Source organism: Miniopterus natalensis, chromosome X, assembly GCF_054644295.1.
Source record: "Miniopterus natalensis isolate mMinNat1 chromosome X, mMinNat1.hap1, whole genome shotgun sequence".
In the NCBI taxonomy this organism is placed as follows: Eukaryota; Metazoa; Chordata; class Mammalia; order Chiroptera; family Miniopteridae; genus Miniopterus; species Miniopterus natalensis.
This window is the reverse complement of record NC_142103.1, coordinates 28580832-28650340: the sequence shown is the minus strand read 5'-3', so window position 1 is coordinate 28650340 and position 69509 is coordinate 28580832. Positions and strand designations below refer to the sequence as shown.

The window sequence follows — 69509 nt, the reverse complement described above, 5'->3', positions numbered from 1 at the left end:
GCCAGCAAAAAAGCCCCAGGGGGATGATCCTTGTTGGGGGCGTGGTGTCACTGCAATCTCAAGTCATGTGCCGGCCGTCCAAGGTACCAGGACCTGGGAAGAGGTTGCGTCCGCACTCTTGTTTGGAGGATCCCTGAGATGGCTGGTGGACCTGGCAGGCACCAATGCCCACTAGACAGCCTGAAGCATAGGGCAATGGGTACAAGCAGGAGAGCTGTGATCCACCTGCAACCCAAACTCTGGGAGAAGGGAGGAAAATTAAAATAAAACTATGCTCTCTATGGAGAATAGTCAGGAGGCAGAGCACTTGGAGAGCACTGATGCCTGGGGCACAGTGGCCCAGAGCAGCATCCCAAGAGACCAGGAGACGGCAATGGGCACAGAAGCAGTACAGTCCAAGGGAAGCTTCTTGTCCACTGAGCTTTCCAGAGCTTTGAGGAACAGGACCATTGCCCAAAGCATCCAAAACATGCAGGGAACCTGGCTTTGGTGACACAGGGTCTAAGACTTGCTGACACAGGTCTGGAAATGAGTTGCCCATTTCCATGAAGTGGTTCAGTGGGTAGGGCTGGGCTCTTCCTTTCCTCCAAAGGGTGTTGGGAGCTTGGATGGAGGGGAGGAAGTGTCTCTTGATCAATGGAATAGCCACAGCCAGTCCAAGCACCCTCAGCAGCTGCTCTATGACCCCCACAGGAAGTTGGTGGAGAACTCCACTCTCCTCTTCCTGGATCCCACTGAAGGTACCAGGGATGGTGCAGAAAAGTAGTTCCACCAAGGGAAGCAGGGGCCAATGCACTCTTCTCACTCTGCCAGGAATTTGGTCTTGGGATCCCAAGGAAGGGAAGGGGCCTGGAAGTAGGTTTAACAGCAGCTTCCCGGAAGAGAGAGAACAACACAAAGTAGGCACTCAGCAAGTGGAAACCATTATTGCTATAATCGTCCATTAAATGCACAGGGATGGGTTGCTCAGTGGCCTCCAAGGATGTGTAGACAAACCCAAGGCTACTGACATTCCTCTCTAGGCCAGCAGTCAAGAAAAGATGCCTTCATCAAGGGGTTTCTTGTGCCAGGTGCCAGGCACTGTGCTGCCTGCTTCACAGGTGTTTTCTTTCAGTCCTCCCAACATTTTATCCTAATTACACCAAACCCCCTCCACACCCCCACTTTCCCCAGCCCCCAACCCCTTGTTGATGTTTCTACCCCTGCCTTCTGTGAGCACTGATGAGAGTGCATTTGTTGGAGCAAATGCCCCCCTTCCCCCCTCCCCGCCCCAGTTAGTTAGCATTTATCCTGTAGTTTTGTCTTTCTCTTCATGCAGACTGTCAACTCAAGGACAAGTACCATGTCTCATTTTTGCCAGTCGAAGCACACAAGTTTATTGATGAAACATACAAATGTAGACTTGGGTGGATGAGGTTATGTCAGTACAGCACATAGAAAGGGAGTGCACTTTTCTGATGAATAGGTTCACCATCCATCAACTGGTGTAGAGGAAAGAGTAAACGAAAAAGAATTCAACCTATGCAGCAACAAATGCATTTTCAGCATAAGCTCTGATATGTGTCTGGTCTCCACAAAACAGTCCAGCTTAGACAGGGAGACCACCACAGGCAAGCATCCTTCATGATGCTTTATCCACAGCTGGCAGCTGAAATGAGCCCTTTACCACAGGAAGAAGTAAGGGAGTAATTTACAATGCACATTGCCTGTAGACTGCAAAACCAAGAAGCTACTCAAAGCTCTGTGGGAACCCCTGCCCCACCAATAAGAGCATGGTCCTCGATTTAGCAAGTGTAACTTTCACCCCATGGTGTGGTGATTGGCTAAGGCTGGATCTTCTATAGCACCCACTGCAGAGTCTTTGAATGAGAACACAAGTGAGTGTTCACCAAACGGGTTTTGGGTAGATTCAGTCCCATTCTGTTCGAGATGGCCATTTAAGAGGCCAGGGTGTCCAGGAGAACCTGTCCATTTCCGTTCCTGATAAAGAGGGACATGAATGAGAGCAGCATCTGGGGGCCCAACAATTCCCCTGCCAAGACTGGCTTTTCAGACAAACCCATCAACGGTTTCAAAACCTGAACCTCAGCACATCCACTTCCCTCTGATATCAAAGGAAACCTCAGGTCTGAAACGGACTTGGCAAGCATGTTATTAATAACTGTCATGCTTATTAACAAATTTAATCCGGCCTGCTGCAGAAATGAGTTGCAGCAATGTGACACAGTTTCCCGACACACTTCATTGATGTACATCTTAATCTGGCCCTTATTTTCCACACTGGCATTCACGTTATCCAGGGCACATAAAGCCTCCTTAACAGTGGGGTCAGGAGTGGGGATCGTGTTTCCAACAATGAAGAGGCTGGCCAAATGACTATTGATATTGCGGCTAAATGAAAAACCAGCATCCTCAGGCTGAGCAAACAACATTTTTCCCTGAATGAAAGGACCCTTGGAGAGGTCAAGAGCACAACTGAAAATTTTAAAGCTTTCAGCTTTCCAAGTATTTTTATGGTCATAGGGGAATGGACGCTGTCTTGTTGGGTGTGTTCGATTGGCCTTGCCCCCGCCTGAGGGCCTGTGCTCCATTCCACCAGGGGCCCCAGGTTCCGTCCAATACCCATCCTCATTCCAGGGCCGAGCCATACTTGTAAAATCAAACCACATCTCAGGCTCCTCCTCATCCAGCTCTTGGTCATTTTCCCATTCCTCTTCCTCCTCCTCCAACTTCTCACTGTCATCTCTTCCTATGGTTAGTTTGTAAACGCAGTAGCAGGCACCAGCCCCAATCATTAGTCCTGCTGCCATCCAACCCACTTCCCGCGCCCGGCCCATGTTCAAGTCTGTGCCAGCCTGGTGGCCAGATAGGAAAGAGCCTTTATCCACCTGATTGAAGAGGAATCTTAGGGCTAGGGTCTGTAATGGTGGAGAGTAGTGGTCTTTCGTCTCTCCCAGGCTCCTGTAGCTCTCTTGTGATGAATCTATGGGTGAAAAAATAGTATTAGTATTTTGGGCTGTGCCTGAGTTTGTGCCTCACCAAACAGATGGAGTGGATTTTGAGCTCTGGTTTAGAGAGGTGGGTTATTAGAAAAAGGTTTCTTTGTTTTTTTGTCTCATCTTCTTTCTACCCTCAGGATCCACCATTTCTCTTCCAGGCCTCACAGAGAAGGGCAGGAGTTGGGGTTGTGCTATGATAGCCAGTAGGATGACATGGAGAGGCTAACCGTCAAGTAGTCTCCTCCTCCATCAACCCCTACCCTCAAATGTTCACAGAGAGTTTCTCCCACCAACCTCTACCAAAGTCAGGTAAATTCCTTCTTCTCTTGTCTTCTGTTGTCAGTGCTCCTTCCACAGTGATTGTTGGACAGTCTGGCAGAAGGACAGATGGAAAGACAGCAGTGAAAAACTGAAAGTGTAGTGGATGGATCAGCACTGAGAACGCAGGTCCCAATACTTGCTTTTCTGAATTTTCAGCCTTTGAGTTCAAAATATTTCTCACACCCTTCGGGCTTTTCTTATGCGGGGTTCCCCGCGCCCTCTCCCTTGTCGTCCGCCATTTCCCCAGCAAAGGCTGCCACACCCCTTTCCCTGCACCGAAATGGGAGGGGGTGTGGGGAAGGAAGGGGCCGGGAGGGGGCGACTGGGACTGGTGGGCTCTGATCTCAGCCCTCCCTCCTCCGCCACCCGCATCGCCACCCCTATCCACGGTCCAGGGCTCATCCCACCTTCACACCGACCTGCAGGGTCCCAAGACAGTTTGCTCCTTCCTTCGCCCCGACTTTTCTGGCGACCTATGGGCCAACAGACCTACAAACGTGCAGACAGACAGGGGACTTAGGAGACGGAGTTCTTGGTAGACCGAGCAGCACTCGGGACAAGAGTGCCTTGGATTGTGTACCTTTTCTTTCCTCGCAGTCTCAGTAACCGCCATTCACTCCCCTCACCCCCCGCCCGAAGTCCAACAGTTCTCTATTAAAATGGGCACCGAATGGGGGACGGGGAGTAGAGGGTCGTCTTTAGAAAGTAGGTGAGAAGGGGCATAGCCCCAATCTGCCCGAACCTGGATTGGTGGCGTTCTTGGCCCTCTCCCACCCCCACCTCTCTCCAAGCTAAGCCCACACTCCCACCGACCTGCACAGTCCGAGGCTAGTTTCCTCCTTCCTTCATAAGCCTGCAGAGTAATAGGGGGCTGGTACCCAGACAGAGGCGACTAGCAAGGAGTTCAGCTCTAGGCAGCTCTCGGTCACGTGACGACCACGTCACCAGTGAGCTCTGGCCCCCAATTTCCACTCCCATAAGCAGTGCGGCAGGCGCCAGCCTGCCCCGTACCTCCCCCCATCACACTGGTCCCCGCCACTCTTCTCCTCTATAACAATAGCAGAAACCAGAAATGGTCATGGCTTTCTGCTGTTTGAATTGGACTTTCTCTAATTACAGGAAGGGGCAGCACCTTCTCTTGGGTCTACCGTTTACTTATACTTCTTGGAGGAATGTCATATCCTTTCCTTGGCTCCGAAACTCCTGCCCCGCCCCTCAATTTCTACCCTTTTCCACATGCAGTCACTGCACCAAAATTGGGCGGGGGGATCAGAAAAGGAAGCCCAAGTAGTAGGGGGGTTTTTATTAATATTTTTGATTCATTTATGTCCTATTTTTTCCTTCTTTCATTTTTTTATTGACTCAGCCTACATTATCTTGTAATCAGAAAATACAATAAAGGTATGCCACTTGGAAAAAAAGAATTCAACTATCTATATACTTATAAAGATTTCCCATTTAATAGGGAGGCCTCATTGATTTGGTTAAGTTAATTTGTACTGCATTAAGAATATTTTCTTCTGACTGCACAGGAACATAGAGGCTTTCAAACAGCATATTAAAATTTAAAAAGATATTGTAACAAACAAAACCAGTGTGCTTTCTATATGACTTATAAATTGATGGATAATATGAATCTATAGTGAGGTGGCCAGCATTTTAATTATGACCATTTTAGATAAGTGAACCGGTATCTCTTTCTTCTTCCTGGCTGAACTCAAAGTATTAGGCATCATACTACTGAGATCTTCATAGAAAATTATTGGATGGATTTCATTCTGGCTTCAAAGGACAGACTTTATGCAGACCCCCAAATTCAAATGAATCATATATCTTCAGATGTGCCTTTCAAATTAGTAACTTCACAGATTACCTTGTTCTTCATTCAAAGGTCTTTATTTAAAATCTATTCTGAAATTGCGTGGTGTAGTCAGAAATCAACCAGAAATTAGAGAATTCCCTTTTATCCCATTGATAAAAGTGAGACTCAATAGATGGACTTTTCATTTAACCATGACCCTGGTGCAATATCTTTGGTGTCTGTCATTCATGTGCTTTCACCCTAGCAGTATTTAGTGTTGTGCATCTTCCAGTGGAGATAGTGGTGAGGATCTGTGGGTGTCTGTAAATCACTGCAATACCCCTGAGAACCATGTCATTTTCCCCTCACAAGCACAGTTCAGAGAATCCCAAGCAGTTTGCAGGAGAAAGAGGCCTTTCATTCCCCGTCTTCTGTTAAAATTTCACTGAACCACCCCTACGATCCCCTCAGAATAATTCCAGAACTCAGGGACAAAGTATGCAGAAGTTAGTCCCCAGACATCCAGCTGTCCCTGCTGGGGAGTCACATGCTAAATATAGACCCTCCAGGCAGCGTCCTTCTTAGAACATTGAAATATGACACCCCAGCAGGAAGCTCCCTGAGTGAGAGGCCCCGTGGGGGGAGGCCTTTTCAGGAGGTGAGCCAGGGAGCCCATAGTGCCTTGCTGGTGAATATTCAGAAGTCAAGAACAAGTCACAACTTTCTGGTTTTCCTCAAATTTTATAGTCCAAACTCACAAATCATACTCCCTCTCTCTAAACTGCTATCTCATTTGTTTTGCCATCCTTGCCTTATACTGTTCTTTTTCTTGTATTTTATTTTATTATCATAGACAAGTGAATTCTATTTATTAAGCCATACATACAAACTGAACTTGAAGACTCAACTGTCCATCATTCAATTTTTGACTGCTAAGTACTTATATAAGTGGCTTTTATTTGTTTTGAATATATGCATGAGAAAGAACTAAGGAGTAGGTAAAGCTTAACAGCTTCAAGAACAAAAAATCCACTCTTACCTCTCCTTACTAGTATAAAATAACTCTCTCCTTTGGCATACTTTCCAATTGTTCCAGTGTATAACCCCTGACCACCATTTTCCCAGTCTATCATATCTTTCCTGTTTGAATCCACTCCTTTTCTAAAACTTCCTAAACCTCATGGGAATAATAACCCTTTCAATTCTCTTATTTTCTCATCTTGATCTACAATTCCTACCAAGAAACCTTAGGACTAGCATTTAAAATTTACTTTGCTCTCCATTATACATTCACCAACAAATATTTAAGAGCATGTTACTTGCCTGACCATTTCAAAAGCATAAAAGGAAAATCCTTAAGCAATTCCTCAGACATGCCTGTTGTAAGTTCCTGAGCCTTCAAAAGGCTATGGGGAAGCCAATGTCAAAAGGACCCTTTTGGTTTAAATCAGTATGTGGTCACAAGTGACCTGTAACTTACGAAGTGTCTGAAAACAAAAAAAGATAGGCAGACGGTAACACTAAAGGCATTGTAGAGGGTGAGAAAAATAAATTATAGAAGATTGTTTTCTTAAAAATCAATATTACTTTTTGTATTTTATTTGTTTTTTTATTGTGTATTAGTTGATTTTGTTTGGTTGCAAGCAACAGAAACCAAACTTGGTGAGCTTAAACAATGAGAGGATGTTGAAAACCAGGATCAGCTCTGTGGGTTCTAGGCAGGAGGAATTGATAATCTCTTCAGGATGCCATAATTCCACTGATTTTCCATTTTTATCATGGTTCAAGATTTAAATTTTAGTAAGAGAGTATTGAGTTGGTCTGTATTTAGTAAGAGAGTAAGAGTGAGTACATTGCTCACTCTTTTGCTGTGGAAAATGCAGGGTATGTAAAATGTAAAATAAACTCCCTTTCCTTTCTGAGAGAAATTTAAACTGTTTCAGATGTTGATTTGCAGGAGCCTTTTAGCAACTTTGGATATTAACCCATTGCCCAGCTGTGACTGAGGTGTTGGGGGCCTATTTGCCACAGCATGTCTTAATTTTCACATTAGCTGAACATTAAAGAGATACAGTTCTAAAATGGTGATGCACAGGTTGTGTTCTAAGCCAAAGCTACCTGGCTTCCTTGAGAGGATTCTACAGAGTTGCATCTACAGTCCAGGGTCTTGTCCTCATTGTTGCATGATCAACCCCGGATTTTGCCTGTATGCTGAGAGCAGATGCTTCTGTCAAAAAAAAAAAGACCCCCATTCATAGAGACTTGTATGTAAATCTAGATCTGAATGCCCAAACCATGGATCTCTGCATTCTCTCCCTATAATTAGGCCATAAGGAAAGCTGTCTCAGTAGGAGTTACAACTGAATAATTTACCCTGAGAAATACACCTGTCAGTGGTACTGGAGGATTCTGTCAGTTTTAGCAGCCCATTTTTTCCTGTAGGCAAGCTACTGCTTGGGAAGCCATACCTCAAGAAGTTGCTTGGTGAGCCTGCAATTGAAGCAAGGATATTGGTTGGCCTTAAGAGGTGGCTTTCAGCTAAGGAAGCTTGAAGTACTCTTATACATCATGGGGGAAGCTCTGCCAAGAAAAGCTAATGTTCCAGTCATCTTAGCCAAGACTCCCTCTCCTCCGGACAGTGCTTGGGTGGGAACTACCAATGCTTGCCTCTGAGTCTCTTTTTCATATAGTCTATGCTTAAATAAGCCCATTCGCTGCACATGATCTTTCTCTAAACACAGAATCATATAACTGATTTGGTCTCTGTTTACTAAATTTCAGTCATTTTTCTAGTACTGCCTTCTAGAAGTTACATTTATATGAACTTCCCTGGAATTTTGCCTGTTCCCAAACTTCCAGTCTCTTGATTTGCTTTACATTGTCTAAGGATTTAAAAAGTTATATTCAGATAATAACCTTATATCTGAACTATTAGGGAATATCCCACAGCAGACCACATGTTCTGCCATTATTTTATTACTTTCCCCACTATAAAAATGTTCAACCATTGCTGACAGGTGAATCATTGAGTTCATCAAACCAGCCAGTGAAATGGTTTCCCAGTAATCGCTAGATGCTAGTTCAGCCAATTTTGTCCTGGTGTCAGTGTTCCTCTAACACTTATACCATTTAAAGATGATGTTCTCTATTTGTACCCAAACATACTTTGTAATTTTCTTAGTATGCCACTCACTTTATCAGTTGTGCATGCCTGTTTATATGACATATAACCACTACTCAGTTGTAGTTTCTAATCATCATTTTTCTACTGGCTTCTGAGGGCTCCATGCCTCTTCTTTGCTAACTGATGCAAGTGATTGTAGCTCTCTTGTTTAGAAGACTGGTCTAGTCAGAAGATTTAACTCAGACACACTGATTAGCGCATTCAGGGTTGTGTTACCTGCTAGGCCCCAGAAGACATTAAGAATTCTTTGAGTGAAGTATATTAACATTCTCCACAAGTGAGAAAATATGGTACTTTTAGAGGCTATCCACCCAGCATCACTCTCCAACTCCCACTCTTTTTTCTCAAATGAAAATAGCTTTATAGTAATTTTTCTCATGAAAGAATGCAGGCTGAGGTCGGGAAAGGGCAGAACAAAAAAATATTAAGAAAGTAAAAACTACACTCTCACTCCAGGTCTCCTTTTCTGATATATATATATTTTTTCCGTTTCAGATCTGGAACTAGATTTCAGAGGAAATGGTAGACATTAATAGCTGGGAGGAGGGGAGGTGGAAGGAGAGGTTGCTGTCCCAGGAGCTTAGAGAAGGAAGAAGCAAATTTTTCAAAAAGTACAAGTGGCCAGTAGCCCCAGGGGAAGATGGTGTCCGTTTCTGGTAATCGGAGGAAGGCAAACACAACTACAGGGAGATGGGATTAGCAAAGAAGAAAGAGTAACAAGGCCTGATATGGGGGAGGGAATGAAGGGGGGCGGGTCCTCTTCTGCCGCACTGCTGGTGGGAGGGGAAATTGGGGACCAGAGTTGGTGGATGACGTAGCTCTCACGTGACCAAAAGCTGACGTGTGCAGAAGTCCTTCTTGTTCTGGTCGTTGTTCCGTCTGAGTACCAGCTCCCCACTGCCCTGAGGGAGAGCGGGCCTGTGGCAGAGGGAAGAAAGAGGAGGAGAAGGAAATTGTCCCGGATCCCAGCAGGTCAGTGCCTGGGAGATTCCATAAAGTGGGGGCGGTCCAGGGCGTAGGGCGGAGACCGTCGCGGGTCCTGAAGCACCTCCGTCGTCTCTCCCACTCGCCACCGGCTTTCCAGGACATCTGTCCCGCTTGCAGTCCATCTCGATGTTGCAAAATGGTGAGCAGGGAGGATTTGGGGGAGCAGTACAGAGATCAGAAGGTGGGAATCTGCTGGGGGTCGAAACCGTAATCCGGAAAGGGAGCTGTGGCCTTGGTGTTGGCTCTGTCTTCCAGGACAGTGCCGACCTGGAAAGGTTGGGCATGGAGAGTGAGGTGGGGGTGCAACATGATGTGTCAGCAGAACCCCGAGAGGGGTTATAAGGGTGGGAAAGCTTTGATAACCAGGTCTCCGAATTAGGAAGGAATTTCATATTCTGGGGACTGGTCCGTCCGCCAAGCACTCGGTTGCGGCTGTTTCCCGTCTTTCTGACTGTGGCTGTGTCTTCCGGGCTATGTTTAGTGGGTCCGAGCCTCTCCCGGGTTGCCAGTCTTTCGGTAGTTTGCGGCACTACACCAGGCAAGTGAAGAGGAAGGAAATTAACCCAGATCGGTGAAGGTCGATTTGAGGGTAAGGCCATTTGGGGACCCTAAGCGGGGCGGTGGTGGAGGTGGGGAGAAACGAGAGATGGCAATAATCTAGGTTTGGTCTAAGTCTGAGTATGTTTGTAGCACTTTTGGGGCTGTGGTAAAATGGCATGCGTTGTGTGTTTGTGTGTGTGTGTCACGGTGGCGGGGGCGGGGGGATAGGGTGGGGAAGAATGACGAAAGGGAAGCCTATCAGGTAGTTTGTTCATAATCCTCCTCTCTCAACAGTAGTTAGTCCCCATGTTTTCGATCTGTCATCCTGCAGGTCTGCTGTAGCAGGTGGCACCACTTGAAGCGAGGGAGGAAGTTTCCTCTGATCAGTAGAGGTCGGTGTGGGCGTGGGGGCTGACTGGGATGGGGGAGGGGTTGGAAATCAGCGGTGGTTGGACAGGCTCACCCAATCGTACTTCATTTCCCTAACATCCCTCCCATTTCAGGCTAAGGAAGGGGCAGGTTTGCGCATGTTTGGGATGACATAGAGAGGTTTTTTAAAAAATCTAACGACCTGGAAGTGAATCAGGAGCAAGGAACGAACAGTCAATCCATCAAGGCCTCAGTTCTCACTGGCTCTGGTCTCTCTGCAGATTGCAAGGGTTGTTGGGCGTGGCATAACTCCAGCAGAGGGGATAAGGGGCAAACTGCCTGTCTGGAGGAGGTGAGTGTAAGGGTGCCACTCCCTGGGGACACCCGAGGTTGGGGTGACTGAGGTCCCAGCAGAGACTCCATTGCCTTTATCTAGGCTGGGGAGGGGTTGACCTGGGGAGGGTAGGTAGAGGGTGAAATGAAGGGGATAGAGAGAGTTTATTAACAATCTACATTTCCTACTAAGTACTCATTTACTACTCTCCCATCCCTCTGTGCAACTCCCTGCATGGGGCAACACAAAGAGAAGAGAAACTCAAACCCCATTTTCTTCCTCCACCTCTAGGTTCACCTCCAGTATCTGCTATTGTGGCCTTGAAGTGGCTGAAGACAAATACCCTCCACAGGCCAGCACCCAGGCCCATAGTTCTCCCCAAGCCTGAGTGACTACTCTATTCCTTGGTCCCTGCTATTGTCAGGGACGATTGCATGGGCTACGCCAGGAAAGTAGGCTGGGTGACTGCGGGACTGGTGATTGGGGCTGGCGCCTGCTATTGCATTTATAGACTGGCCCGGGGAAGAAAACAGAACAAAGAGAAAATGGCTGAAGGTGGGCCTGGGGATGTGGATGATGTTGGGGACTGTCCTGGGCCCAGGTACAATGACTGGTCTGATGATGATGATGACAACAGTGAGAGCAAGGGAATCGTATGGTACCCACCTTGGGCCCGGATTGGGACTGAAGCCGGAACCAGAGCTAGGGCCAGAGCAAGGGCCAGGGCTACCCGGGCTCGAAGGGCTGTTCAGAAACGGGCTTCTCCCAACTCAGATGATACTATTTTGTCCCCTCAAGAGCTGCAAAAAGTTCTTTGCTTGGTTGAAATGTCTGAAAAGCCTTATATTCTTGAAGCAGCTTTAATTGCTCTGGGTAACAATGCTGCTTATGCATTTAACAGAGATATTATTCGTGACCTGGGTGGTCTCCCAATTGTTGCAAAGATTCTCAATACTCGGGATCCCATCGTTAAGGAAAAGGCTTTAATTGTCCTGAATAACCTGAGTGTGAACGCTGAAAATCAGCGCAGGCTTAAGATATACATGAATCAAGTGTGTGATGACACAATCACATCTCGATTGAACTCATCTGTGCAGCTGGCTGGACTAAGATTGCTTACAAATATGACTGTTACTAATGAGTATCAGCACATGCTTGCTAACTCCATTTCAGACTTTTTTCGTTTGTTTTCAGCAGGAAATGAAGAAACCAAATTTCAGGTTTTGAAACTCCTTTTGAATTTGGCTGAAAACCCAGCCATGGCTAGAGAACTTCTCAGGGCCCAAGTACCATTTTCACTGGGTTCCCTCTTTAATAAGAAGGAGAACAAAGAGATTATTCTGAAACTTCTGGTCATATTTGAGAACATAAATGACAATTTTAAATGGGAAGAAAATGAACCTACTCAGAATCAATTCACTGAAGGTTCACTTTTTTTCTTTTTAAAAGAATTTCAAGTGTGTGCTGATAAGATTCTGGGGATAGAAAGTCACCATGATTTTTTGGTCAAAGTAAAAGTTGGAAAATTCATGGCTAAACTGGCTGAGCATATGTTTCCAAACAGCCAGGAATAACTTCTTGATTTTGTAGTTTAGAAGCAACACACATTGTAAACTATTCCTTTTCTCCACCTTGTTTATATGGTAAAGGAATCCTTTCAGCTGCCAATTTTGAGTAATGAATATCATATTGTATCATCAATGCCGATATTTATCTGAGTTGGTCTTTAGGTCTAAGCTGGATGAATGAATGTCACTACATGTTCTGAAAACATGTTTGTTGCTTTTTATCTCATTGCCTAGACTGAGATATTTTTACTATTTCTTCTGTATAAGTGACAGTGAACAAATTCATCCTAAGTAAGTTCCCTCCTGTCATTTGCATTAACTTCATTTGTGTATCATCAATAAAGTTGTGTGTTAATGCTGGAAAGAAAAAAAAAAAAAAGGAAGAAAAAAGAAAGAAACCATCTTTGCCCTTCTGTTTATAATCTAGCTGGAGAGATAAGGAACATACAAACAAAATAACTGAGAATATCTGGACTCATCAAATATGCATTCTCAGAGCACAGAGAAAGCAAAGGCTACTGGAGAATATAGTAGTCAGCCAAAGATTTATGGAGGAAGCGGCCATTTAAAAAGAGTCCTGAATGAGGTAGGTAGTTAAGGCATTCCATGAAATGGGAGTGAGGGAGGACTGGTATGAGATAGGCGTGGAGGTAAGAACTTTCTTCTTATGACAGAAACTAGTCTGCTTAGAGTGGAGCATGTAGGGAATGGAGGTAAATAAATTTGGAAAGCTAGGTGAAGCAAGTATGTGGAGAGTTGTTTGGACATTATTCCACTGAACACAAAAAAAACCACTAAATATTTTTGACTAGAATAATTGGAATTCATATGAAAGTCTCTCTCTCACCTACTGTACAGTGTCCATAAAGGTGTGGAAAAACAGACCCTTTCAAACCCTGGTAGTAGGAATGAATTTACACTGGCACAAAGTTTGTGGAGAGCCAGTTGGTAATACATATAAGCCTTAAAACACGTAAATTGTTTGTCCTAAGAAAATAATTGAAAAATTGACCAAAGACTGCATGTACAAGGGTGTGCCTCCCAGCACTGTATAAAATAGTAAAAATTGGAAACAAGTGTCTAGCATATTGGATTGATTAGATAAATTAAGGAATGTTCACATGGTATATAATAAATATGTTGATTTAAATCCATATTGCCAGGAAATGATATTCATCATGCATTGTTAAGTGAGAAAGGCAGGTTAGATAGCAATACTCATAGTATGATTTCATTTTTTTGAGAATAATAAAACATGTTTAAGTAGACACTAAAAACTGAATTATAGACACCCAAATAGTAACAGTGGTTATCTTTGGGTGGAAGGATAATGTGTGATCTTTTACCTTTTTACTTTTTAATCATCAATGTGTTCTTATTTATCTAAAATGAATATTGATTTTTTTTGAAATTTTTGAAAAAAAGAAAGTGTTGGGAATGAAGCAGGTGATTGGAGCATGTACTGAGTGGAAAAAATTAGATAAAAAATGTGATGGGTTGAAGTTTCCTCTCTGAATTGATAGATGAGTGGTGAAGATGAGGCTCGTCAAGAGGATTAAATAAAGTAATACATGCAAAATACCTAGAATGTTTTGGCACATAGCACCTTTAATTTCCTAGAATGCAAGGTTAATAGTTGGGGGTTTTGTTTGTTTGTTTGTTTGTTTGTTTGTTTTGGTTAACCTTTGTTTTGCTAGGGACAGTCTGCCATGTGTTGGTGTCATTTAAAAAATAATAACAACAATAAAGGTTAACATTTATTAAGTGACTACTGTGTAGAGTTCTGTTATTCCTGCAAGGCAACTGTTAGAATAATTTATCAAAGGAATAGTTCTTATTTCTAAGTTCTTATTTCTTATTTCTAAGGACTCAAAGTGTTTCCTCAGACATGATGTCACCAGCTCCCAGAATATATTCCTAGTCAGTCTGGAGATGTTATATATGAGGCCAGGAAAGGGTAAAATTTTCTGTTTAGTTGTGATCTGGTTTTAGCTCCAGGCTTCCATATATTTACTCTAATGTTCTCTAGAGTAGACAAAAGCCGAGGGACTGGTTGGCTTAAAGTTTTGGGGCATGGTGACCCTACCAAGTCATGCACATGTAGGGACTCATTTGATACCAGTTTTAAGGGTGGGGTGAGGGAAAAAGGAACTAACATTTTTCTTGCTCTATTATTAGCTAATCCATTTAAAATAGAGTTTGAGGTAACTGCGAAATCCATATGGAGACACCTTATTATTATTTGAATATATTGATCATCTCAGAGAAGAAGACAAGGCTGCAAAGGAAGATTTAGAAGCCATCAAAGGATGAATGGTAATTGAAGACATGGGAGTGGATGTGATCATCAGAGAGGAGATGCAGAGTATAAGAGTGAAGGGCTGCAAAAAGAATGATGTAAGGTATTGTGGCAGCTAGGGAGAGAAGCACAGAATTGAAACTGAGTGTATATATTTCCAGACACTTTTATTATTCATATACTTATATACTCTGTACGTAAAGTTGGACAACACTGTGGATAAATTTTCAGAGCCTGATTTAAAGTTTTTCCATTTTCCTCCTAAATGATACTCATTGGAGATACTTGAGAAAATAGAAACAATGAGAACAAACTTCCCCCTTTATCCAAATATATAGCTTGGAGATCTAAGAAATATTTAGATCAAAACATGTTGAATTTGGGGTGCTGAGTGACTTTCATGCCTGGGGTGAAAGTAAGGTTAACTTTAAGTAATAAAAAGCCACCATGAGGCAGAGGCACAGGCCTGACCAGCCTCCATCTGCTCTTGCAGGTCTTTTGTCTCTCTCCTCCTTTCTTCCCATTCTTCTTCCCTCTCCCTCTTTTGTGCTTCTTTCTTTATTTCCTCCTTCTTGGAGATAATTGGCAGTAGTCTCTTTGTGTTTCTGCTTTTGGAGCGAGCTTTTAATTCCCATAACACCAGGTCACACACCAGCAGGCATTTAATACAGAATTAATAATTGTGTTTGCTGTGGTGATACAGTTACCTTGTATATGACTGAATGACAAGAGTTTTTGGAATCCTTGTTGAACAGAGACTGAGAAGGAATTCATTTTAGTGTGGCACAGCCCTATGTGCCCTGCATGTACTTTGATGTCTCACACCTGGTATTATTTAGAACAAAATCACCCAGACTTTGGGATGTGCTATGTGAGACACATGTGTGACTGACTAGTTTAGGCAGGCCACAAGGCCAACCAAGTCAAATGATGATGTCCTGATGTTTTCACATGAGAAGTTGCCACTCTCAATCATTTTGGGAATGGCACAGTTCTAGGACTGTGGCCATGATTGTGGCAGCTCATGGAAGCAGGGAGGAGGTAGTGTCCTCTCTTTAGAGAGGGTGGCAGCTCCTGGGAAAAGGAGGAAATTAGAAACTCAAAGAACATCTTGCTATTTGGGTTTTGTTCTCATGTAATAGTTTTAGAAATTTAAGTGCATCTATTTCAGTCAAATGTGTTCAAAGGTGATTTTACAAAGATGGAGTATAGTTCTTTATAAATCACTGCCCAAAATCTAATATTTCATGGCTCAGGAAACTAGTTTTCTTTTTTTAATTCATATTTTACTTGCCTTAAAAAAAACATTCCAAGCCCCAGCCAGTGTTTCTCAATAGTGAGAGCATTGGCCTGGGCACCAAAGTGTCGAGGGTTCGATTCCTGGTCAAAGGCAGGTACCTGGGTTGCAGGTTCAATCCCCCCACCCAAGTCAGAGTGCATGCTGGAGGCAATCAATTGATGTTTCTCTTTCTCTTTCTCCCTCTCTCCCTCTCTCTCTCTCTCCTCCTCCCTCCTTTCCACTATCTCTAAAAATCAGTGGAAAATATAACCTCAGGTGAGGATTAACAACAAACATTCCAAGTGTAGGTTTAGCAAATTGATGTGGTTCAGTCAAATTTTGTGTGTATGTCTCTGGTTAATTTCTTTGCTAAATTCCTTTGAGAATGGCTCTTCTAAGAATGATTATTTTCAATGTTATCTCTTTATGCTCGTTTTAGATCACATTCTAGGGTGAAGTTTCCTCTGGTTTTTCTGTTTAAACTGTGGCTCTTTCTTGCCTTTACATCAGAACTATCTTGTTCCCATCTAGGGGTGCAGAACTAGGATAGTGGCCCTGGTATGCCCTGCCTTGAGGGGATGGTGTTAAGTAGAATAATGGTTATTTATTCTCGGAATTGTATACTTCCACACTTGACCCTCTCCATTGGGTCTCAGGCCTTGTTTTAAGGGCTGGGTGATGTTTTGTTTGGGGATAGGGATGGGATAGGGGAAAGGGAGGGGAAGGGAAAGAAGCTTTATTAGAAGAGCAACTTTACCCTGACAAGTTCATGCACTTGTAATTCAATCCACCATTGATGGTGGGTTTAGCTCTCTGGCCTTGTTGACCATTTACATCTTAAAAATGAAAGGGTAGGTGTAATAAAAGTATCTTTGGGCATAAAGCCTTCTGTTTATTGAGCATTTCAAATTTCACAGAGGACATAACATGTTATCAAATAAGGTGGAATTTCTTTTTGAAAATAAAAAACAGAATGATAATTTATGTTATTAAAAGAAACAATTACCATGTAGACCAGAGTGTTAGTCTTTGCTGCTCAGAACATTCTCTTCTTGAGATAAGTCTACATCACAAGCAAAATTATCATCAAAAGGTTGTTTATTTAGTGCTTGGGAAATCAGGGCAAGCTGACTTAGCTAGATGTTAGTGCCATCAAAGTAGGAGAGCGCGGTGTATCCATGTCTGCCATGGGAATTGGCTTGTTGCTGAAATAAAATACTTTTATTCAAGAGCTAGAGCACATTTCTCCCTAGACACAATTATACATTTGTTTGCCTAGATGCCCCTTTGCCAAAAGCAGAGCATCAGTGGATGGTTGTTTTATGACTATTAAGATGTATTATCAGTTAGCTTTCTTTTTAAAAATTGTATCTTTATTGTTGAAAGCACTACAGATGTCCCCCTTTCCCCTCTCCCCCTATCAATTAGCTTTCATACAGAGTTTGAGAGATGTATACTTTTACAGTAGCGAAATCTCTAGTATTTGCAATGCATTCTCCTCTGTTGATTAGTCTCCCCTTTTCTGGATTGTTTTTTTTTTTTTGGTTTGATGAGTAATGATAACTTTTTATTAAAATTTTTGAAACCCAAGCAAAATGAATTGTCACTTGTTTAGTTATTTTTCCATTTTCATTTCAGTCTTCTGTTCACTAAAATGTGATTTAGCTATGTTCGTGCTAATTTTTGTGACTTTCAATAAACTGTAATGAAAATCTAGACATAACCAAATGAATCCATAAAACAAAACTTTTAATTTTTATTTTCTTCCATCATTTAAAATGAGTTGAATGGATTCTTTTTTTGATAATAAGAAAGATGGAATCTAGGCAAAACAAAAACAAACAATATTTTAAATATTTTATAAATCTTAAATCCATTCAAACTAACTTGAAGAATGATTCTTTATAATCAGTTAGCATATAACCTCATCAATTATCGCTTCTTTTTAAGCTGGTCAATGTAACCTGTAGTCAAAAATTGGAAGTATTAAAAAAAAAAAATTGGAAGTATTACAATTATACCATGTCGCTTATGAAAGTTCAATAAATTCTGATTGATTTTCTCCTTGTATAAAGGTAAAACCTCTACGTTATAGATATCATATCTTGTCTATAAATATATGTCACACAGTCACATTTGTTTAAGTAGATGTGGTTATAATTGGGGGCATTTTAAGATATCAGTAGCACCCTGAAATAGCTTTTCACCTATTTTTAAACTATTGATTAGAAGTCCTAGATATAGTTGTTTCAACTTAAGGGAAAAAACTGGTGTCTGAGGAAGAAGGCCACATTTTAGCTTATGCATTGGTGGACAGGAGTATGCATCCAACTGGGCATATGACTACCAGTCTGAGACGGATTTGGGAGTTACCGGCCCTCTGAGATGTTATTTTTCACAATGAACTCTATTTTAATCTTTATTGTGTTTCCTTATACCATAGAAGTAACTCATGTCTATTACAAATTAAAACAGATAAACATATAAATTAAAACATAAAACTGCCCTTTTCTCACCTATCTTTGCCGTTACCTACTATTACCAGTGTAATATGTCCTATGCACATACAAACATAAATGATATACATATTCACATTTTTTTAAATCAGAAAATGAACTCACAGTCCATATATGGTTCTGTTTTACAACTTTTATTTCACTTAAAATACATCATGTGTACCTTTCCATGCATATCTTACCTCATTTAACTTTGTGCATCCTATCTTTCCTTGTAAATTATTTATATTTTTAGATAGTAATATTACTCACCCTTTTTCTTTCGGTTTTCCAGGTTTTGGGTCATGCCAAGACATCTTTTCCTACCCCAAGTTTTTAAGATAATTTTCTTCAAAATCTATTTTTAAAATTTCTCTCTCTTTCTCTCTCTTTCTCTCTCTCTGTCTCACTCTCTCATCCTTCCGGTATATACTTTTATGTGTGATACGAAGTAGAGATATAATTTTAACTTTTTCCCCCCGGATCCAGACATTGAATAAGCCATCTTTTCCTCCACTTTTGCCAGGACTTTTCATACATTATTAGTCATAGGTAACTTACACAATGTTATTGTTCTCTATAAATGGAAACATTGCTCTTTTTGCTATCTTTGAGGTATGATGCACTGAGGATTGTTGGTAAAGTCCTGTATCACAGAACCAGTTTTATTTAAGATGGAATTAATAGCATTGGGTTCTGACACTACTAATTCATTGTGCTATGTGTCTATTATGAAGACATTTAAAACAGGGAAAGGATAAATACAATGCACTTTGGGCTGTAAAAATGTCACAATTTGTGACAATTTGTTCAAAGGAATCTTAATGTTGTTCTGGGACACATGACAATGAAAGAGCTAACCAGTGTATTTGAGAGTTTGAAAATCTGCTAGCTAATTCAGTCTTCCAAGCAGGAGAGTTAGTATGTATTGTAATGTGTGTCTTGGGACCAAAGTTAAGAAACTGATCTTTTTGACACATGGAATGAACTGTCAGTTCTAGAAAGCTTGAGCACTATAAATTAAGACATTTTGGTGGACACTTACAAGATAAAATAATATTACCCCAAAACTGGAAGAGATATAGATTTAAATTTACAAAACACACTTGGGCACAAATAAGGAAAATAATATAATGGAAAATAATGAAATAAATATCAGTAGAGCATTGGGACCGAGACAATTGCTTGAGGTAGCAATTGATGAAAACATTCTGTAGGTATGATAGATGATACTCTTTTCAACAGTAATATATGTCCTGAAAGAAAGAAAGAAAGAAAGAAAGAAAGAAAGAAAGAAAGAAAGAAAGAAAGAAAGAAAGAAAGAAAGAAAGAAAGAAAGAAAGAAAGAAAGAAGAGAAAATAATATTAGTACATAGTCTCTACAGTGCAATACCCCCTAAAACTCACTGGAATAGAGGGAAGCGATTAATTTTTGTCTGTGTTTGCCTTATGTCTCACCACCTCTTCTAATGTGTTTATTGACTTTGTGATTTTTAAATAGTCCTTTGTGTTTTAGACAAGTACAATCATATCATTTGTAAACACAAATTAGTTTTAACTTTCTCCAATTTTACACTAATTATTTATTTTCTTATCTCATTGCAATTACTGTTGAATAAAAAATGGAGGTTGTGGGTGACCTTGACTAGTTCCTGGTTTTAGCGGAAGTGACTTTGGTATTTCATGGTTAGAATGAGGATTGATGTTGATTGTTAGTAAAAAGCCCTTTCAATATTTAAGCCATTCCCTTTTATTCCTGTTTGTATCCATTAGAAGTAACTTTTGATTCTTTTTCAACATCTAGTGACACAAATGTACTCTTTCTCCTTTACTTTTTTTAAGAAATAAATTATATTGATAGAATTCCAGATTTTGACTATTTTTGTCTGTGGATCAGTCCCTACTAGGTCATGGTATAGCTTTTTCTTGCCAAACTTCTGGGTTCTATTTGTTTACATGTTTTACAATTTGTTAATATTTTATTTTGATTTTATACTTATTAGTATTTTTTAAAAAATATATCTTTATTGATTTCAGACAGAGGAAAGGAGAGGGAGAGAGAGAGATAGAAACATCAATGATGAGAGAGTCATTGATTGGCTAGCCCGCAACCCGGGCATGTGCCCTGACCGGGAATCAAACCCCAATCGCCTGGATCCCAGGTCTATGCTCAACCGCTGAGCCACGCCCAGCCAGGCGTTATTAGTATTTTTATAGTTATCTTTTATGTACAGTCTTTAACAGGTCTTGGTCTTAGGTTTGCTAGCTTTATAAAATTCATTACTAGACTTTCAATTTGTTCTCTCTTTTCTAGTAGAATTTAAATAACATTGGTATTATCTCTTCCTTAAAGGTTAGATAATACTGAACTGCAAAACCATTTGATCCTGTTTTATTTTCATTGTTGTTTTTTTAAATGTATCTTTATTGATTTCAGAGAGGGGAAGGGAGAGATAGAAACATCAATGATGAGAGAATCATTGATCGGCTGCCTCCTGCATACCCCGCACCGGGGATGAAGCCTGCAACCTGGGCATATGCCCTGACTGGGACTTGAACCACGATCTCCTGGATCATAGGTCGATGCTCAACCACTGAACCATGCTGACTGGGCTTCATTCTTTTTTCATTTTTAGAGTACATTTATTAAAGCTGGGGACAGTGAGACAAAGGAAAGACTTAGGATAGAAGAAGCAACAGGTGAGAGCCTGGGTGGTGCTGCTTTGACCCTCTAGAAACATTTTAGGAGGGAAGTGAGCCACTTGGGTCTGTGCAGGCTCACTGAGAAGTGAGTCACAGTAACAGAAGTGGGCCAAGGTGAGGCTGCTTTTAGCTCACTGAAAAGTAAAAGAAAAGGGGGCCTTGTAGACAGGTTCAGGGGGTTAGCCCAGGCCAAACTGCTGAACTGCCACTGCCGCTACTCCCTTGGTTGCAAGTATCACGGGGAGCCTTAGAGTTTAGGAGGAAGAGAGCAAAAGTACAGGCTGGAGAAAAGGAGGAGCACAGGTGTGCTACAAGGAGAGCAAGTCCTAGTTCCTTTTTTAGTGGTAGATCTATAATCACATTTTCAATCTTATCTCTACTAACTTGTCCAGTTAAATTTTATATTTCTTGAGGTAATGTTGTTAACTTCTATTCCATTAGAAAATCATTAATCACTTTTAGATTTTAAAATTTGATGTTATAGATTTATATGTAAATTGTCATTTTAATCACATCTATTTATGTAGTTCAACCCTTTATTATTCATAATTTGTATACTTTTGCTTTCCCCGTGTTTTTACTTAGTTGTACTCATGAAGAGTCTGTTTATTTTATTGAACTATTCAAAGAACCAGCTTTTTATTTATTACTTCTGCAATTGTTTTTCTTGGTCACTGTTTTTTAACTTTAACTTTACTAATTTCTTCTATCTTTGAATTTGTTCCATTACACTTTTCTAATTCTTCAAAAAAAATTCTATTTCCTTTATTTATGGTCTTCTTGAATAATAATGGTAATTAAGACCATTTATTTTTCTCTGAGTACTGCCTTAGCCATGTACCATAGGCTGTGATATGATTTATCCTCCTTTGCTTTCCTTATAGCTTGTAACTTCATTTATTTATTTATTTATTATTTATTTATTTATTTATTTATTTATTTATTTATAATATATCTTTATTGATTTCAGAGAGAGGAAAGGAGAGGGAGAGAGAGAGATAGAAACATCAGTGATGAGAGAGAGTCATTGATTGGCTGCCTCCTGCACGCTCCCAACTGGGGATCGAGCCGGCAACCTGGGCATGTGCCCTGACCGGGAATGGAACCCTGATCACATGAATCATAGGTCGACGCTCAACCGCTGAGCCACGCCCAGCCGGGCTATTTATTTATTTTTTAAAATATATCTTTATTGATTTCAGAGAGAGGAAGAGAGAGGGAGGGAGAGAGTGAGATAGGAACATCAGTGATGAGAAAGTCATTGATCAGCAGCTTGTAAATTTATTTTAAATTTTGTTGTTGATACAGACATGATTTTGGTGAATACTGTTACGTTATCATGCAGTTACCTTTTATGATGATCTTTTATTACTTATTCCTAATTTTATTTTGTTAACATAAGAGGATGTGCCTATAAATTCCATCCTCTTTTGACTGTATTCCCTCTTTCATTTCATCTGAGTTTTTAAATTTGAAAGCCGTGTTTTTCAATTCCAGAAATTATTTTTCCTGCTTTAATTGTATTCTTTTCCATGCTGTTATTACTTATTTTGCTAAAGATTATATCTGACTTTTTCAATAGTTCTATTTCAGTGGGGAATAATTTAAATTTTGAAGTGCACAAACAATAATATGAATAGTCATCTATGGAAATAATACAAAGGACTGGAAATTTGGAGAATATAAAACTTCAAGGAAGGTCTTCTGGGAGATATCCTTTATAGGCAGGACTGAGATTTGATTGAAATCAATATTGTGATTCTGTGCTGTTCTTCACTATATCCGCATTTTCTTCACAGATTGTTTCTTAGACATACCTAGTGATGCTTACCTAAGTGATATACTTAAGATTTTTCAGAAAATATCTTTAGACTATTAACCATAATTCAATGCTCCAGCTACCATTGTTTTATTGTATTATATGTTGATTAGTTGTAGCTTACAAGAGCTGTGTTCAGAATTTAGTATATAGTAGAGAACAAGGTACAAGCAAATAAGCTATGTAGAAATTGTGGCTTTGACAACTGATAGATATCATTTCCCAGTGGGTTCATCTTGCTTATCACTCCAAGGGAAGCCTTTGAATAGTCAAAAAGAACAAAATAATACAATAATTTACTAAGGAATGGGGTCACAGACACCAAAAATTATTGAACATTTGATGTACTCTTTCACTGGAATCCTGGAAAGAGAATGCTACTTCCTTGAAGATGGTTTCTTATTTATTCTTAAAATACAGATTTAACATTGCACTGGAGATTATAAATATATACATTTTACATATATGCATATATAATAGAATATTATGTTTTAGATATAAGCATATGTCCTTGTTTTTCTCTCCCACGATATTTCTTTCTCATTTTCTCCATTCCTTTCTTCAGGAAAAGTCCATGGAAGGGCTCTGTGATTTCCCAAAGCTCAAACACATGAAAATATCACATTAGGTATAGTTGAAGCTCTACACTGAGATGTATCTGGTTATGATTAAGTGTGTTCAATAAGAGGATTTGTGTCTTGCTTCAGTTGTTGAATATTCTGTGCCACAATATCTTCAATTATTGCCTTTTCCGCATTCTTTCTAGGCTCTGTTTATGGAACTTCCTTCAGGCATATTCTGATACTTTCCATTCTTTCTGTCATGTTTTGTAAGTTCTCATGCATATTTTGCACCACTTAACCTTTATGTGCTGCATTCTGAGAGTTTTTGGTGTTGTTTTTTTTGTTTGTTTGTTTTCCAGCCCAGAAAGTAAAGGTTTGTTTAAAGAAATGGTGCCAAGCTGGGAGACAACAGTGAGCTAGTGTTCTAAGACCTGGCTCCCCAATGGCTCCTAGGGGATAAATTATATATGGGGAAAATCGTTAATCATGGTGACTAAAGGAGTTGGGGTTGTGGACTCTACTGATTGGTTGGGGCCAGGGTAGCAAGTAGTTGATCATTGTACTGGGTCTTGATGTCAGCCATGGCGTCATTCTGCTTAGTTTCATGAGGGTACGGTAGGTAGGGTCATTCTGCTTTCATAGGCCTGGGGCTTAGACACAACTGAGGTCAAGATGTTATCTTTGTTTGACTGAAACTCTGTTCCCTTGATCAACAGACTTGAGGCTTTTTCTTAAGACAGTTTGACATTGACCAGAACCTGATGTTCTAAGGGCTTAATGATTAAGGGAGTGGACATGCAGTATGTCATGGTGCTATTATATTGGACAAAGCTAGTTTGAATTAAGGAAAAAGTCATAGTAAATAAATGAAGTTCCTGTGTTGTTACAATGATTTTTTGAGATCTATCTTTGAATGTCATATCTCCTTGCTTTGATGTTTACCTCTGCTGGGCCATGCAACTTCCATCAGTTACAGATTAATTTTAGGTTAGTTTATGTCCTTTGGGTTCTCTAACATGTAAGAACTGTGAATTCAACCCCACATCTATGGATGGAACTAGCCTGGGTTCTGATTGCTCCACTCACCCCACATAAAAGCCACATTTTCTTGTCATATATCTTTGCTGTGAAAAAAGGTTTCCTAGTCATTGTTTTGTGTACTGGTTGTGCTTCTGTGGGTGTCTGAATTTAAACAGGAGCTCAGTACCAGTTTCCTATCTTCCACTGACTAGAGGCATTGCCTCCTGTTAAGAACAAGTGGAATAGGGAAACTGAGACAGATAGTTAAATGGCCAAGCAGTTTACAGCCATCTACTAAACCGCAAAATCCTATCTTCCCTAACCAAGGACACTTAGGAGTGAATGGTTTACACTTCTCCTCAACCAGAGGGTAAATAACAAATCACCCTACTCAGGGAGATAGCAGAAACCCAGTTAGTGCCCTTTGCCAACCACACCCAAGGACAGATAAAGTTAAGGGAATAAATCTCATTTTGGCACATTAGCATAAAGCTGATGAATAGTCTATTAAGATCCTCCCCTAAAAGCTCCCTTAAACTCCCAGCTTTTAAAAACCCTTAAAACCAAGGGTGTGCCCTCTCCCTCCCAGGAGCATGCCCATACCTTTTCTTTCCCCCTCTCCATTCCCCATAGGTGTGCATCTCCTAAATTCTAAGAGACCCCAGGAGACTTGCAACCAGGGGAACAATGAGCAGTGGCATATGGTTCTAGGCTAACCCCCTGAATCTGTCTCCAAAGCCCCCTTTACTTTGACTTCTCAGTGACCCAAAGCATCCCTGCCTAGGCTCTCTCCTCTTGCTTCTTCTGTCCCAAGCCATCCCTTGTTTCACTGTTCCCATCTTTAATAAAAGTACTCTCAAAATCACCTGGACTCACGCTGTGGAATCTTTCCTGCTGGAAGTCAAGAACCCCCACACTACCAGCCAGCCCAAGGCAGACCTGCTCCCAGCCCAGTCCTCTTTCTGGGAACACTGTCACCATGTGGAATTAAAACTCTGGTGCTTAGCCCTTAAATCCAATATCCATCTTTTTGTGTTTATCTCCTGCTCAAGGAATGTTGTTTATTCCTTCTATGTTTCTTGGGGATTTCTATTTTATGATTATGAGCTTGACTATATTACTATTTTAAAGGGTAAGGGTGTACATTCTATCATTTCTGTGAATTTCAAGTGGGAAGGGGAAAACTTTCCAAGTTAGTTCAGACTGTTATTGGCTGGAAGTTCCTCAGATAGGTTTGTTAGATTGTGTAGGTGACTTGTGTCGTACTTCTCAAGAGACATCTAGGGGGATGGCTGCTTGTATTACTTCAAACCAGGTAATATAAGGTGTTACCAAGCTTTCTGTATCCCAGCATAGCAATGGCTAGGAAGCAGCAGAGAAAGTCTTGATTATTTGAGGATGACAGAGAAGCAAATAGGAGCCACCATGTCTGAAGGGGCCACAAGGAAGGAATGAGAGTGGTGAATTATGTAGAAAATGTTGCTAGAATAACATGGACTCCTTCCTTCCAACAACTCTAAGGCATTCTGTAAGCATCCTTGATCTTAGACACAACCATGGAGAAAACAGTAGATCTTAAACTGATACTGTTTCAGTCAGACCTATGGAATGAAAAGAAAAAATGGAAATTATGAGTATTGCTATAGAAAATAAAAGTTGGATGTCTTAGACACTTGAGTTTGTGGACTGAGATTATTCTAATTACACATAAATACATACACATACATGTTTGTATATGGATAGTAAAATAGTTGGAAGGATATATCACACTGTATTAGCCATGAGATTCTGTAGCAGAGAGATAAGACATTTGTACTGTTTTCTTTGCCTAGTTAACTATACTTTCAGTTATTTTAGCTCAAATTTTACTTCCTTAGGGAATTTTTACCTGTCCCCTACCTACCCCCTCAGTGTGTCTTGTTCTTCTGCTATCTACTCTTGTATACTTGTGTTCTGTTCCTTTTTGTACTGGCATTATAGTTATACATGCATTTGTGTATTTATTTGATTAATATATATCCCTCAGTAGTCTGTGAGCTTCATAAATGCAAAAACCTAGTTTGTTTTCTTATCATTGTAGTCTCAGTACCTTGCATAAGCACTCAATAAAGACTTATTAAATGAATAAATGAACACATTTCTGCATTGTTTGAATATTTTTACAATGACTGTATTAATTTCATCATTAAAAGACAATAACATTATCCTATTTAGAACAAATATGAACATAAACCTTCTGGGACAGTGATTCTTTTGTTTTCTTTAATATATCTTTATTGATTTCAGAGAGGGAGACAGCGAGATAGAAAGGAGAGGGAGAGAGCGAGATAGAAACAATGATGAGAGTTCTTGATTGAGCCCACAACCCGGGCATGTGCCCTGACGGGGAATCAAACCCTGATCTCCTGGATCCCAGGTCGACTCTCAACCGCTGAGCCATGCCCGGCTGGGCAGGACAGTGATTCTTAATATATTTGAGGGTCACACTTCTCATTAAAAATGTGTTGGTAATTATAGCCTCTCTCTCCTGAAAAACCCACATACACCATCCCTTCACTCCCACACACAACCTTACATATACTTTCAGTTGTTTATGGACTTGACCAGAGAACACCTGATCTAGGTTAATCAGTATGGTCAGTGAGTGTGAGTCCTTAGATACTGGCTTAAGCCTGGCTGAGGGGCCACCAGGGAGGAGGTGGACTGGCAGGCAACAATTCAGCAGTCAGGCTAGTTTCTTCCTGAGTTCCCTGGAAAATGGGGATGAGACCCAGCAGACTGCACCCCTCAGACTAGATGGGAGGCAGCAGACACAGTCCAGGTGACACCATGAATAAAAACAGACAAGAAGCAGGTCTGGGGGACTCTCCCTCACAGCAAACATTCTCCAGGCTTCATGGATACCCTCAGCTTCAGGGGTCTAAGAGGGATCCCATTCTGGTTTCCACTGGTGGGAACAGTGCTCCCAATATTATAGGATATTAAGTTTCTACATTTAGTGAAGTTTTTATCTAAGACTTTCCACTTATATGTTTATCTGTTCCATATTACTTTTGTTACCATGATACGGCAGGTGCAACTAGTACTCACCAAATGATTTATGTATTTCTCTACTTTCCTAGCTTGCCTTGCATTTATATTGGGACCATATGACTAGATCTGAAAAAGGTACTATAAGGAAAAGTACAGTGATTCCTTGGTTTTCAAACATCTCCGTTGATGAACATTTCGGTTTACGAACACTGTAAACCCAGAAGTAAATGATTCGGTTTTCTCAAATACAACTTGGAAGTCGAACATGCCACACAGCTTCCACTGAGTGCAAGATCCTGAGGCCTAGCTGTCGGCTGTTGATCCCTCGGTTTTCGAACGTTTCAGAACTCGAACAGCCTTCTGGAACGGATTACTTTCGAAAACCGAGGTACCACTGTAATATAGATGACTTCTGAGACAAGGTAGTTTTAAAGGCCACATATTGTGATGGAGGAGCCACAAGATAGAAGAAGCCTGAATCACTGAGTAACTGCATGGAAGACTGAAGAGCTGCCCAACACTCATTAAATTTCATGTAAACAAGAAATAAAACCTGTTTTACTTCACTGAAATTTTTGGGTTTATTTGTTACTGCAGCATAGACTACTGTTACCCTGACTAATAAATATTGTTTTGTAAGATCGCTTGCTGTCTGGTAGAATTAGTCTCCTCTCTTTATCTTTATTTTTCAAAATTGACATAGCTCCCTTTGAATCTTAATACTTTCATATAAATGTTAAAATGTGCCAATCAAGCTTTGATAGATTTTTTTATTTTTTTAAAAATATATCTTTATTGATTTCAGAGAGAGGAAAGGAGAGGGAGAGAGAGAGACAGAAACGCCAATGATGAGAGAGTCATTGATCAAGCCCACAACTGGGCTGAATAGTATTCCATAATATGGTTGTACAGGTTTTTGTTTTTGTTCATTCACTTATTTTTACCTTTAATAATGCTTTCTGTCTTAAAATCTATTTTATTTCATATTAATTTGGCTATGTGAACTTCCTTTTGGTCATTGCTTGCATGGTATATTTTTCTATCTTTTTAGTTTCATAGTATCTGCATACTTATTCTTTAGCATGTATGTAGCTGGATTTTAAAAATTTGACTATCTTTAAACTAGTAAGTTTAGCCCATTTTCACTTATTGTGATTACCAGTACACGTAAACTATGGGCATTCCATTTGTCTTGCTTTTTTGAGGCTCTACTTTTCTTATTTCTTACCTCCTTTTGGATTAAAATTTTTTCCTAGTGCATTTTTTCTTTAATGCCTTAAACAGTATACACTCTATTATTTTAGTGGTCATTCTTAAACTTTTATCATGCATATCTAACTTAAGTGTAAAGCTAATCAATATATAAATAATAGGTGAGAGCCTCAATTGCAATTAATTTGGATCAATATAAACTTATATTTATTGTCAGGCACATTAAAAGCCTATAATGCTTCTCTATTCTGATATCACCCTGAAGATGGTGATATCATCTTTGAAGATGCAATATCATCTTTGAAATAAGATGTTTTCATATTTCAAAATGAGTCTCAGTGAGAGCATATGGGGCAAATTGCCATTTATTTTTCTTATAAGTAGGACACAGTGGAAATTATTTCAAAAGGCCCAGAAAAGCTCAGGATTTCTGAGATCACATATTTCAGTTACCCATCTTCCCAGATTCACTAAGGAAATCTGGCAAAGTGGTGAATTAAACTGATATTACAATTAAGTAATAGAAAAGACCAATTTCTAAACTTATTCTTCAAGTTGTCTTAAAGACAGCTTTAAGTGGAAGAATATTCTTAAAGCAGGATTCCTTAATGACTCTATTTTATCTTTTACATTGAATCATATATCCCATGATTTAGTCTAGCCATTGTTTCCACTAGAAGCTGCTCAGTGTCCTTAGAAAAAAACACATTTGATCCCATCTAATTCTTCTCCATGAAATCGTTCTATGAGAACAATTCCCTTGTCACCTAGAATCTATTGTAAGAGGGAAGGCTCTCAGTTAACTGTAAGCTATTAGTTTTCAATCCCAGATGGTGGAAGGAAATCTCATTTGCACCTTGCCCACCTCAACTCAAATATCTCATGTTTTCTTGAGACTATTGCTTACAACCCCATTTCTGGTCTTACTCTTAGTCTCTAGTCTTTTGCTTAAGTACAAAAGGGGAATTTAAGGAAGGTTATTGTGATATACCTTATTAGGGAATGTCAACTGATGGTTGTTGGTTACAATTCAACATCAATAGGAATCCTCAATTTGGGGTGCAGTGAAGAAGAAAACTTTATTTAGTGAAAACAACTCAATTTTGACACAGCATGGCTGTGAGAACAGATCAATAGTATTACAGCTCAATTATGAAGCAGGATGGCTGTGGAACAGCAGGGTTGTGAGGAGGCCCTGGCATCAGACAGCCCTGGGTTGAGGCCCATCTTGGGCTAGACAGCTCTTTTCTGCTCTGGTCTGTTCCACTTGTTCCAGTCCACTCTGCTCTGCTCTGGTCCAGTGAGCCATCTCTGTCTTTCATCTTCAGTGTTTCAGCTCCAGCCAGAGACACAGTTTTCTGTCTTCTGTGGAAAGAGAAAGTGCATCCTCCTGGAGGGGAGCTGAGTTATATGAACAGAAGTCCCTGTCTCTGGTCCTTGATTGGCTTGTTCTCATGCAAATAAAGACTCTAAATTTCCACAGTTTGATTGGCCCAAAAAGTGATGGCCTGATAGATCACAGTGGAACCACTCTCATTAGTCAGTGAAGATGCTAGTGGGGATATAGCTGAAAAGCTCCAAATGGATAGGGAAAGTCTTAGTCCTATTGGTTGAAATATAATTCCTGAAACTCCTTTATAAGGGTAAGCTCAGATGGCAGAAATACAGTGCAGGCAGGCAGTTTAGTACAGGCTTCTCTCTAAACTTTAGCATGGCTTGGGTGAGATAGACCAATGTGTAGAAATGACTGCTAGGTTTTCCTTTTTTGTTGTTTTTAACGTAAGCTCAGTTAGCCACCAGGAGTCTTTCTTAATAGGCATCTTCTTTCTCAGGGTCCACAAAATGGAAAAGTTGAATAACTTGGACAGATAAAGAGTGGAAACAAGTGCAGCTCCAGCGACTTCAAGAGCAGAAGTTTGTATCACTTCATCCTTGTATTTTATCACAAAATGACAGACCTGTGTTATCATTCCTAGCATTTAGCAGTTCATATTCTTTTTTTAAAAAAAGAACATGATCATTTCTGGATCCAATTGCTTACCCAGACCAATAAATTAAAGCAAGAAAGACAGGAATATTCACTGAAAACTTGGTTGTGAGGACTGTCCCACTTCACTCATGCCCCGGTAAAAGGTAAAACCTATAGTACAGAATGCCTAAGAAGTGTTTCAACAGTCACATTTCAGGAATAATAGAACACTGTATAGCCAGTACTTAATTGCTGGTGCCTATTGTTATTATTTTATTAAGTTAAATCTTTCCAAAGAACTACCCTTTTAAATTTCACCACACCTGGACTATTACACTGATTTTTCACATATGATGCAATATAAGATGCAAAACACATACTTTAGGAAATGAAATATTTGCCTATTATGATTCTTAGCTCAGTCACAAGGCCAGACTACATATCTCTGCCTGGGCATTTGTTTCATCTGAAGGGAATGGAAGTTTCCAATGCTAGTCAGAGCAGAGGAAGCCAGTTAGATTACCCAAATAGGTAGGATCAAGCCAAGAGATACTGATGCATCCATCTTCAACATATGAGCTCAGATGCTACTTTTACCTCACTCAGAATAAGACTTTACTCTTTCAGGATTGATATCTTTTCAGGTTCTCCCTCTTAAAGGTTCAAACAATCTTGGGGTCTAAAAGGTTCAAACAATCTTGGGGTCTAGACCGACGTAGAGTCACCTTGTTACCACAGCAATGATATTCTTTATTAAATCACCATGTGTTCTATGTCATATGGGTTACAATAGTACAGTAAAACTGAGTAAGATCAACATTGGGCCCAAGAATGCTATATCATTTCTGTCCTAAAAGGATAAAAAGAAAAAAGCTTTCCCCTTCATTATTATCACCACTTATCTCTTCAGGAAAACCCTTAACTACTATAAGCTGTCAAGCCTACAGTTGTGCATGCAAATTTTCCAAAATTCTAATTTTGCTTGAAAGCTCAAATTTTATTGTTGGTGACAAATATTGTCAGTTGTTTTCCTTGAAGGCTCACTTCATTCATTTTTAAGAAAATGTCTGCCCAATACCCAAGTTAGAAAAGCCATAGTCTTTCTGCCAGTCATTCTTTCAAGTAAAAATAGTTTTCCACTCAAAAATCAGCTAATTCAAGGCACAACTCAAATGACTGTGCAAATATTTTTCTTTGAGACAGCCATTTTATTAAGCTATGCAGATTAGTGCTTTGCGCATACTTTCTATTTTACCACAAAGAATATTAAAGGGCCTTAGCCAGTTTTGTTCAGTGGTTAGAGCATCGGCCCACGGATTGAAGGGTCCCACGTTCATTTCTGACCAAGGGCACATACCTCAGTTGCAGGCTCAATCCCCGGCCCCAGTTGGGGCTCGTGCAGGATGCAACCAATTGATGTGTCTCTCTCACATCGATATTTCTCTCACTCTCTCTCACTCTCTCTCTTCCACTCTCTCTGAAAAAGCAATGGAAAAAAATATCCTCAGGTGAGGATTAAAATATATATATATATATATATATATATATATATATATATAAAAGAAACATACACTCTGTTAAGGACATTTTAAAATGAAACTAGATTAAAAAAATTTTTTGAGTGTGTGACTATAAGGAAAGCAACCACTACTAGTACAGTTTGGGGACACTGCCTTGGTCTGTGCTAAAGCACCAGCAATTATACTTACCATTAGTGCAAATGTTAACCTAGTGAAAATAGCAACTAACATGTTAGTATTGTTTTGAAAATAATTTTGACCTTATAGTTTCAGGAACCTGCAGTGGTCTGTGGACTACACATTGAGAACCACTGATGTATATGATTCCAATGCTGTGTAAAAATACACAGAGATTACATAATAAATATCTGAAAGAATTTTCAACCACTTTCAATTGCAGAAGTGTTTGTTGACTGACTCTTACATTTGGTGAGCGAATGTCTTTTCATGCCAATATTATAGAAGTACAACAGTTTTTAATAGCTGCATAATGTTTTACTCTGTGGGCATACCACTTATTGTTTAGCCCATTCCCTAGTGTTAGACATTTAAGTTGCTTCTAATTTTTCTCCCATAGAAATAGTGCTCAAATGATCATCCTTATATATTTCTCTGTGTACAATTATTTGATTATTTCTTTAGGAAAAAAAATCCTACAAGTGGAATGCTTTGTTGAAAGGCATGTACATCTTTAAAGCTTCTTATGAAGATTACCAAGTGGTCTTCCAGATAAGTTGTACCAATATATAACTCCAATCTGCCCCTTTTCTATGTGTCTGCCTCCCTAGAGTTCAAACCTCTAGCCCTGCTACAGCCAACCACACAGTTGAACACAAATGAGGATTTTGTAAGGAGTGGCAAGAAATCGGGCAGGATTTGGAAAATCTCTGAGACTTTTCCCACTTTCTTCTTTCATTGTTTCAGTGGGCCAGGGAGGAGAGGAAGGAAGATGAATGTGCTCTTAAGTTCCATAAAGTTCTCACCACTGCCCCTCTTCTAAAAGAAGGCAGCCGTACACCTCTAACCCTAAGGGGGAAAAACACTCTTTGCACCAAGAGTCATTCTATCTGTCACACTACTCTTTCTTTACATTACTAATGATAACTCACTTTGGCATTACTTGGTCACCAGAATTGCCCAAGAAAGAGTTTTCTCTATCAGGACCTGCACCAGATTATACAATCCTCCCTCTCTGTCAACCTACAGCCAAATAAGACAGCAGATCTTGGTACTTTTTTGGTAAGAGTCTCTTATAACCATCATTCCCTACCAGTTGCCATAGTCACCACCCTATTTCATTCTTCATCATCTCATGCTTGGTTTATCATAAATTCCAAACAAATATTCTTGTTTCCAGCCTCCACATCTAACCCCAGCCCAGCTTCAATCTGTTTTGCACATTGCCAACAGATTTCTTTTTGTCAAAAATATCCAGTAACTCCCAGAATATAGAGGATATTTCAATATCTCAACTTGGGATCAGGATCTTTCCCAAATATTTCTCACCCTGCATTAACAACTTTCTCATTACTCCTCTTCCTACAGCTTCCATTCCAGTCAAGCTGGTTACCTTATCACAGGAACAGATTTTCCACCTCTGTGCCTTTAAGCCATTTTCCCTTCCTGGAATGGCCTTCTGTTTTCTCATGCTGTCCAGGGCCCAGCTTAAGTGTGTCCTTATTCCTTGAAGCTTTCTAAGCAACTTCTGCTTCATTTAGCCAGACAGCATATTTCACAATGGGCATATGCTTAGGTACTGTTAGCAATCCTTTTGTATTTACACACCTTATCTCTCCAGTTAGATTTTAAATTGAAGCACAAGAACAATTTTTTTGTTAGTCAAAACATACAACTTTATTGATGATACACAAATGAAGTCTTTGGTGGATAGATTTAAGTCAAAACAAATGACAGAAATGTAGGCTATTAATGATGGACAAGTTCACTATCAATTCACATAGAGGAGCCAATAAAAATATTTCCATTCAAGCAGCACGATTAAAGTCACAAATGTGTTTTCAGTACAAGAGGACTATTTATTTGGTATTCATCAAATGGTTCAGCTTAAAGCTGGAGACTGTCACAGATAATATCACTCTGGATGATACATTATTCAAAACTGGCAGCTGAAAGGATCACTTTACTATATGAGCAAGTAGAGAAGTAGTAACTTTCAATTTTCATTGCTTCCAGACTGCACAACCAAGAAATCTCTTCAAGTCTTTTGAGAGCACATAGCCAGTCAGAATTTGTCAACTAGTTTTATAACTTTCACTTTCACCAAGAGGTCATGGTGATCTGCTAAGGCTCGAATTTTCTTAACACACACTCCAGATGTAGTGCATAAGTAAAAAAGGGAACCTTTATTGAATTCTCTGTAGTTGAATACTTCTGCTCTGAGATTGTCATAGATGATCTCAAATAGAGTAAGAGCATTAATAAGAATTTCTGATTCCACATAAGAATTATAGAGGGAACTAAATGATGACGGCACTTGGGTACTGAGCAGCTTTTTTAACATATCTGGATTTTCAGCAAAGTTCGAAAGTATTTTCAAAATCTCAACCTTGATTTTTCCACCTCCCTGAGATAACAAACGAAAAAAGTTTGCAATAGAATTGACAAGCAGGTGCTGGTAGTCATTAGTAATAGTCATGTTTGTTAAAAATTTTAGTCCAACTACCTGTACTGCTGAGTTCAGGTTTGAGGCCATGATATCATCCATCACTTTATTCATGTATACCTGAAGCCACCCCTGATTTTCATAATTCTCACTCAGGTTATTCATGGCCATTAAGGCTTTTTCCTTAATGTGGGGATCGGTTTTGTTGATCATGTTTGCAATAATTGGGAGACCTCCCAATTTGCGAATTGTGTCTTGGTTGCATGAATAATTGGCATTGTTGCTCAGAGTGAGCAAAGCTACCTGTTGGATGAAAGGATCATCCGATTTCTGAAGCAAAGCAAGTACCTTCCTGAGATCACGGACACCCAAAATCTCATCAATATCATAAGGAAAGGGGCGCTTCTGCATGGGAATGGGTCTCCTCCCTCTCCCTCTCTGCTGGGTCTCAGGCTCAGAGTCTGACTCCGACTCTGTGTCAGTCCACCCAGATTCCCCTTCCTCAGAATCAGGAACCTCTGCCAAGAAAGCCTGTCCTCCATTAGCAGAGGCTGCAGCAGCTGCTGCAGCCCCATCCCCAGGGCGGAATCCCAGCCCCAGTTGGTCTACTTCAACCTTGCTGTTTTTCTTGCCCTTGCCCTTGCCTCCAGTCCGGGACCTGGTTCCACCCTTGGCTCCACCTTTGGGTACAGCTCCAGTTGCTGACCCAGCCTTAGGTATAGCCCCAGTATGAGCCCCAGGAGTTGCTTTCTTGGTGGCTGCCACTGTTTTGGGGGACCCCAAGGCCCCCGGAGCCTCTGCAGCCTCAGAAAGTACTGTCAGTACAGGAGCCTCTGCTGCTTCGGTAGGTGCTGCTGCCTCAGTAGGTGCTGGCGTCCCAGGAGGCACTGCTGGCACCCTAGGAGGTTCTGCTGTGCCAGGGGCATCTGTCATTTTGGGAGCCTCTGCCATTGTGGGGGCCTCTGCCTCCCTGTGAGGTGGTGCCATTGTAGAAGCCACTTCTGCCCCAACTACTGATTCAGTCTGAGGCCCAACCCTGGCCCCTTCTGCTTCCAGGGCCTGACTTCCAGCCCCATTCTGAACCTCAGAACTGGATGCAGCTGGGGCCACTACCGCAGCTGCAGCTGCATCCAGAGAAGAGGCTTCATCCTGGGCCTTGTTCTTTGCCCCAGTGCGGACTGGGGTTGGGGGACAGAATCCTGGCCCAAGGTCAATTGTGAATCCAGCCCTTAGTCCAGATCTAGCCCTGGCTCCAGTCCCGGCCAGAGCCCTGGTCTTGGGCTTGGCCAGTCTCTTCTTTGTCTGGTTTCTTCTCCTGGTGTATTTGTAGACACAGTACCAGGCACTTGCCCCGATCACTATCCCAGCAGCTACACAGCCAGCATCCCGAACTCGGCTCATGGTGCAGTTGATTCTCTGATCCAGGCGTAGAGCTGGCTTGCTGTAGCAGGATGTGTGCACGTCAGGGCAAGGCACTTCAACTCAGGCTCACAAGTTCTGCAGAGGCTGCAAGTCAAGCAGGACCTGAGGTAAAGGACAGAAATGAGGCTTAGGGCTCTGGCTCACTTTGTGCTTAACCGGGCCTACTTAAAGGAGAGTTTGGGGGACATAATGCTTGGCAGGTTGGCTAGTACCCAGACACAGGTGTACAGGCCTGTGTTTGCTGATTCAAGACCCTGGCTGTCCAACGTTTTCTACATCTTCATTCCTAGCCTGCCTTGCCCAATGCCAAAATACAATTTCCCAGCACCTAAATGGGGAATGAGAGGCAGTACTGATGTCAAGAAAACTGGTGGAGAGCAGAAAACTCAGCAGAGATTCCTGACTGTGCTCTGATCCTCCCCCCCATGACCCCAAGGGTCTCCAGGTGGTGTCATTCACATACCAATTTGCTGTGAGCAGGAGCAGCTTCCCCTTTTCCACCAGGCTTGTAGTTGTGCAGGGCCCAAAAGGCAGACAGATCTGTGGAGAGATCCCAGAGAGGGTTTTGGGGTCTTTGGTAGAAGGATTCTGCTTCCTTTCTTGATTTGAACTCCTGTGGGCCAAGTTTCTCTCTCACAGGCCTCTTCTTTCTACTGGTATCCCTTACTTCTGTAACCATTAATTAAGGCGGCATATGCCACACCCCTTTCCCTGCACAGAAAACGATAGGCCCAAGGCAAGGGTGTCTTGTAAAGGAGAAGATGGGGGAAGAGGAACCTCTGGTCACAGATCTGCCCTAGTTTCTGCCACACCCACACCAGGGGTTCCCACAGTTCTCACCCTCACACTAACCTCAAAGGATTCAGGGCTGTTTCTCCCTCCTCCCATTCAGTTAGAGCTTCATCTTAAGGACAGACTGCAGGGCAGAAATACAGACAGCCGACATTGGAGCCTGGTGGATGTAACAAACCCAGGACACGTCCCAACAATTGCCTTTCAACAGTCATATAGGAGAATGACAAATGGTTCCACCTCTCCATTCCCTCAATTCTTCTCACCTCAGCCCTCCCCTCCTCTCCCCTCCCCTTCCAATTCCCCACTCCAGCGCAAACTCCCCAGGCATTCAACCACTCCTTCCCTTTGCCCCGCCCCCCTGTCCGCCATTTCTCCAGGACACACAGCCACACCCCTTCTCCTGCACAGAAGCAGGAGGGGGGCGGGGCGGGGGTGCCGTGAGAGCGGCACGGACGCGGGACCGGGTATTACAGCCGAACAATCTTGTCCCCTTCCTGTGACCACTCGTCTTTCAGTTCCGAACCCCCCAGGCCTAGCATTAACCTGCAGAACCCCAGTGTCTGCCCTTTCGGTTTGAGGGTCGCGATTTTCCACTGTTTCTCCGCTCTGGGCTCCGCCTCCCACCCCCACCCCCACCCCCACCCAAATACCATGTTAACCGCCATTTCTCCCGCCAGGGTACCCGAACTCCTTTTCCAGGACTGCAAAAACGGAGGTGAAGGACTGTGTGGGCCGGAGGTGTCTGGAAAGCAGCCTGGGAGTTAGCACGGCGGTTTAATACCAGATTCTTTCAGGGTCCCCCTCCTGTGAAGCCCAGACCCTCCATCTCCCCTACAGAGGCTGGCACACCCATTTCCCAGCACCCCCAAAGGACAGAGAGCCGGCCGTGGGCGGTGCAGGGACAGTGGTGGAGTAGGGGAAGGTATCTGCAAAGTGAAGGTGGGAGTGAACCGGCCGGATTGTTTCCAAATAGCGTGCCCTCCTGTCACCCTTTCCCAACCTCTCGACTGGCCTTATTACGCTGCCACGTTTATTTCTCTTCCTTGCTCCTCTAAAAACAAGACGGGATGTGGAGTGCAGGGCCTGAGTGTCAAAAACAAAAACAAAACGCATTGGCTGGGAGAGGAAGTAACCTGATTCTCCGCAAGTATATCAGAGTCTTTATATTTCCCCCCTCCCCCTTTCCCCCACGGCCCACCAAAATGAAGTGTGACTGAACGCGGGGGTCTGGAAAGCCCGACAGGAGTGGGCAAGGCAGAGGTACCCCCGGCCTCAAACTCCCGCATCTCGTGACCACCCCTTTCAGGGGTGCCAGGTCATACCCACCCTCACACCCACCTGCCCGGATCTGGGGGAATTTTCTCCTCCTCCTCCTCCTCCTCCTCCTCCTCCTCCTCCTCCTCCTCCTCCTCCTCCTTCTCCTCGCCTGGGTTAAACGCACGGCAGTGCGCAGCGAAATAGAGTTGGTACCCAGAGGAGGACGGAGGACGGCGGTCAGGGCTTTAAGTACCTTTGCCCACGTCAGCTCCTGGTCACGTGAGGGCCGCATCACCAGTAAGCTTGTGTCTCCAGTTTCCACTCCCACCAAAAACAGGAGCCTCCTCCTTTACCCCCTCTCCCACCTCACCCTACCACATCAGTTCCTGTCACTCATTTTTTGTCTTTGTAGTTCCAGAGGCCAAAAGTAGCCCCCTTTCTGTGTGTTAGAATTTGCCTTTCTCTGGTTACTGGGGAGGGGGTTGTCTCTTCTTGGGCTATTGGCAATTTTTACGTTTTTTGTTGTTGTTGGGGAATTGTCTCATCCTCTTCTGGAAAACTAGACACGCTCCCCTTGCTCCACCTCCAACCCCTCGTCACCTAGTGCCCATGATTTCCCTTGCAGTTGGACCCCTACTCCAGTATAAGTAAGGGTCAGAGTGTCAGAAAGGAGACAAGAGGTGGGAATGGGCGCTGTACTTCTGAAACACTTCTCGGTTTTGTTTTTAAAGCTATCATCACCCTTTATTATTATAGTAAGAAAATACAACAAGAGTTCAGTGTGGGAAGCAGACAAAAAAAGGTTGGGCATGTTTTATAAAAAAGATTTCACACTAACATTGGAAGGCACCATTAATTTTGGTTCATTTTTACCACATACAAAATGAATTCTATTGGCCATGTGGGAAGTAGTTTGCAAAACACACTAAGGTATTTTAATATCTAAAAATGGAAATTTTCTCAACAAGATAAGCATGTTTCCATATGATCTGTAAATTGGTCCATGGAGAGATGTTCACTTGTTTGATCTTATTTATTTTGGACAAATAATATTCTACTTTTTCTCCTTCTGGGACAGCTTTTAAGTTGGACAAATAAATGATCCTGTCTTGTTCTGTTAGAGAAGCACATTTATTTAATGTTCCCAAACCATTGCTGCCTGCTGTGTGAACCTCCTGTAATTCGATGGCTGTAACCATGACAGTTTTGAACACCTGTCCTTGGATTAGGTTCCAGTTTTGTCATTCAGCTATGGGCAAAAAGAAGAGCTGTCAGACCAAGGAAATGATGGATGTGAGGGATGCAGAGATGGTCAAATCCTTCTTGTCCTGTCAAGAGGGCAGGGGAAGGTGCTGCCTCTCTACCCACTCCCACCTGCCAGAGCCTCTCATCCCCTGCGGTCAAACACCTGACTCTGTTGCTCACTCCAGAGGTATACATGGACAGGTGACCAAGATGGTAAATGCCACCTTTACTCAGGTGACCAAACTGAGTAAATACCTTTGGCTTCTTTCATCCTTCTTTCCCCTAAATTCCCACACAGGTGACTCAGGAATGCATAGAAGAGATTGCTGTTCCCACCTACCCCTGCAACTGTGGGTTTTCATAAAGCCTGGAGAAGTGATTGCTGGGGGAAGCACCCAGGTATGCCTGCTCTGCCCCCATTCAAGGTGCAAGAGTTAACATTGCTCTTAACACTGTCTGCTGCTACCACCTGGCCTGAGAGGTGCAGCCTGGTGCAACCTCCTCTCAGCTATGTCCTCCTCACTACAGGGCACTCAGGAAGAACCTAGCCTTGATGCAGGGTCATGGCCTGAGGGCCATGCCCACTTTGGTGCCCCTTAGCCAAATATATGCCCTGCCCCAAGGGACTCTCTCCACTGACCACACTGATTAACCTAGAGTAGGCGTACTCAACTGGCCACCTCTGTGGTCTACCTGAAATTCTATGCAAGGTATTGTTTGTGAGTGTACGTGTGGTTAAGTCCATTTACTTTCTAAAAATAGAGGTCATTGACCGCATCAGTTTCTGAAGAGTTCTGTGACAACTCCTCCAGATACTGAGAACCAACACAATGTCCAAGAGAATCTGTGTTATATATAGTAGTTCAGATTAGGAATCTCTTGTATGTGTTTTTTTCCCCTGGTAATAATAGAAATATATATTAGTGGTTAAAATATTCAAAACAATAAGGAAATATATGAAGTAATATATCTTTTCCACTCTTAGCCACTGCTAACAATTTCTTTTTATTAACATATTGGTAAGCACATTTGTGCTTATTAATCGAGTTCCAAATTGAGTAATAATCAACAAATAATAAGTATTTGGAATTTGTATTGTAATTGTAGTAAATCTGAAAATTAATTTGAGGGACATTGACATCTTTTTTCTTTTAAATATATCTTTATTGATTTCAGAGAGAGGAAAGGAGAGAGAGAGACAGAAACATCAATGATGAGAGAGAGTCATTGATCGAGCCCGCAACCCAGGCATGTGCTCTAACCGGGAATCGAACCCCAATCACCTGGATCCTAGGTCGACGCTCAACCGCTGAGCCACACCCGGCTGGGCAAGGGACATTGACATCTTAACATTGAGAATTCCCCTTCATGAATAAGGTATGTCTTCATTTTGCTCAGATCTATTTTTATGTTAATCAGATTTCATAAGTTTCTTCAGCTATGTAATTCCTATTACTTTTTAGGTTTTTCCTAAGTATTTAGTAGTCTTTGTTGCTGAATTTCCTTTCTCCAATTACAGCTTCTGATAGGTAATTTTCTGTTTAAGGAAAATGTTATATACAATTATATATTTATTTTATATCTGCCAATTTTTGTGATCTGTCTTATTAATTCCAATAGTTTTCAGGTGATACCTTTGGTTTTTGAGATATGTATACATAACAATCTACAAATAATGATCTTTTTAATTTCTTTCTTTATAATATTTATACCCCCCCCCTTTCTTGGTGTGTTACATTGATCAGAACCTCCAGAACTATGTTGAGTAATGGTGGTGCTTGAGCACCTCCTGGTCATGTTCTTGAAGGAAGTTGAAATGCCTCTTTTGTTTCATCATTTAGTGTAAATTTTGCTGTTTCTGCTATATTCTCTCCCTTTTTTCAAGGGTACTTTCATTTATGTTTGCCAGTACTGGAAAAAAAACAAAAAAAAGCAGTACAAAGAAATAATGTCAGTGAGTGTAGGCAGATCATAAGTTCTGTGGTCTTGGTAGCCCGCAAGGAGTGAGGAATATGGCAGGTCAGAAGAGTCTCTGATTTGTTCTTCATCAGGTTAAGGATTTTTAAATGTCCAATTTAATTTAACCAAGAAAATTCATTAAATTATATATAATTCTTTATTGTATAAATTAAGTTTCCTTGTTTTCATATTATACCAGTAGTTTTTTAAAACTTATCAAATACTTTGTAAAATTTCTTGTCTCCTTCAGTTTGCTGTTGTAATGTATGGTATAGATAGACCAGCCTCTCTGTCACTTTATTATCCCTATAGTCTATTCTCAACACATCCTCTGAATTCAAACTCTTTCCCCTCTTCTCATAAGGTTTATAGTAAATGCAAATGTTCTTACTGCAATCGACAAAACCTTATTCTCTTCAACCTTATTTCCTCTCTGCCTCACCTTTTATTGATCTCCCTCTAGCTCAGCCATCCTGGACCCTTTGATGTTCCTGGAACATACTGGACTCCTTGCCTTCACAGAACCTTTGTATTTGCTTTTCTTTCTACGTGAGATATTCTTCCCCCAGATATCACCATACTTAAATTCCTCAATGACTTCAGGTCTTCACTCAAAAGGTCATCTTTCTAGTGATTCATTCACTGGTCACTCTATCTAAAAGCTCAACCCATTTTGACTTTTCATATCTTTTACTGTCTTTACTTTTTTTTCTTTTTAGTGTATATCACTAACATATACTATTTATTTTATCTTTTTATTGTTTGGCTCTCTAACTACAATGTAAAGACCAAAAGGTTAGAGATTTAGGTCTGCTTCATTCACTGCTATAACTACAGCATCAAGAATAATGCACTGCATGTAGTAGATAGTAAATGTGTTGAACAAATGAATGAATGGCTTTCATACCCTGAACCACTCTCTTGCATCCCAGAATCAAATCCTACTTGGTTATGCCATAATACCAAATTGGTAAACTTTCGGAATAGTAATTAGTTAAATCAAGGTCTTGTCATGTGACAAGATATAGAAGAGATTAAGATTGCTTTGAGTGGCATGTGTAAAACTCATTATGCAGTGAGAATGATTGTTTATGATACATGGCTTTTTACATTAAAATTTTTTTATTACATTTATTAGGGTAACATTGGTTAATAACATTATGTAAATTTTAAGTGTACATCTTTATAATACATCATCTGTATACTTTATTTTGTGCTCACCACCTGAAATCTGGTCCCCTTTTGTCACCATGTATTTGATCCCCTTTACCCTCTTCATCCTCCCCCAACCCCTCTAGTAAACATCATTCTGTTGTCTGTATCTATGAGTTTTTTGTTCTGTTTGTTGTTCATTTGCTGCTTTTTGTTTTATATCTCACACATGAATGAAATCATACAGTTCTTATCTTTTTCTGTATGACTTATTTCACTTAGCATAATATTCTCAACATCCATCCATGTTGTCACAAATAGCAATACTTAATCTTTCTATGGCTGAGTAGTATTCCACTGTATATATGTACCACATATTCTTTATCCAGTCATTCATCAAAGGACACTTAGGTTGTTTCCATGTCTTGGCTATTGTGAATAATGCTGCAATGAACATAGGAGTACATATATCTTTACAAATAAGTGTTTTCTAATTTTTCTGGTAGATATCCAGGAGAGGGATTGCTGGGTCATATGGTAGCTCTATTCTTAATTTTTTAGGAACCTCCATACTGTTTTCCATATTGGCTGTACCAATTTACATTCCCATCACTAGTGTACAAGGGTTCCCTTTTCTCCACATCCTCTCCAACACTTGCTATTTCTTGTCTTATTGATAATATATGGTATTGGCAAAAAAACAGACCAATGGAACAGAATTAAGAGCCCAGAAATAAACCTACACATAGATGGGTAACTAATTTTAAGCAAAAGAGCCAAAAACATACAATGGAAAAAGGAAAGTTTTTTTAATAAATAGTGTTGGGAGTACTGGAAAGCTGCCTGCAAAAAATAAAAAAGAAACTAGATTGCTATCTGACACAATACACAAAAGTTAATTCAAAATTGATTAGAGACTTAAACATAACACTTGAAACAATAAAATACATAGAAGAAAACATAAGGACTAAACTTATGGACCTTGGTCTCAGTGGGGTTTCTGTGAATTTGACCACAAAGGCAAGGGAAGTAAAACAATAAACGAATGGGACTACATCAAACTAATAAGCTTCTGCACAGGAAAAGAAACCAACAAAACAAAAAGGCAACCAATCTAATGGGAGAAGATATTTGTAAATGATACCTCCTATAAGGGGTGATATCCAAAATATATAAACAAGTCATACAACTCAACACCAAAAAAGAGGTGTGTTCCAAGGAAGTCAAACAGATGAACAACAGATACATGAAAAGATGCTCAACATTACTAGTTAGAAGGGAAATGTCAATCAAAACCACAATGAGATACTACCTCACACCTATTAGAATGGATACATGCCTTTTTTTTTTTTAAGTGGATCTTTTTTTCTTGAATGATAGAAAATATTTCTATCATATTTTCTGATAAGAAAAAGAATGCATATTTGTGTAAAAAGGGAACAGAATATTGGTAACAAGAAAATAATAAAATCCATTCTTACCCCACTTCCCCGTTCCCATTTCCAGGTATTTATCAGGACTGCAGAAGTAAACTAGTGATTCCAAAGAAAAAAAGGTGGAAGGAACAGAGAAAAGGATGGAACAATCTCCCCAAGGAAGCAGTAGAATTGGCCAGTAGCTCAGGAGAAGATGCTCCCCTTTTCAGGCATCAGAGAAAGACAATTCATTTGCTGGCTGTGTAAAAACTAAAACAAGCGACATTGATTTGCAAGGTGGTAGGGGGAAAAAGAGGAAGGGGGCGGGTTGCCCTTTGCTTTGCTAACAAGGGGAGGAGAAATTTGGGACCTGAACTCACCAGTGACATGACCTTACTTGACCAGGAGCTTATCTATGTGTCGAAGTCTCAGTTCAGATATCGGTTCCCCTTCAGGTAACCAACTCCCTATTTCCTTGGAGATGGCATGACTGGACATGCAAAACGGAGGAGGAGGAGGAGGAAACCCGTCCTCATTCCCCAAGGTTGGTGTAAGGGTGGATGTTGAATGGAGACTCCTGGAGTGAGGGTGAAGGTAGCAGCACAATTTTCTAGTTTGGAGGTGCTTCTCTGTTTCGCCACCAGGACACCTAATGCAGCCTCTTTTTAATTTTGTGCCTTGTAAAGGCAGGGCAGTGCCAGCAGCAGAAATGAGAAATGGTGTTCATCAGTGACTTGAGAAAGCAGAGGGGAGGAAGCAGTTATTAGGGAGTCTGAGTGACGGGTTACTGTCAGGTGAGATATAGGCCTGACAACATGGACCTGGAACGGAATATTCCAAGGTTTGGACCCACATTCGGGTGTTTATGCATCCACCCGAGCACTAAGTCTCCATTGTCTCCTGTTTGTTCCCATCTGATTCTTTTTTTTTTTTTTTTTTTTAATATATCTTTATTGATTTCAGAGAGAGGAAAGGAGAGGGAGAGAGAGAGACAGAAACATCAATGATGAGAGAGTCATCGATCAAGCCCACAACTGGGCACGTGCCCTGACCGGGAATCGAACCCTCATCGCCTGGATCCCAGGTCGATGCTCAACTGCTGAGCCACGCCCGGCCGGGCTGTTCCCGTCTGATTCTAACATTGGTCTGTCCATGTCTGCCCATCCATGTACTTAGGTGGGGGTTGTCCATGCAAAAGAAGGAGAAGCCCAAGGACTCATTGCCTTCTTCCTTCATCCCCAACACCCTGGACCTCCTAGATCCAGTTTGACTGCAATTTCAGACTCTCACCTCGAACTGGCTCTCACCAGCCTGAGATACTCTCAACAGCTGCAGAATGGGCTTGATGACAGTGGGATTGATAATTGGGGCTCGCACTTGGTACTGCATATACCAACTGACCTGTGGTGGAGAGAAGAACAAGAAGAGACCAGCTGACTTAAAAGACATTAATCCTGCCTACAAAAAGTTTAGAAAATACAGAAAACTGTAAGGAAGAAATAAGTCACCAATAATTACCATTCCTTGTCTTTCTCTCCTTGTAAGAATGTAGGCGTGTGTGTTGAACATTACTTTGCAATTATGCTGTATACATTATCCTGGATTTTTTTCAGGTTCCACTGCAGGTTATGCCTTTTATTTGTTAGTGAAAATGTTTCATAAACATTCTTTTAATGGATTATTTTATAATAAAATATAATCATAATCTTTCCCTTTTGCTGGCCTTTCATGTAGCATGTATGAAATAATTCTCAGATTCAGCTGTGCAATAAATATCACACCTTAGAAATATTTTCTAAAAAATAACTCTGTAGATGAAAGTCAACATAGACTTATAAGGGGTATCTCCATACTAGTTATAGCTGCTCCATCATCCAAGTTTCCAGGTGGGCCAGTTAGATAGACTCTGTGCCACGCTTGGTACAGAGTACACAAGAATTTGGTGAGCCTGGGAACCCTGGGTAGGATCCAGCCTTCCAGGTGCATCATATGGCTCTCAGCATTGAGTTCCTATTCTTTTCTCTGGACTGTCAGGCTAGAGGTCCCATGTGCTCAAGGAAGTCAAAGACCTCTCTCTTTTCTCCTCCAGTGGGAGTGGGGATGTCTCTTTAGTGTGAGGGAAATCCCTCACTTCCCAAACTCTGTTGTTAACAGTGGATTTGGGGTTTGGGGGGAACAAAATCTGGAAAGTTCTGTCACAAATTTTCTCTGAAGCAAGGAAGTACTGAGTTGGTTTGACTGAGAAAGGAAAAGTGGAGAACCAGACAGACATAGAGATGAAACATAGATTAATACTCTTGTGTCTTAAGTGGGATTCCCCAGAAACAGAGGCTGAGATGGGGATGCTTGTGAGAGTGTTTTATTGAGAGAATGTTCTCAAATGAAACCTGTATGGAGGTAAAGAGAGCAGCATAGGATCAGGACAGAAACTAAGCACAGATGTAGTTCTGCTGAAGTGTAGCCTCGGTCTGAGCCCCGAGCAGCTCTGGGACATGAAAAGCACTACAGAATTGATCCATTTGGAAACAACAGAGCTAGGCTTTTATATTCACCTATTGCAAGCCAAGATGTATGGGTGAGGTGGCATGGGGGGTAAGGGGTTTTAGCTCCCAGCTATCCTCTGACAAAGGTACAACTATGAAATCTTCAGCAGCCAATGCTCAGAGCAGGTAGTAAATGGACTCTGGACAGAGCACCAATAAGGTCTATAACCTCTACTCTAAATAACCAATCTGCATTCTTGCAATGAAAATGTACTTCCTATCTATATGCTCCTCCCACCAGGCCTTAACTTCAGCATTACTAGCTGAAGTGCAGTCTCTCAGGAAATGCCCAACTTCTCCATAAACAAAACAAAAAGATGAGAGTGCTCGTTCTTCTTTAATCTCCTCGAGGTTGTCTCAGAAGGAGTCTCCCTCAGAGGCTAGTTTTCTCTCTCTAACCTGACAAAGAGTCAAATCTCCTATTTCAGTGTACAAAATTTGAAGGGAGACTGTGTGGCAAACAGTTTAGCACCTCGTAAAAATGTGTTCTACCTGTAATGAGATTAGAGGCTGGTACAAGGGTTGAGGGATGTTTAGATATAGGATGGGTGACTCTGACTCATTTAGAACAGGTTTTGGCAGGTGTTAAATTGACTGCTATATAACCCTCTTCCAAATTACTTGAAACTAGCTGAGAAGTTGCTAAAAAAAAAAAAAAAAAAAGGGCAGGTGTTGTTCATCTAGACAATCTAAGGTGACCCAAGCAAATATGGGAAAGTGTCAAGGCAAAAGGACCTTGCTAGCCTTAGAGATGGGCTGCCCATTAATCTAACATCCATGTGGTGGCCCAGGACTCTGGGGGATACAAGGTGCCTTAGAGGAATTTAAACTTTGAGCCCCCATCTTGCTAAAATGGCAGAAAAATCAGCCTCATTTATTTTTGTGGCTCCCTTATTCCTCAAGTGCAAAACCACATGATCTGCTGAGATACACATTGTTCCAGATTGCAAACTCATTTCATGCTTGATGGCTATGATACTTCTGCTGTATTCCAGAAAAACAGAAATCTTTGTCAAACCTGGAGTTACTAAGCATCTCATGGCTGTTCTATCTTAGGCTTACCACATCTTTGAGACACTGTTGGAGTAGGGCACAGGTATCTCTTGCTTATGGTTTCCTCATTTATTCATCTTCACTAACACATTCACAGAAGAGAGAAATGTGTTTTGTTTTGTTTTTTGACTAGGGAGAAATCCCTGTCTCTGTCTGTCTGTCTGTCTGTCTGTCTCTCTCTCTCTCTCTCTTAACTGATTTCAGAGAGAGGAAGGGAGAGAGAGATAGAAACATCAGTGATGAGAGAGAGTCATTGATCTGCTGCTTCCTGCACACCCCCTATTTGGGATTGAGTCCGCAACCCAGGCATGGCGTGTGCCCTGGTCAGGAATTTGGAATTGAACCGTGACCTCCTGGTTTATAAGTCGACGCTCAACTCCTGAGCCTCGCAGGCCAGGCAAATTCTTGTCTCTTTAAACCACAAGTTATCTTGCTCAACTTGCCAGATGAAGTCAGGAGAGGGTAAGTAAATTAACAATGTGTCATTTACAGTAAAAATTATACTTTTTAATGTTGTGAGATCTGTAAATATTATAGCACATTATATATGTAAGAGTTTTTTAAAAGTCTACATAACAAGGATTCCCAAGTCCCAGCTCATGGACTATTTTTATTCAGTGCAAACATTTCTCTCACAACCATGTTATCATAATTAAAATTGGATATAAAGTGATAGATCCATTAGGAAATCTAATTTGCATTATGTGCAAAGTGGTTGGTATTAATGCCATTAGAATAAGAAGCCACTATCACCTGTACTTTTTTAAAAACTTAAGAACACACCGACTAGGTTGGGATGCCTTTAAGCTTTATTTAACCTAATAGTGGATGATAAAAATGATGAAAATTGATAAGAATGTATAAAATGATTTGTGCTAATGATAGAACTTTTAGTAAGATGGAAAGGAAAAGCCACTACTCTTGAGCAAATGCTCTATGTAATCAAACCCTGAATTTGTTTACTGAAGTCTCTGTTTTATGGCTATAAGTTATAGCTCTAAAAACCTTTATTATTGAAATTCCTGCAGCAAATATAACCTTGCTATTACAAGTCTCAACTTTTCCAGATCTTAATTCCACTTTTCCCATTGAAACAAATGTTTTTGGAAGGAAAATTTTTTATATATGCATTTCTTTGAAATGTTAATACTGCTTTATAGGGGAGTAGGGTGTACTTGTGAGTCATTTGAACCATTAGGTTACCAATACAATCCTGACTATTAAGTGGAGAAGTGTGTTTCTGTTTCACCTTTTTAGTTTTATTTTAAAGGATGAATCTAGAATTGGTTTACTGATTGACTGTACAATCAAAATCTCATCAATCAAGATTCTGGGATGCCAAACCAATATGCTGGAATGTGAGAACTTCCCATGTCATTTGTTGTAGTAAATCAGAAGGTATCTTGGGAAAGGTAACCATTATCTTGCTGTTATCAGAATCAACACCTGGTACTGCCCCATCAGGCTCAAACTAGTCCTGTTGCTTCCTCCTCAACTCTGAAGTACAAAGTTTATTATAGATCATGAATATAGCATGCTTCTCAGGCACTTTTTCTTTCTCCTGATGGCCTGGAATAAAAGCCCTAGGATGGTAGTAGGTTCAATACTGTCCTGGAGGAGAAATGATAAAAATAAAAATTATGATTATTATTATCATGGTGATGAAAGTTTTACAGTTTTATCTATTTCAATTTTTACAAAATTTCATTGAGGCTAGGTATTAGTTAAGAGATGAGGAAATAGAGGCTCAGAAAAGTTAAGCAGCTTGCTAATGTGTACACAGCTAGAAATTAGAATCTAAAATGTCCCTCAAACACGTGCTCTTCCATACTAGTTTATGCTGCATCTTAATGTACATGTGTAGGAAGTCTCTGCCAGCAGGCTCTGGCAGACAGAACTGCACAAACAGCCAGGAAGGGGGGGGGGAAGGAAAAAAAAACTGCCTCCCTCTAAAGAGGAGGAACACCAAGAGCCCCCAAAGGCCCAAAGAATACAAGGAGAATAAAAGGATGACTCTCCCAGCCCACCCCACCTCAAAAAATACAAACACACAATAAACAGGAAAATAAAGTAGTAAGGGAAGAAACGATACTGACTTTGGGGTGTTACAAAAGTCTCCTTTTCCACATCATGTTATTATACATTTGACCTCTGCTGTTCTGAGCCTCTGTTTTCTCCCTTTTCCCATTTTCCATTTCCTTCTCCATTTTCATGTTCTGGCTTCCTCTAGTCAGCTCATTCACGCTCAGGGTCTGTAGGCTGAAGATACACCCATCTTTATCTCCCAGGGCAGACATCATATGGAATTCCAGATCCATGTGATCAACTGGTCACTGAAGAGCTCCGTTTGGACAACTCACAGGTTCCTAAAACTCATCTTTTCTCAACCTGAGCTCCTCTACTTCCTCTTCCAACCGCACACCCCCCCCCCTTCTGCCTTCTCCTCCTTGGAGTGTCACTGTCAGTGAAGTGCACCAACAACCCACCCTGTTGCCCAAGCCAAATCCCTCCTCTGCCTCACCCTCTCGTCCCATCCACTTACCCCCAAATGTCTCTCATCAGTCCACTCCTCCTGATCACCATTTCTGCCAGCCGCAGCAGCCTCCTAACTTGTATACCTGCCTCCGCTGCAGGGAGGAGGTAGGAATGGCTCCAACACACTCTTCCCTCAAATCTGAGTTCCTTCACACCTGACTTAAAACACGTCAATGGTTGGCTTCCCACTGCATTGGGAATAAGGTCCAAACAACCAAGCCTTCCACAGCCCTGCCCCCACCTAATCTTCCTTCTTCACTGCTTTGGCCATACTGGACTTTTTATTTTTAACATTCTCTGAGTGCATTGTGCCCTCTCTTGCCTCCTAGTTTTGGCACATGTTGACCCTTCCACCTGGAACATGCTTTTTCTTCCCCTTTATCTGGCTGCTCCCCACTCAACCTTGACTGGCATGTTGGGTGTGTGGTATTCTGCTATTATAACTAGGCAGGCAGTCCTTTGATTGGGTCCTACAGTTTACTCTTCACAGTCATTGGGGCTAGCTTGTACTTGCTTAGCTTTCAGAGGGAAACATTATTTTCAAATTCTTGAATGTGTGTAAGTATATGTGTATGTGTATATTACCTCCTTATAAAAACCAACTTGGCTATAGGATAATTTAATAACTTATTTCCAGAGACTGATTTTAGCTCTTTGTCTCTAGTCATGTATTCCTTTAGTCATCTAGTGTTGCTTTCTCATTACTGATCTTTGTTGGTTCCCAAGAATATTTGTGGTCTTATGTTTCTTGTAGAAATTGCATAATACTTATGAATTTGGACTCTTTAGTCAGAATGCATAGGTACAAATCTGGGTTTTATTGCTATGTGTATGACTTTGAGCAAGTCACTTAACCTCTTCGTGCATTTTCCATATGTGAAAAATTAGGAAAACAAATATCCTTTCTCAGAGGGTGTTTGTGGGGTATATATGATACAAGGGGTGTAGAACGTTTGGAGCAGCACATAGTAAGTGCTCAGTAAATTTTAACCAAAATTGTCATCCTGGATGCCCCTTTTACTTGCATATGCCTTTTTCCCCCCCAGAGAACAAAACAGCTACTATCACTGCATTTTGGCCATTGGATCTCTTCCCATTGTATTTTTTCAAACATACCTTACTCTCTCAGCTTCCTGCCCATAAGTTGAGAGTTAAATATATCTAAAGATCATTACAGCTTAAAAGACCCACAAAGGAATTAAAGAGAACTGGTCAATGCTTAATTGAGAAACACTAATTTGGTAATTAATTGTTCGTATGATTTTAGACATTACAAATCTAATGTCTGGCTAGGGGGAGAAAATAGCAAGTCTTCAAATAAAATTGGTTATGTAATATGTATTGGTTTATTTTGTTGAAGTATATTATTAATAATCACAGTGAGGTCTGATAATAAAGGTTTAAGTACTCAAGCAAAATCTTTACCTCCCAGCATCTTTTAATTAGCTTACATTTTAAGGTAGGGTGATTTTGAATGACCAGCCAACTGCAAAATAGGTTTCCTTTGCTCCTTTCATTCTCTGCTAATTGAGTTAGAATAACACATCATTAAAGAGCTTCTCTGGGCAGCTAACTCACTGGAGGGGGTGGATGAAGGTGGGCCACAGAAATAAGTGTTGGAAGCATGGGCATTTAAACCACTCCTTTTACCTGTGACTCAATGTATCAAGATGTCAGGATTCACCTTGGACGGTGTCGTTCAGTGGTTAGAGCATCGGCCCGCAGACCTAAGGGTCACAGGCTGAGTTCCCTGTCAAAGGCACGTACCTGGGTTGTAGGTTCAATCCCTGGCCCCAGTTGATGGTCAAACAAACAAACAAACAAACAAACGATGCCAGAATTCTCTGAACACCAGAAAGCCCTGTGTTCAGAATGCACATTAGTTTATCAATCATACTGCTTCTTTCAGGTTTATGGATGGCTTGAGGCCATATCTTTTGCGAAGAAACTCTTGTTATTAAAAGAGGGAAAGAGAAAATGGAAGAGAGAGAGTCTACAGTTAAGTTCAAGCTGTGTACTTTCCTTGTCTTAAAATTTGGGCCTGTGCCTGTCAATACTAAAATATACTGATTACCTTAAAAATTATAAATTCAAATATTTTAAAGACTTTATATGGAAATGGTTAGTAGCAGAGGATCCTGGAGTAAGGTTTGGGGTTACAGTGGAATTATGAATATTGAGATCAGTGTTCTGGGTTGATCCTTTCACTGCTTTCTGGCCTGGGCATGGAGACAGACACTCTATTTTCAAGTACTGCTGTCAGTGAGTTGTTAAGGAGGTACAGATATAAAGAATTCCAACTCCAGCCATGTCCTAACAATTCACTTATCCACATGCACGAAAGAAAGCTCCTGTTCCATTAGAGACCTATAGCAGATCCCACTGGGGCCATAGTTCAGGGTTGAGCTCCAATTTGGGGATTGGAGAGTGAAGTTAGAATTTCCAGAAGTAAGGAAATAACTTTTATTGAACCTCAGCTGGGTGCCAGTTCATCACATCAAGATACATTATTGTTTCTTAATCTCCAAGAAAATTACTGATTTTCACATATTCAGATAACAGAGCCTTAGTGAACTTCTCAGGAAATACAATAATAAAGTGAAACCTCTTTTTCCTAGTTTTCTAGCTGGTTTTTATTTAGTCGCAGGAAGCTATTAATTTTTATGTATTAATCCTATAATTGGCCATTTACTGAACTAGTTTATTGCTTCTAATGGTTTCCAGCTTTTTTTTTTTCCTTAGATTTTTTTCCAGGTAATAAGTAATATCATCTACAAATAAAGATAAAGGTTGTTTCCTCATTTTCAAAATTTGTACCTCCTTTTTCTTTCTCATGTCTAATTGCATTAGGCTGATACATGTTAAAATATAATCATCGTAGCACTGTTACCTTGCTTCTGATTTTGCTGAAAATGCTTTTTAGTGTTTCTTCATTAGTGACTCTGGCTTTGACCTAAGATATATTTATCAATTGTATAAATTTTTTAAGTCAAAAATAGATGATAAATATTAGCAAATTCCTGTTTTGAATCTATAAAGATGATCATATGGTTTTCTTTATGTATTGTTTTGCTTAATTATAACAATAGATTTCTTAATATTGCCACATGTTTATATTACTGAAATGAAATCTAACAAGGAGTATCATTTTTACTGTAATGTTGGATACTATTAGCTAATATTTTCTTTGAAATTTTTTCATTGTTATTTCTAAGGAGGCCAAGCTTTTTGTTTCTTTATGCTTTAGAATAGGTTAAGTAACACGGCAATTATCTGCTTCTTAAAGAACCATTTACAATTTTAATCTGGAAGCGGCATGATAAAAAGCTATTCTGGCAGCGATGTGCAGAGGGGAGAAGATTGTAGATAGAAAACCAGTCTGGAAGTTATTGTAATGGTACAAGCATGAAATGAATAAGGCCTGATATAAAGAGGAAGCAGTGAGAATGCTGGGATGGGAGGAGTGGTTATGGAAGTGGAAGACCCTTCAATAAAGGGAGGGAGAGAATTTGGTAACTGATAGGGTTGCCAAATAAAACACAGGAAGCCAAATATTAATTGAGTGACAGAACAAAAAGATCATATGCTCTAATGCACATTTTGATCAGTAAATGCCCTTTCTCTTGGGCAACTCCAGTGATTGTGTAACTGAAAAAAATTATCATTTTGAATGAGAAAAGAGCAGTGATGGAAAGAATAGCCTTTAGTGTTCCCATATGATTTGTTTTATGAGGTTAGAAGTTTATATCTGTTTTCTTTTAGAACAGGGACAATGAATGGTAAGACCTTTTAAGACACTGCTGATTTTATTTAAGAAAAAAGTTCACCTTCCTTTTCTGCTTCCCTGAAGTAATGAAAGGATGGTAAAAAAAGTAAAACATATGAACATAATATAGAGAAGTTTAAATATTTTTTTCTGAGTGATTTGGATTACACAGAAAAATAATTTTTTTATAGAAGGGGATATTTAGTATTAAAGTGTTCAAGTCACTTGTCTTCCTAACTTTTTGACTCTTAGAAGTATGCTGGAAATGTGGGGGTTTTAATTTTTTATTTTAATTAATTTCTATTTATTTTTTTCCATCACCATTTATCCCTTTTACACCCCCTCCCCTCTCAATTAATAAACTGTCGTTCGTGTCCATGAGTGCTACACTCTATATTCTTGACTGGAGCCATAGGATATTTTTTCAAAGATTAAAGATGTGTTTTGAAATTATTTTTCTACAATATTGACCAACTTTTAAAAAGCAATTTATTTTATCTTGAAAAGAAATAATGCAAAATGTTCTGTAAGTATAACTAAATTTCTGAAATAAAAATCATGCTGTTTGTAAAAGAAATAATTTAATGCTTATTAGTAGCAGTATTTTATTACAGAGTTGGAGATATTTACTCAAAACTTCCATTTGATCTTTTGTTTGTTTGTAATTTCTTTGCTATTCCTGGCCAAGATAGAAATGTAGTTTTACAGAAACTGCAATGAGTTCCTAACATTCAATCTAAGTGTGTTAAATATTTACTCCTTTTGGGATTTAATACTTAATTGAGTCACTGAAACCAAGGAGCTCAAAAGATTTCCATGCATTTTTATTACCATCTCAAGTTTCATGCAAAGAAGATGAAAATGAGTGCTTTTCTTCATTTAATTTGGGATTCAATTAAATTTCAAAACCATTTGGAAAATAAAATCCCACATGACAAATAGATGTCTAGAGACCCTAATTTGCTGAGTAAAGAGAGAGAGCAATAGAGACCAGAGATGATACTACTCTTCATTAAAACACATGCACCTTGCTCTACCTAAGAGTGACTAACTAGATTATCTCTAGTGTCCTATGATCAGTTCTGATTTTTCTGTCCACTAACTGTCAGCAGGTCATTCTGAATGGAATTCCCCTACATCCTTCCTAAGGGCTCTCTGCCTCTCCTCTTTACCAGAATAGTGAGTAGCAAGGGTTTTATGAAGTAAAATAAGACTTCAGAATCTTCAAAGAAACAGCAACTACCTGTTGTGCATGCTGAACTCCTTAACCACAAACCAAAACTAGATGTTCTTAGACTGTGGTGTCCAAGAAAAAGCAGAGTGCAGGCCATGATCTGGACAGGGACTGTTCCTTCTCCTGAAGTTATTCCTCTGCTAGGGGGCTCCTTCCACAGCCCAGAACCCAGAGAATTCCCTTAGGTAAAGTTCTGAATAGTCTTAGGAAGGAAGAAATACTCAGTATGTTAGCATTGGATTTGGGGAATAAAGGGTGATAGAGAAAACTATTATTCATTTCCAGGTGCCCTTCCTTGAACTCTGGAAAGAAAAAAATTTTTCTTATATTGTTAGAGGATGACCATTTCATTGTGTAATGGAAAAGATTATTGAAGTAGAGCTAATAAACCTAACTAGCAAAAAGTGTTCCATTCTGTTGGACATACTAAAATATAATTTATTCATAGCTTTGCCCTTGCATTTTAAGAAACATAAATAATAATCCTGTTTTACCCAAACTGTATTGACAGTGAAAATGTGACATGTGACACTGAAGTCAAGAGACAGATTTTCTTCTTCAATAAACATGAGAACTTAAAATGCAAATGAGTACTGACCTTCAAAAAAAGTTACTTTTGAAATAAACCATACACTTCTGGTGTCATTGCTTAAAATACATTGGGAATTGCTTTCAGAAGTGGTTCCAGCCCAGCCGGCTGTGGCTCAGCAGTTGAGCGTCGACCTAGGATCCAGGCGATCGGGGGTCGATTCCCGGTGAGGGCACATGCCCGGGTTGCGGGCTCCATCAATGACTCTTATCATTGATGTTTCTATCTCTCTCTCTCCCTCTCCTTTCCTCTCTCTGAAATCAATAAAGATATATTTAAAAAAAAAAAAGAAGTGGTTCCAAAGTTATTGGCAAAACAAAATAAATCAAGACAAAACCCAAATCCATTGTTATATCCCTGTATAGATACATCTTATAGTATATACTTTACATAAGTATATAGTATAGTATGTACTTTATCCTTTACATAAATGACGTTCCAACATCCTGAGCTGCTGAATCTTCTATATAGAGAGAATGTTATAATAATCTTCATATTAAACAGATAAAAATGAAAGTATTCTGGAGAAAGCTGTTATGTGAGATGCCCAGACTCATGCCAACTTGCTATCCCCTCAGTCTCTTCCCAAGTCTATAAGAAATTTGCTTGGAACCCAAAGGTCTGTAGAACACAATTTTAAAGTCACCATTTTTTATGGCAGTTAGTATTATATTAAAAATGGAGTAAGGCAGAGATAACTCTACCAGAAAACAGTGCTCACAACCTTGAGTGTGCAATCCTTTCACAGACTAAATTGTGCAACATTACTATTTTTAAAGAATCTATTTTAACGAGAAAGAAATAATACTTTTTTATTTATAATTCCCATAAAGTTTGGGTTCTTCCCCTTTAGTAGGGCTGCATTTAAATTCTAGTGTAAAAAGGACAGGAGAGCAAAAATATTGGTAGGAGGTGGATATCTGGTCCTTCAGTTGTAGGTCACACAGTCTGGGTCATCGGCCCTTGGAGAGTGCTACTGTAAGTTCCTCATTCCTGTCTGATGGTCTCTTAATCTCTAAAACTTCTGGTAGATGCTTCCTCCCCATGCCAATGCACAGGAATTCTGTAAGATTGTTCAGGGCTTCATCCACCTCTGGAATCTCTGCTCTTATCACTTCCTTTTCTTCTCTCCCCTCTCTACTGAGCTGGGGGAAGGTTTTTTCTCTAATCTTGGAAAAATCCTTCTTGCTATTATTCATGTTGTTTGCCTGTGAGGCTCCCAGAAGAATGGGCTCACATTTTTATAGAAATACAAATACCAGGAAACCCTGCTACAAATCTTCACCAAAGCACGGATATCTACATGAATTGCAGGAAGGCAAAAGAGTGAAATACCCAGAAAAGCTACAAGAATATAGGTTAATATCTCAAAAGCATTATTTCACACACAGCTAAGATAGAAGAATGGACGCAAAATTATGTGTGTATTGTTAACATCAGTGAGGGGGCATCTAATTCAGTAGCCCAGCATTTGGATCAAGTTATGCAATTCATCACGATGCAATCTTAAAAGGGAGAGATTTTTTATTTGTGAAACCCCAAGTGCTCTGTTCCACAGCACATAGAGATGACTAGGGCTAAGTAAAATGGTTGTAGGATGGGACAAAGAGCCCAGCTGAACTTTGGGCTCATGAATCAATAAATAAAGCCCCTGAGCCCTCTGTTGTCAGGTTTTCTCCAGTAGCAGTGAAGTCTGGGAACCCTTTGGAGCAGCAGCAGAGAAAACTAGTCCAGGGCTCAGGAGTGGCAGAAGGATGTAAATTAAAATGATGATGAGTTCAGGGAACTGAAGGTAATATTGACAGGGTCATTACTCATGAGTCCAGACTGAATTAAGATTAAAACAAGATAGGAAGTACCTACTAGTCTGGGGGAATAGGAAAGCATATTAGTTTAATGGGAGAATATACTGGGGAGAAGGTCTTGAAATTGAAGTGGGAGACGGGTTGAAGTATTCTTCCTTAGAGTAACTGGCTTCTAGGAAATTTGAGTAATATAAATTAAGAGAGACTGTTGGTAAGCAAATTCTTATAGCTGTCAATATAATATCCTTTCATGCTACAGAAGTGAGATCTACTCCCAACCCAAGCTGCCTCAGGGAAAAGTTACAAATATCCTATTAGTCTGTTCTCATTAAAAATATTCTGTTATTCATGTTTTCATTAGTTCCATTGCCAGGAATTCTGTCTTCACTATAGCCATGCAAATGATCAAATGGAGTGAGAATGGGAAGAGTTAAAGGAATCTTATGAGACACTAAATAAATTAGTAATTGCTAAAACCTTTGCCCCTTTTTCTGGTTGTGTGGGGAAGATGGTTTCTGATCCTTTCCTTCCCAATGGATGATTGTCTTATACTTTTATATTCCATATAAACCATGCCCACATACAGACTTTTTGGTTTCTCTGCCAAACAAATTGCGAGATATTTTTAATGTCATCACTATAATATCTAATACTTGTATGAGACTATGTGCCAAGTCCTGTTCTTAGTGCTTTCTGAGAATTAACTCATGTAATCCTCACAATAACCCCCTGAGGTACATACTGTCATTATCATCACCATTTCACTGATGAACAAGTTGATACACACTGAGGTTTGCTACCTTATCAAACATCATACAGCTAGAAAACGGCAGTTCTTTGGTTTGAAATCTAGGCAGGCAGGCAGGCAAGGAGGGAGGAAGTATGGCTCCAGAATCCACAAGCTGAACTATTTCACCTTTGCTATTTATGTACTTGACTAACAGGAGGGCTATAACTGATTCCAAAGCCTGAGGCATGTTTGCTTAACAGAAATATTCCAACTCCTTTAACTGGGGAGTAAGGAAACAAAGGAATGCCTTACGCAAATGATTGACCATTCAGAGCTATCCTGCTTTAAATGCCAGCTGATGGGGGAGGGAGCAAAGTTGAAAAAGTTTTCTTCCTCAGAGTTCACTGTCAAAACCATCTTATTAGCAGTCTTTCACACAATAATATTCCACCTCAAGTTATAACTCAACAAGAGCTAAGAAATATTGTTTAATCAAGATGTTAGAGATTTTGCCAGAAACAGTTTTATGTGGTTAGATTAGTGTGAAAAATGGCATGCTTCAGTCAGATGCTTTAGGTAGATGCCTGTAGAGCTGTTGCTGGCAGGGACATTTGCACTGGAAGAGGATGCATGGAAACAGTGCACAGGGCAAGCACTTACAAGTCAGTGCTTTATGCAAACACAAGGAGCCTTAGATTTTTGAAAGCCCTGGCTTACTTTGAAAATTGTTGTTTATTCATTAAAATGTTAACTGTTTAATTCTAAATGGATGGTTCTTCTTTTGGTACTTCGAAAATTGTTTATAACTTGTATGGAAAGGGATGTGAAAGAAGAGCAAGAAAATAGGAATGTGGGAAAGTTCAGAATGAAGTTGGACCCTTAGAGGACTGGGAATAAAGAAGAGAAAAGGCAGAAAAAATAGAAGGAGAGATATTCCCCTTTTATTTATTTATTTTTTAATCTTTATCGTTGAAAGTATTACAGATGTCTCCCTTTTTCACCCATTGAAATTCACCTTTTATATTATGTGCTTTTACACTGTTGAATTTTTTCACAATTATTACTTTTGTAATTTGAAATAATAACAAAGGAGAAAATTGACAGTTTTTCTTTTTAAAAGAATTTTTAAATTTATATTTTAATTTTTTTCAATTATAGTTTACATTCAATATTATTTTGTATTAGTTTCAGATGTACAGCATAGTGGTTAGACAATCATATGCTTTACAAAGTGTTCACTCTGATATGTCTAGTACCTAACTGGCACCATACATAGTTATTACAACATTATCGACTATGTTTCCTATGCTGTACTTTATATCCCCATGATTATTTTATAACCACCAATCTGTATTTCTCAATCCCTTCACCTTTTTAGCCTCCCCCAGACCCCTCCTCTATAGTAATCATCATTGTGTTCTCTGTATCTATGAGTTTGTTTCTGTTTTGTTTTGTCTGCTTATATTGTTCTTTAGAGTCCACATATAAGTGAAATCATATGGTTTTGGTCTTTCCCTGACTAACTTATTTCACTTAGAATAATACCCTCTATGTCTATTCATGCTGTCACAAATGATAAAATTCATTCTTTTCTATGGCTGAGTAATATTCCATTTTATATATGTACCGTAACTTTTTTATCCACTTGTCTATTTATGGGCACTTGGGTTCTTCCATAGCTTGGCTATTGTAAATAATGCTACAGTGAACATAAAGGTGCATATATTCTTTCGAATTAGTGTTCTGGGTTTCTTTGGATACATACTCAGAAGTGGAATTACTGGGTCATAAAGCAGTTCCATTTTTTAATTTTTTGAAGACCCTCCATATTATTTCCCATAGTGGCTGCACCAGTCTGCATTCCCATAAATAGTGCATGAGGGTTCCCTTTTCTCCACATCCTTGCCAACACTTGTTGTTTGTTGTTTTATTGATGAAAGGAAGAATCAACATTGTTTAAATGTCTGTATTACCCAAAGCAATCTATAGATTCAACACAATTCCTATCAAAACACCAATGATATATTTCACAGAACTAGACAAATAATCCAATAATTCATATGGGACCATGAAAGACCCTGAATAGCCACAGCAATCTTGAGAAAAAGAAAAAAGTTGGAGGAATTTCTCTACCCAATAGAAAACCACACTACAAGGCCATAATAATCAAAACAGCATGGTACTGGTATAAAAAGAGACATATATATCAATAGAGAGCCCTGCAATAAACTCACACCTATATGGTCAATTAATATTTGACAAACGAGTCAAGAGCATACAATGGGCCCAGCCGAGCGTGGCTCAGCAGTTGAGCATTTACCTAGGATCCAGGAGATCGAGGTTTGATTATCGGTCAGGGCACATGCCGGGGTTGCAGGCTTGATCCCCAGTTGGGGGAATGCAGGAGGCAGCCAATCAATGACTCTCTCTCATCATTAATGTTTCAACTCTCTCTCTCCCTCCTCTTCCTCTCTCGGAAATAAAGATATATGTGTGTGTGTGTGTGTGTGTGTGTGTGTGTGTGTGTGTGTATGACATACAATGGGGTAAAGAGAGTCTATTCAATAAATGATGTTGGGAAAATTGGACAGATACATGCAAAAAATGAAACTAAACCACCTTCTTACATCATATACAAGAATATACTAAAAATGTATTAAAAAATTAAATGTAAGACTAGAAACCATAAAACTTTTAGAAAAAAACATAGGCAGTAAAATCTCAGACATTTCTCTTAGTAATATTTTTTGATATATCTCTTCAGGCAAGGGAAACAAAATAAACAAATGAGACTACATCAAACTAAAAAGTTTTTGCACTGCAAAATAAACCATCAACAAAATGAAAAGATAAACCACTGAATGGGAGAACATATTCGCCAATGATACATATGATAAAGGGTTAATATCCAAAATTTGTAAAGAACTTATATAACTCAACACCAAAAACAAAACCAATCCAATTTAAAAATGGGCAAAAGAGCTGTATAGACACTTCTCTAAAAAAGACATTCAAATGGCCAATAGATATATAAAAAGATGCTCAATGTCACTTTCTAATCATCAGATAAAGGGAGAACTTTAAAAAAGCAATAGAGAGAACTCAGGGACATGGACAACAGTGTGGTGATTGCAGGGTGGGGAGGGGAGTAGGTGGAGGTGGAAGAGGGCATAGAGGGGATAAATGATGATGGAAAAAATAAAATAAAAAGCAATAAAGATAAATTGCCAATATAAATTTAGTTTCTCTTGGATTTTTCCCTGATTTTGTCCAATTATAATAGCAATGCCCAACCAAACACTATGATTCACATTCTAAATACAGCTTTGTAAAGGCAGGAGGAAAATGTTCCCTGTACCAGCCCCTTTCCCCAGTGTCATGTGTTTCTAAATTTCAGATTGATTGACTTTTCTGTAGTGTCTGTTTTACTGTGTAGGGTAGTCTGAGAAAAGGAGTCTAAAACCCTGCACTCTCCAGGTAGCCATTGGAGAAGGGGCCAAGAGAAGATCTGAGCCCTTAGATTATCCTAGCGAGACTTCCAACTCTGTCTGTCCCTGTGTGTTCTCTTGCAGGGCATGGGGTTGTGGATTAAGGTCCTCTAACAGTTCTTAAGAGGAAGGTGTCAGATTGACAGTGCCACTAAGTGAAACACCTTAAATCTTGGAGTGAATGTAAAAATTACAATACTTTACCCATTTTAAGGACTGAAGAAGGGACCTCAGTGACAAAAACTTTTTAAAAGTCATTAAAAAGGAAACTGGGCTGAATCACACTAATTTGCCCAGAATATTTCATAAGAGAATTCTGCCAAACCTTTAAAGAAGAATTAACATCAATTCCAGAAAATAAAAGAGGAGGGAACACTTTCATTTTATGAAGCTAGTATTACCCTGACACCAGAACCAGCACAAAGACAGTACAAAAAGAAAAAAGGAAAGAAACAAAGATAGAAAGGAAAGAGAAGAAACTACAGACCAATATCTCCCATGAATATACCTGACAAAAACCTTTAACAAAATATTAGCAAATAGAATAAAGCAATATATAAAAAAATATGCACATGATCAAGTGTGGATTTTTCCAGGGATGCAAGGCTAGTGAAAAATAAGGATCTCTTATCCTTTGGGACAGCATGGAGAGAACTAGAATGTATTATGCTAAGTGAAATAAACCAGTCAGAGAAAGGCAAGTGCCACATGATCTCACTCATATGTGGAAAGTAATAAACAAAATAGACTGAGGAACAAAATAGATCTAGAGACATAGAAGCATGGAACTGACTGAGGGATCTCAGAGGGAAGGTGGGGATGGGGGAGTGGGTGAGAAGAAATTAATCAAAGAACTTATATGTTTATAAGCATAACTCACGGACATAGACATTGGTATGGGGAAAGGCCTGGGGTTGGGGTGGATGCAGGGTGGTGGGGATCAATGGGGGGAAAAGGGGAACATCTGTAATACTTTCAATAATAAAGATTTTAAAAAATCACTATGATCAAAAAGAAAAAAGAAAAAAATATACACCATGATCAAGTGTGGATTATTCCAGGGATGCAAGACTGGTTCAATATTCAAAAACCAACCAATGTAATCTACCATACAGGGACTCTAAAGGAGAAAAAGAATTACCACATCAATTGGCAGAGATAAAGAATTGACAAAATCCAACACCCATTCATGAGAGAAAAGAAATCTCAACAAATTAGAGATAGAGGAGGAAGTTCTTCAGCTTGATATAGAGCACCTATAAAAGATTACAGTTAATGTTGTCCTCAATGATGAAAGACTGAATGCTTTACCCCTCTAAGGTCAGAAGCAAGGCAAGGATTTCTGCTCTTGCCACTTTTATTCAACATAATGCTGGAAGTTCTGACCATTGTGACAAGGCAAGAAAAGGAACAAAGGCATGCAGATCAGAAAGGATAAAAACTGTCACTATTTGCAGATGATATGATTACCTATACAGAAAATTCCAAGCAAAGTACATTTTGTTATCCTTTACCCTTACATGAATTTGTTAAAAAGTGTACTTCAAGAAAATATGTAAAAAAATAAAACACAATTATATTTCCTGATGTGTAAAGAATTCCTCTACTCTATACAAGTGTGTCATCAGGCTTCTTATGAAATGTTGAGGCACGGTTGTCTTGACTTTCCACCAGGCTAACGTCTCAAAGGAGTTCATGTTCAACTAAGGAGTTCATGGTCAATTGAGGTGACCAGGAGAAATCATCCCATCTACCAAGTTGTACACCCAAGACTACAGAAGACTGTCATACTCTCTGCCCACCAAAGAATATGTTAGAGGTTAAGAGCGCATGTCTCCGGGTCATAAGGTCTGAGTTCAAGTCCCAGCCTTGACACTTATACAGGGTGTCCCAAAAAAATGTATACACACTTTAACAGCTGATAGCTCAATTTTGAAAATGAAATGTATTTTAATAAACACTGCATTTATAATTATTCAAAGTGTGTGTATACATTTTTTAGGACACCCTATATTTAGCTAGTACTGCAGGCAAACCCCTTCAGCTTCCATTTCCTCTTTGGTAAAACAGGCATATACTGGTACCTACCTCATAAGCTTTTAGTGAGGATTAGATGATGTAAGTAGAACGCTTAACACAACCCTTGTCACATAATGAAAGGTATTGACAGTGAAGGTAAGTTACTTACAAAACCCAGTGAAATGAGGAACTTTTAGATAAATAATGACAAAAATACTCCCAGGCAGAGACAAGGACGTTTGCTGTATCTTTATGTTTTCTGCTCTTACGCCAAATGTCCTGGAGATCTGTGGTTCTGTGAGCAAAGCCAGCGATTCAACACCAAAAGGCGATGGTAATGGACTACATGATCTTCTTTTTAGCGTGCTCTTTGTTGTTTTCTTTCTGAGAGGCGCAGGAGTGAACTGAGTTTGAGAATCATCTTAGAGAGGCTACATCTTCAGGATTTAAGTTGTCTAAAGTTATTTTCAAATTTGAAAGGCCATGCGTATGACTAATGTGATGAGGAGCAAAAGGCAGAGGATTAGCTGCAGCATGAAACAGTAATAAGGAATCGTATCTGACCAACAATCCATTGTGATGAACAGATTTTTCACTTGATGAAGGCAATCTCTTCACTCTTCCCAGAGCCAGGAGTTGGTAATTCTGAAGCATTTAAGGAGGAGCCTTCCCACAGCCTCTAACCCTCCAGGCTGTTGTCTCCTCTTCCACTCAGTTCACAGTGATCAGTGATTTTGACCAGAGCAGTTCAAAGTCTGTTGACCCAGCAACAAGGTGGCTTCATTATTACATGCCTAAGGCGTTACCCCTGAAACCTCCATTATTACCCTAACACTCAGAGCTGCTCCTCAGACTTGGCATCCAGTTCAGCCTGTTAGGGGAGCTACTGCTAGTTTTTCTAGGAACTTTTTTCACTGGCTGATTTATTTGGTGTTCCTCCTTTTGTACTGAAAAATGACTTATGATTCTCTCCTGCCAGCCCATCAGGAGGGAAGAGAAATGCTGCAGCTTTCATCAGAAGCATCCACCCACTGCTTTACCACACATGATTATCTCCTTCTGGGCTTCACAAATTCTTACTCTTGCTTTGGGTGGATTATGCTGGACACAGGATTCCTCTTGCTCCAGGTCCCTTGAGGAAAGGCCTCATCCAAGGGCCCTGTTTCCATTCAGTGGAGGCAACTCTCCTCATTTTTCCAGGAGCCCAAATTAATTCCTTTAAAAGAATTTACACCCTGGCCTGTGTGGCACAGTGGTTAGAGGCCCGTGCACAGAAAGGTCTCAGGTTCGATTCTGGTCAGGGTACATACCTGGGTGGTGGGTTTGCTCCCTGCCTCCAGTCAGGTCACATGTGGGAGGCAACTAGTTGATGTGTCTCTCTCTCATGGATGTTTCTCTCTCTCCCTCTCTTCCACTGTCTTTGAAAAGCAATGGAAAAAATATCCTCATATGAGGATTTTTACCCCATGAACCACCTCACTCTATGTCTGTATCTCTCCATGTATAAAACTGCTTGACTGGACTGAGCGTGGGTCATGGATCCTCGTGACAGCTCCGTGTCAGCTGGGTGCTGGGTCCCTGCAGGGCGACCCGCCAAAGTCACAGGAGCTGACTGGCGAGGCTGTGGGACCCCAGGAGGGGCCTTATTGGTCCACGTGAGTCTGTGTGCCCTGTGGGTGGGGCTGTGATGCAGATGGAGTGAATCTGCCCGCAGGTGGGGGGCAGGGGGGGCAGCGCCTCCTTGACCTAGGACCAGGTTCCTGTCCTTAGTCCTGCGTGGAAGAGGGCTCAGTGCACTTTTAAACTAGCGGAGGATTATAAAAATATTCAAGAAGTGTTTCCAGTCTTTCATTGTATCATCTACTCTGTAGATTTAATATATGAGATTCTGCATGGAAAAACACTGCTGGGCCCATAGTAAGGACCGAGACTAGGGTAGTTATGGGTGTTGATCCCCCCCCTTTGACTTTATACCGTTAAGTCTAAAAAGATCTGAGAGTGCTAACAGACATTGAAAAGCAGCCCTGGCCTGTATTGCTTAGTGGTTAGAGTGTCCATGGGTTTCTGGTTCAATCCCCAGGCTGGTCGAGCTGTGCAGGAGGCAACCAGTCAATGTGTCTCTCTAACATAGATGTTTCTCTCTCTCACCCTTTCCCCCTTCCTCCCTTCTACTCTCTCTAAAAATCAATGGAAAAAATATCCTTGGGCAACAAAACAAAATATAAAAGCAAACTTAAACAAACAACTGCTGGACTGAACAGAACCTGTGCATTCCAACTTTTACCTGGAAGCAACCCTCTCTCAAAGGAGGATCCTGCCACCTCCCTGCTCTCCTGGACTGAGCCACAGGGCTCATAAAGATGCTCACCAGGAGGCATTCAGAGTCCTGGGAATGCAGGGACCATACAGTCATTGTCTGAGTTGGGGCCTTGGCCCCATTTCTTTCCAGCCTCAATGGGACTGAGAAGACAGAGGCTGAGCATCATATTTAAAGGGAATGGGAAGAGGAACTCACTTTCTGAGGATGATCCGCTGAGAGTCAGGAACCTGGCAGAGCTTTCCCCCACCACTAGTGGAGGGGACAGGTGGGTGTGAACTACAAATGTGAATACATTTGGGGCGCAGCATGATGTGGAGAGCATGTGGAGAGAAGGATGAAAACATGTATGCTTCTATTTTAACTGAGAGTCAATGCCATTTCTGTGTGGTGGAATGAGGGTTCTGATTGGGCTGCAGAAGGGGAGAACACTGTGACACCAGTTCCATTCAACTGAGTCATGTACCCCATGAATGGAGTTTGGGGTAAGGGAATAAAGTCACTACCCACCCCATTCTTTGTGTTTCCTGTCCCCTTAACTTACTCGCTTGTTTCATTGAGAGTATTACTTTTGAGTTCCTGAAGAGTGAAACCAAAGCCTACACCAAAAATAACCAGTGCTGAAAAGGCAATGGACCCCAAACTTAGAAAGGTAAGAGTGGTAGAGAAGGAGGTGATGCATGGAAACAAATCCAGGAATATAATACCCCAACAAGAACAGCTTCCTCCTACACTTATCGAGTTGTCCTGTATCTCCCAAATAGAAAGGGCAGTCAGCCCAGCACTTGTGTACCCTGTCACATTTTGAGGATGAATGGGTGTAATGTGGTCCAAGTTAAAAATTCAAAGAACAAAATTGATGTAAAGGAAATAGTGTAAAGGATAAACAGCAACTTGTTAATTCTGGGGGATAAGATCTGGGAGCTCAGGGGGATATTTGATTTTTATTATAAAAGTGTTTCAAAATATTTGTTACAACAGCAGAAAATTTGCTAAATTTCTTTTATCATTTCTGCTTTGTATGGTATTTTATAATCTGAGCAATGAAAAGATATTTCTTCCAGAAAGGAAAAAAAGACCTAGAATTACAAAATTAAAGAAATATCAGTTAAATATATGAAAACTTTCAAACTTTATCACTTTATTTTATATAAGTATATTTGATTTTAACCAGATTTTATTAGTAATGAAAATGCTTGAAACAATTTATTTTCACATGTTTTGTTTAATTGAAAGGATACTGATTTTTGAAGGCATAAGTTTTATTTTACTTTTATTATTATTTTTTTTTAGAAGTAGATGATTTTATTTGTAGGAAATCATGATCATCAAATTCCATAGTTTTAGAAACAAAGGAAAATAATGATGACTTTGAAGTATACAAAAATATAAGCCCACTCAGAACTACATTTGTGTCCGGGTAGCTTTCTATGTAACAACAGAAAAATCAGAAAAATACATTTTGAGGTATTAATACTGCTTATTTCAGTAGTAAGGTCACTGATAATTTAATAATTTTTCCTTTTATTTTTTTCACTTTGTAAATTCTTTAATACATATGTATTATTTTTATTTATTTATTTTATTTTAATTTTTAAAAACTTATCTTTATTGTTGAAAGTATTACAGATGTCCCCTTTTCCCCCTCATTGATCTCCTCCACCCCACATCCACCCCACCCCCAGGCCTTCCCCATACCATTGTCTGTATCCATAGGTTATGCATATATGCATATAAGTTCTTTGATTTATCTCTCTCCACCCCACTCCCCCACCCCCACATTCCCTCTGAGATCCATCAGCCTGTTTCATGCTTCTATGTCTCTGGATTTATTTTATTCATTAGATTCCACATATGAGTGAGATCATGTGATACTTCTCTTTCTCTGCCTGGCTTATTTCCCTTAGCATAATACTCTCCAGTTCCCTCCATGCTGTCCCAAAGGGTAAGGGATCCTTTTTTATCACAGCTGTGTAGTATTCCATGGTGTAAATGTACCGCAGCTTTTTTATCCACTCATCTATTGATGGGCACTTGGGCTGTTTTCAGATGTTAGCTATTGTAAATTGTGCTGCTATGAACATAGGGGTGCATAAGTTATTTCTGATTGGTGTTTTGGGTTCCTTGGGATATATTCCTGGAAGTGGGATTACTGGGTAAAAAGGTAGTTCCATTTTTAATTTTTTGAGGAAACTCCACACTGTTTTCCATGGTAGCTATACCAGTCTGCATCCCCACCAACAGTGTACTAAGATTCCCCTTTTCTCTGATACAGCCTTGCCAGCACTTGTTTGTTGATGGTAGCCAGTCTGACAGGTGTGAAGTAATAACTCATTGTGGTTTTAATTTGCATTTCTCTGATGATTAGTGACTGAGAATTTTTTCCTATGTCTCTTGGCCATCTGTATGTCCTCTTTGGAGAAGTGTCTATTTAGGTCCTTTGCCCATTTCTTAATTGGATTGTTTGTCTTCCTTTTGTTAAATTATATGAGTTTCTTATATATTTTGGATATAAACCCTTTATCAGATGTGTCATTGGCAAATATGTTTTCCCATACAGTGGGCTCTCTTTTCATTTTATTGATGGTTTCTTATATTGCCCAGAAGCTTTTGATTTTGATGTAGTCCCACTTGTTTATTTTTTCCTTTTTTTTTTCTTTTTTTTAAATATATCTTTATTGATTTCAGAGAGAGGAAAGGAGAGGAAGAGAGAGAGAGATAGAAACATCAATGATGAGAGAGTCATTGATCGAGCCCACAACCGGGGCATGTGCCCTGACTGGGAATTGAACCCTGATCGCCTGGATCCTAGGTGGGCGCTCAACCGCTGAGCCACGCCCAGCTGGGCTCCTTTGTTTTTCTTGCCCTATTGGCAAACATATTGCTACAAGAGATGCCTGAGATTTTGCTGCCTACATTTTTTTCTAAGATTTTTATGGTTTCACCTCTTATGTTTAAGTCTTTTATCCATTTTGAGTTTATTTTTGTGTATGGTGTAAGTTGGTGGCCTAGTTTCATTTTTTTGCATGTACTTGTCCAAGTTTCCCAACACCATTAATTGAAGAGACTGTCTTTACTCCATTGTATGTTCTTGCCTCCTTTGTCAAATATCAATTAAGCTTAATGGCTTGAGTCAATTTCAGGGTTCTCTGTTCTGTCCACTGATCTATATGTCTGTTCTTGTACCAGGCTGTTTTGATTACAGTGGCTTTGTAGTATAACTTGATATCTGGTATTGTGATCCCTCCAAGTTTGTTCTTCTTTCTCAAGACTGCCGTGGCTATTCGGGGTCATTTCAGTTCCATATACATTTTTGAAGTGTTTGTTCTAAATCTGTGAAATATGCCATTGGTAGTTATAATAAGGATTGCATTGAATTTATAGATTGTTTTGGGTAGTATGGGCATTTTAATGATGTTAATTCTTCCAATCCATGAACACGGTATATTCTTCCACTTGTTTATATCTTCCTCTATGTCTTTTTGCAATGTCCTGTAGTTTTCCAAGTACAAGTCTTTTACCTCTTTGGTTAAGTTTATTCCTAAGT

General features: G+C 40.1%; 3 protein-coding genes and 1 long non-coding RNA gene across 12 annotated transcripts; 2 read left to right on the top strand and 2 right to left on the bottom strand.

Moving 5' to 3' along the window:
- Positions 1-1347: 1347 nt before the first annotated feature.
- On the bottom strand, positions 1348-4237 carry ARMCX6 (armadillo repeat containing X-linked 6). Of its 8 annotated transcripts, XR_001601924.2 has the most exons (5): positions 4134-4237; positions 3740-3809; positions 3294-3371; positions 2889-2983; positions 1348-1980 (listed from the first exon to the last, which is right to left on the bottom strand). XR_001601924.2 is itself a non-coding variant. In XM_016195759.2 (4 exons), the coding sequence occupies exon 4, from the start codon at positions 2835-2837 to the stop codon at positions 1938-1940; it is 900 nt and encodes a 299-aa protein (XP_016051245.2). In that variant the 5' UTR covers positions 2838-2983; positions 3294-3371; positions 3728-3809; positions 4134-4237; the 3' UTR covers positions 1348-1937. The 8 variants fall into 8 exon arrangements, 7 of the variants coding, with proteins under 7 accessions (XP_016051245.2, XP_016051244.2, XP_016051246.2 ...); XM_016195759.2 differs by having other exon boundaries at positions 1348-2983; positions 3728-3809; XM_016195758.2 differs by having other exon boundaries at positions 1348-2983.
- A 5084-nt stretch (positions 4238-9321) lies between these two features.
- ARMCX3 (armadillo repeat containing X-linked 3) lies at positions 9322-13871 on the top strand. Its single transcript, XM_016195714.2, has 5 exons — positions 9322-9431; positions 9774-9881; positions 10164-10224; positions 10483-10553; positions 10827-13871. The coding sequence occupies exon 5, from the start codon at positions 10970-10972 to the stop codon at positions 12107-12109; it is 1140 nt and encodes a 379-aa protein (XP_016051200.1). The 5' UTR covers positions 9322-9431; positions 9774-9881; positions 10164-10224; positions 10483-10553; positions 10827-10969; the 3' UTR covers positions 12110-13871.
- An 8039-nt stretch (positions 13872-21910) lies between these two features.
- Positions 21911-27886, top strand: LOC148090444 (uncharacterized). The gene is made up of 2 exons (XR_015716438.1): positions 21911-23326; positions 27404-27886. It is a non-coding gene; the product is annotated as an uncharacterized LOC148090444 (long non-coding RNA).
- A 5956-nt stretch (positions 27887-33842) lies between these two features.
- ARMCX2 (armadillo repeat containing X-linked 2) lies at positions 33843-38245 on the bottom strand. 2 transcript variants are annotated; one of them, XM_087829409.1, is made up of 5 exons: positions 38194-38245; positions 37856-37938; positions 36913-36976; positions 36524-36600; positions 33843-36162 (listed from the first exon to the last, which is right to left on the bottom strand). In XM_087829409.1, the coding sequence occupies exon 5, from the start codon at positions 36037-36039 to the stop codon at positions 34258-34260; it is 1782 nt and encodes a 593-aa protein (XP_087685535.1). In that variant the 5' UTR covers positions 36040-36162; positions 36524-36600; positions 36913-36976; positions 37856-37938; positions 38194-38245; the 3' UTR covers positions 33843-34257. The 2 variants fall into 2 exon arrangements, with proteins under 2 accessions (XP_087685535.1, XP_087685534.1); XM_087829408.1 differs by having other exon boundaries at positions 37868-37938.
- Between the last annotated feature and the right edge of the window lie 31264 nt (positions 38246-69509).

Bases quoted from the DNA above. Each gene is read 5' to 3' on its own strand.
- ARMCX6 (XM_016195759.2), bottom strand. From the start codon at position 2,837: ATGGGCCGGGCGCGGGAAGTGGGTTGGATGGCAGCAGGACTAATGATT.
- ARMCX3 (XM_016195714.2), top strand. From the start codon at position 10,970: ATGGGCTACGCCAGGAAAGTAGGCTGGGTGACTGCGGGACTGGTGATT.
- ARMCX2 (XM_087829409.1), bottom strand. From the start codon at position 36,039: ATGAGCCGAGTTCGGGATGCTGGCTGTGTAGCTGCTGGGATAGTGATC.